The sequence below is a fragment of the Panthera onca genome, chromosome A2 (assembly GCF_046562875.1).
Source record: "Panthera onca isolate mPanOnc1 chromosome A2, mPanOnc1 haplotype 2, whole genome shotgun sequence".
Taxonomy (NCBI): Eukaryota; Metazoa; Chordata; class Mammalia; order Carnivora; family Felidae; genus Panthera; species Panthera onca.
This window is the reverse complement of record NC_138340.1, coordinates 3,129,675-3,195,862: the sequence shown is the minus strand read 5'-3', so window position 1 is coordinate 3,195,862 and position 66,188 is coordinate 3,129,675. Positions and strand designations below refer to the sequence as shown.

The following is a 66,188-nucleotide window of genomic DNA, read 5'->3' as shown; positions in this document are numbered from 1 at the left end:
CACTCCGTGACCCGCTCCTAGGGAGCAGAGCAAGACGGAATGATGGCCTGTCGCTCTGAGGGCGGCGCCTTTCCCGCTTTTCTGGATCCCTCGCTTTGGGGAGGGCGGTGCTGCGTGGTGCGGGTGCTCAGTGTCGGGGGGTGGGGGGGGGGGGGGGCTCGGGCAGTGCAGTGGAGGGACCCGCGTGGCAGAGACGGAGGCCCCTGCCAGCTGCCTGAGGGCGCCAGAATGGAAACAGCCCCTCTGGTGTCTCGGTCGAGCCTTCAGAAGATGTGGCTTGACCGCGACTTCATGAGAGACCCCGGGCCAGAGCCCCCCACCCCGGCTCAGCTCCCCGGGGCTCCTGACCCTCAGAGACTGTAGGATCACATATGTTTCTTAGGTAAAGTTGCAGTTTTGGGGCGACTCGCTAGGCTGTAACCCCCGGGGCCAGTGTGGGCGGACAAGGACGAACGCAACCACGCAGGCAGCTCCGGGCACACGCAGCCCCTGCAGAGCCCGCCTCCCCGCCCCCGCCACCCTGCTGAACCCGTCGCATCAGGTCCCCCGCGGCAGCTCAGAAACCTGGCAGAGGGGCGCAGGAATAGCCGGCATCATGTGGGTCGGGGACATCGGAAGGGGCACAGATGGTCTCTTTTTTCTGAGGAAGGCAACACAAGGCACAGGGAGGCCAAGTGCCTTGCCCAAGTCCACACAGCCAGCGAACATTCAAGAGAACGGTGCCTCCCACGCTTCTGGGCTCCACGGCCCGCGGTCATCGGAGTCTCCCGCGCTAACACGGCGCCTTGTGTTCTCCAGTCCGACCTCCTGCCTCCCTGTATCACTTTCTTCTGGCTGCATGACCATCTGCCACCAGCTCAGTGCCTTAAAACAGCACGAATCTCCCCGTCTGCCCGCTAGCGTGGGCCAGGAGGCCGGTGCCGCGCGGCACGGCTGGGTTCTCCGGCAGGGTTTCACCAGGCTGACGGCAAGGGCCAGTGGTCTCACCGGGGGCCCAGGCTGCTCTTCTGAGCTCGCTCAGGCCGCTGGCGGAATCGGTTCCTTGCGGCCGAGGGACTGAGGGCCCCGCTGTCTTGCTGGCTGTTAGACGGCGGGGCTGCTCCCAGCTCCTGGGGGCCGCCCACTGCTGCCTGCCAGGTGGCCCCCGCCCCGGGCTTGCTCCCACACGTGGCCCAAGTGCTCCGGACCCAGATCAGGGGGCTCGGGCGGCAGGGCAGGCCCTGGATGAGCTCTCTTCCCTGAGGGTGACTGGCAGCCAATCTAACAAGCGGATCCCAGGAGTCGGGTCCTGTACACGCAGCCCCGGGACCACGCAGGGTGCGCGAGCGGCAGGGAGGGGGTGGCGGGGGTGACCTGGAGGGCCGCGGCCCGGGGGCTCTACCTTCATGGGGTTGTTCAGCTCCTCGTCTTCCCGCTCCTTCTGCACCCGCTTCTCCTCCTCCTCCAGGAGCTTCTCCGCCTGGAAGTTCCGGGTGGCCCCGTGCTCCATGCTGTAGTCTGTGTTCTCTGGGTCTGTCTGTAAGGCGGGGGGAGTGTGTGTGGGGGGGGGAGGACAGACATCAGTCCTGTGTCCTTGGGCGTCAAGAGATCCTGGCAGCCCACAGCCCGGGACACCTTCTCTCATGCTTCACTCCTCCTCCCGCCTGTTCTTTTCTTTCCTTTTTTTAAAAAGTTTATTTACTTGTTGAGCTAGTTAGTTAGTTTATTTTGGGAGAGAGAGAGAATCCCAAGCAGGCTCCAGGCTCTGAGCTGTCAGCACAGAGACCGACGCGGGGTTTGAACTCACGCACCCTGAGATCATGACCTGAGCCCACGTCGGAGGCTTAACTGGCTGAGCCGCTCGGGCGCCCCTCCTTTTCTTAACACTCGGCTCGTTTGGTGCTTTCTAGAGCTCCTGTCCCCTTCGCCAAAACTGCCAAATTCTGTAGCCTGGACTTTCACACCTCTCTCTACCCGCCCTCTGCCCCCCTGCCGCCCTCCCCGCGATTGCAAATACGAGTCTCTGGGTCTTTGCGCGCATCCTGTCTTCCTGTCTGCTGTGTGCATGTGCGCGCACACGTATGCCTCTGCTGTGTGTGCGCGCGCCTTTCACAATTCTAAATCACATATCGCGTCCGTGCACAGCGTGCCCCTGTCTGCATTTATAAAACGGAGAGAGGGAGGAAATGTAAGCTGGGCTCCTGGACGAGACCCCCGCGCTGGAAAGGTGGCATTGGGGAAAACGCGGAAATCTACATGGCGTCTACGCAGCGCGAAACCAAAAAGGGCCGGGTAGAGGGTGATCGCTCCGCGCGTGCGCGCGCAGCGCTTCTCCTGGACGCCGTACAAGAAACCTCCGAGCGACCGTTTTCACGCACGGGGCCCGGCCGGGCAGAGGAGGGGGCCAGATCTGCGGGTGCGGGGCGTCTACCTCACACGGGGACGCGCCCGCCCTCCATGTCCCCCTCGCTACGTAATCGCCTGAAATTCTCCACCAGGAAGCCCGGTTTCGAACATTTTGCCACAGTGCCTCTGGTCTTTAAACAAACTCATACAGGGGCGCCTGGGTGGCTCGGCCAGGCGAGCGTCCGACTCTTGATGTCGGTGGGGGTCGTGATCTCACAGCGCGTGCGTGGGTGGGAGCCCCGCATCCGGCTCCGCGACGTCAGTGTGGTGGGGGGGGGGGGGTGCTGCTTGGGATTCCCTTTCTCTGCCCCTCCCCCACTAGCGCTGTCTCTCTCAAAGGCAAATAAAATAAACTTTAAAAATTTTTTAAAAAATTTAGGGGCGGCTGGATGTCCGACTTCGGCTCAGGTCGTGATCTCACCATTCGTGGGTTCGAGCCCGGCCTCGGGCTCTGTGCTGACAGCTCGGAGCCTGGAGCCTGCTTTGGATTCTGTGTCTCCCTCCCTGTCTGCCCCTCCCCTGCTCATATTCTGTCTCTCTCTCTCAAAAATAAAGGTTAAAAAAATATTTTTTAATACAAAGTAATCAAAATATGTAATTCTTTCAATGTCCTTTTTCTTCATTTTACCCAAATCTTGTTCATTAACCCAAAGGGAAGAACGTATGGGGAGAAGATAGTACGTAAGGACGTGAAGAGAGAGCGGGAGGCTCTCCTCGTCCTCTCCCCAAATCCTCGCACAGTCGTGAGGGTCACCGGCGGTACAGCTCCTCACCGCATGGTCACTAGCTCCCCGAGTCCCTCGTTACTGTACATGTGGGTTGCTTCTGCGTTTCTGCCCTTACAACTCCCCAAAATGCCTGTTTCCTGGGGATAAAGTGAAAGGGGGACTCCCTGCGGGGAGAGGGTCGCGGGGAGCCCCCGAGGGGCCAGGGCCAGCCCGGCTGGCGTCTACCTTGAAGGTGATCTCTGCCAGGCACCGCGTGCACTTGATGTAGAAGCGGAAGATGGGCAGGCCCAGGTAGGCCTCGTTCTGCACGGTCTCCTTGCGCGCGTTGAACTTCTTGCCCTTGTAGATGTATTCTCCGCACGTCTTACACCTGTGGGGCGGGACAGGGGGACTTGTGCCATCTCGGTACCCGGGTTCCTGCGGTCGGATGCTCGGGCATTCTGGCGGATGGCTGCTTGCATACCTCCAGGGACGGGGAGCTCCCTCCCTCCCACGGCAGCCTGCCTCAGATTCCCCCATCTTGCCCGTTCTTCCTCCTACCTGCCTGGGTCTTGGTCCCAGGGTCCCCTTCTGGGGAAGCACCCGGACGATCCAGACCCTCTGAGACTCGCCGGTCACACGCTCCCAGAAGCCTGGCTGGCGCTCATGGGGCATCCTAGCCTCCACAAGGTTCGGTGCCACCAGGAGGGAAGCCACAGGAGCCACACGGAAGCTCCCGCCAGCCTGCCCTCACTCAGGCCCCGTGCTCCCCAGGGGCAGCACCCCGGCCTCCTGACGGTTCCTACAAATCCCCCCAGCTCGGGCCGCCTCCGGGCCTCTGCCCTGCACTTCACAGAGCCCAGGACACCCTTCACCTTTCAGACCCCAGCCCTGCTGGCGTGTCTTCTGACGTGTCCCTGACCACATCAGCTAAGCAGCCTCCCTTCCTGCCACCTACTCAGTCACCCTCCCTCATGCCTGATTCACACGTCCCATGTACACCGGGCGTGAATGTGCCCGAACACTGGGTTATTATCTCCACCCCTTCTGACTGTGGGCTCCGCGGGCCAGGGGCTCTGCCGGTCTCCTTCCCCGCAGCATCCCTGGGGCCCAGCCTGGGCCCTGGCACACAGCAGGCACCCAGAGTGATTGCTGAATTAAAAACAAAACGAATGAACAAAGGAGAGCGAGAAACAGACTAACAACATATAAACGCTGAATTTCACTCAACCAGGGGTCTGTGACGGTCGGTATATCTAACTTCTACATGCGGAAATGTGAAAATCTGTAGGACTCAGCATTGGGGAGGCGGTCGCTGGGAAGCAGGGCAGAGGGCAAGATCTGGGGACTGCGAGGGAGAGGGGATCACGGAAGGGGTCAGATGGGGGGCAGGAGGGCCTCTCCGAGGAGGTGAGATTGTTTTTTTAAGATTTAATTAAAATAAGTAAATAATTAATTTTTTGAGAGAGGGAGGGCGTAAGTGAGCAAGGAGCAGAGAGAGAGAAAGAGAGAGAGAATCCCACGAGGAGCAGAGACAGAAAGAGAGAGACAGCGAGAAAGAGAGAGAGAGAGAAGCAGGGCTCACCCCAAGTGGGGTTCGAGCTCACCCGACACGGGGCGTGAAGTCACGAACCCTGAAATCATAACCTGAGCCGAAGTCAGATGTTTAACTGACTGAGCCACTCGTGTGCCTCAAAGGTTTCTTGTTTTTTTAATATTCATATTTTTAAGCTACTTATTATTTTTTTGTTATTCTCTACACCCAATGTGGGGCTCAAACTCACAACCCTGAGATCAACAGTCACATGCTCTACAGACTGAGCCAGCCACGCGTCCCTGAGGGGGTGAGATTTAAGCCAAGACCTGAAGCGTGAAGAAAGCACCAGCCACGTGAGAGAAGAAGGAAGAGGGTTCCAGGCAGAAGGAACCGCCCGTGCAAAGGTCCTGGGGTATGAAGGAGCGTGGCTGTTGTGAGGAGGTGAATTAGTACCCAGGGCCCCATCTCCGCTTAACACACTTAACTACCAATGATCAAGATCCGGGGGGGTTAATCCTGAACTGTGAGGAAGGTGACGGCTGGTCGAGTCATGTGCTCACTGGGATGTCACGTGGGGGGGCACATGAAGAGGCGCACGGGGGGGGGGGGGCACTCACCTCATGTTGAAGGGAGCCATCAACCTCACCACGTACTGCCGATCTTTGGGGAGCTTGAGCTTGGGGATCTTTGACGGGTCAAAGTCAGGCGGGTAGTATTTCTGTGGGAAGTGAAAGCAGCAGGGAGCTGTTTGAGCCACAGGGAAGGGCTCTGGGGACCGCCAGACCCATGTCCCCAGGACCGCCCTGGGGTTTGATGACTTCGTGTGACGGCTCCTAGGACTCTGCATACGCTCGTACTTATGGCAACCACTCAAAAGGACACAGAGAGAAATCAGCAAAGGAAACAGGGTGTGTGTGTGGGGGGGGGGGTCCGGGGAGACTAGACGCACTGTTCCAGGGTCTTCTCCCAACGGGCTCACACAGGACGTGCTTGATTACCCCAGTAATGAAATACGACAACACACGTGAGACGGTGTCTCCCACGGAGGCTCACGGGGACCCAGCGCCCAGGGTTTTCGCGGAGGGAAGTTCACGCAGGCCCCACGGCCTCGCAGGTTCTGACGTTCTAGACTCCAGGAGGAGGGCCCACGCGCAGCGTAGACCACGTTGTTCGTACGGAGTTTGAGCCCAGGGAACCATTCTCATCAGGGAACAGTGGGAACCAGCCTGAGATTCAAGTTCCCGGATGCCAGCCAAGGTCCACCCTCGCCAGCCTGCCTTTCTGACGACGGCAGCCTCAGTTCTGCTGTCTTAACTCCGGCACGGGAGGCTGAGGTGGGGCATACGGGGAAGGCAGTTTGGGGTTATAAAAACAACTTCAACGGACAATCAGAAAACACAGCAGCTTGTGTTTTGGGCACCTACTAGGCGCCAGATGCCACGTGGAGCACTTTACCTGCCATGTCCCACAGAATCCTTGCAAAGACTCTAGGAGACGGGGTGCGACGTCCCCATTTCACAGAGGAGGAAACTGAGTCCCTGCGGGGACGGGACTCTGGGGGAAACAGTGGTACAGTGGTGCATAGGTTATGGATCCAGGGATCTGGGTTGGACTCCTCCACCCCATGGCTATCACCCCTCTCTCTGGGCCTCATTCTCATCTGAATGGACATAACCCGTCCACCTCCTTGATGCGATGTGCGTGCCACTCGCGCAACGGCCGGCGCGTAGAACTATCCACCAGTAAATTAGAGAAACGGTTCCCAGTTGGATCCTCAGGATGGAAGGACTTTCAGGGACACGAAGTCCAGCACCTGAACTGGACTGCGAAGGGGCTGGGGGTGCATTCCTAACATGAATGTTTAAAAGATTAGAACGCTGAGCCGCAGGAAGGAGCATCAAACCGACCCTGCAGATCTGGGCTCTTGGCCTGACATCCTGGACTTACCCCCCCACCCCCCCGCCCCCAGGCTGGGGAGCTCACCCCCTGACATTTCTGAGGGGTGGGGGGTGGGGACAAGAACTGGAAATTCAAGAGCTCTCTTTTCCAGAAGCCGCATGCTGACTTCTGAGCCCCCCTCCACCTCACAAAAGTCCCCGTTTCACAATACAGGTAGGAGGCTCCCCCGCCAGCAGAACGCGAGGGCTGAGCAAAGCCAGACCCGTATGTGGGCGGGGCTTCCGGGAGCCACGGCCCTGGGGCGTGGCGTGGGGAAAACACCGATACTCTTCAAGGCGAACCCCCCCACCCAGGGGAAATGATTGGCTAATTCCCTTCGGAACATCCAATCAGAGGACGTGACCTGGTAAATAGCCTAAGCTCCGCCCCCAAACACCGCGAAGGCCCACCCCTCACGGAAGGTGATTGGGAGGTGTCTGAAAGCCACGCCCTGCGGAAGATCGTTGGAGAAAAGAAAAAGGTTCCAATAGGAAAGTACAGGAAGCCCACCTAGGCCGGAGCTCCGAGATGTCCCCTCTCGGGTAGAAAGCCCCAGTCACCAAATACTTACGTTTAAAACTTTTCGCTCCGACATCTTTGCCTCCTACTCCTCCCACAAGGGCCAGAGGACCGCTTAGGCTCGGGGTTCGCCGAACTTCCTTAACCGTCCCTCGTATTTCCGCTGACGTCACTTCCTTCATTCTATTATTGGTTGGAGCATACGCAGGTTCCCTTTTCATTGGCTCAGATCCCCGCCTGTCAAGACCCGACTCCGGCTCTCTCTTCTTCCGAGTTGCAACCTCGGTAGTTGGCAACAAAAGCTCCGGGAGCCGGCTGATTGGAAGTTCAAGGCAGGCGCTCCGCCCCCTAGAGGTGAGCAGGGGCTCCTAAGTATTCCGTCGTGACGCGCCGTGGCCGCTGCTCGCGACATTCCCTACTGTTTGCTCTTTCTTGGCGCGAATACCGAGGTCGGCGTTGAGCGCTTAGGCTGTGTGTTGGGCTGCGGGGACCCACACGTGTTCCCGTGCCGCTCACCTGGGGACTGGGGTCAGCGCCCCCGGGCTGCACGTGTCCGCAGAGGAGCACCCTGGACGCCACCCCGTCCAAGTTTACCTGGAGTCCCCGGCAGACACTCAGAGACCAGGCTCCACACCCTCCTCCCCTGCGCGCGCGCGCACACACACACACCAGCTCCCACACCCATCTCGCCTGCACGTGCACGCACACCAGCTCCAAAGCCACCTGCCCTGCACACACCAGAGACACAGACACACATGCACGCACACCAGCTCCCGTACACACATCCCCTGCACACACATACACCAGCTCCCACACCCAAACACCTGGTAAGGGATCTGGGGATAATGCAACAGGGCAGTGTTGGGACAGTGGAAAGAAGGGCTCCCTGAGATGGTGTATGAGCTTCCTGTCGCTGCTGCGAGGTTATTATCACAAGCTCCCTGTCCTAAAACCACACACGTTTACTAGCCTGCAGTTTGGAGGTCAGAAGTCTAAAGTGGATGGGAGGAGGGCTCCAGGGCAGAATGTGTTTCCTTGACTTTTCCAGTTTCCAGGGGCCACCCACATTCCCCAGCTCATGGCCTGGCATCACTCTGGCCTCTGCTTCTGTTGTCACATCACCTTTTCTCTCTCCCTCTGGCCCTTGTCATTATCCTGGGGCCCCCTGGATCATCCAGGGTAGCCCGCCTCGATGTTCATTAACTTAATAAAAGATCCTTAATCGTCAAATTAAGGATTCTCATGATTCTTAATCACACCTGCAAAATCCCTTTTGCCATGGTAGGTACTGTATTCACAGATTCTGGGCATTAGGAGTTGGGTATCTTGGGGGGGCCATGACTTTGCTGGCCATAGACGACGTGGTCAGGAAAGAATTCTCGGAGAAGGTGACCTCCGAGTGAAATTCACAAACAAGTCCGTGGATTTTCTCTGGTCTTCGGTCCGCAAGGCTTTGCCCCCTCCTAGAGAAACCTTCCCAGATTCATGTCATTTTTGTGTCCATCCACAATGAGGCTCACCCCCAGGCAGCTTTTCAGGAGGTAGGTGGTCTGAACGCCTGAACTGAACGGATTCCACCCTCTATCCCAGGCAGAACCCCTGCCCCCAGCCCCAGGACTCCGCCATCCCCAGGCTCTGCCTCCGTTCCAGCCCTGACCCCATTCATAGGAGCTGGGAGTCGCTGTGTGTGTGTCCCACTCCATTCTCTCCTCTCTGGGTCTCATCTGGGTCTACTGAAGGAAGGGAGGAGGAATCCTCATTCCAGCAACAACAGTCTTTTTCTAGTTAAACAATAAAAGACATCACACGTTCACAGTTCATAAAGCCCTGTACTGGGGTCTAAGAAAGAAGTACATCCCCATTTCACAGATTGACAAACTGAGGCTCAGGGGGGGCGCAAAGTGATTTGTCCACAGTGGCCCAGCAACTCAGCAGCAGCGAATCCAGGCCAGTTGGGTCCCATCCGCGGCAGTGGGGAAGGGGGAGGGTTGGACGTCAAGGACCCAACCCCTCCTCTGGGGGTCCTAGAAAGCCCTGCTACTTGTCCAAGATCATGGAGGCAGTGGCAGGGAGACTCCAATCACTCACTTCCCCATAGTCGGTGAGGTCCTGAGCGGCCACCTGGATGCAGTACTTGGCCTGGGGCCTCAAAGCCCTGAGGGTGAAGGATGTGGCTTCAATGGGCCCCACCTGAGAGCAGAAGAGAGGGCCAGGTCAGTGGGAAGGACAAGGCTGGGAGGGGCCGCTGTGCACAGAACTGCAAGACCCAGACCCTCCTCACCCAATCCAAAAAACACGTCCTCTGCGGCCCCCTCCACCGCGTTGGGCCTTCCCCATCCCTGGCCCCAGAGCTGCCCGGTTCAGGATTCCTTGGGGGACTGCACGGGCCCCCAGGCTGTCTCAGCAGCCAGACCCCAGCACCCCACTCCTCCTCCGGGCTCCCTCCTGGCCCCCTGGGTTAACCTTGTTTTTAAGTTTTCGGTATCTTCTGATTCGAGATCTTCAACGTCTTCCTGACCAGGGTCAGCCGAGTCTCAGAGTTCGCAAGCAGGCCAGGAGCCTGCCTCTCACGTACAAACCCACAAACCTGCCGATTGGACTCACACCCCTCTTCCTCTCTCTTTCAAGCCGGCACTCCCCCTGCCTCAAAGCCTCTGGGGCTGGTGCAGCCCAGAGCCCTTCAGACTCGCCAACCCCGAGCTGTCTACCTCGTCCTGCCTTGCCTTTCCGTGGAAATCCCAACAGAGGCACAGCCCGGCTCCCGTTTTGCCTCCTGACCGTCCTGATGTTGCCCCAGGGCCCCCCTCTGTCGGGAAATCTACTAAATCTTCTTGCCAAGGCACTGACCTCTCCACATCCTCACTTGGCCACCTCCGTAGACGACAACCCATGGGCACGAGGGAGGCACACACTCAGCAATTCTCTGGCCTGATATTCCCACCCTCCCTCCCAGAGCCGGCCCTTTCCTCCTGCCGGGTCCCCCCTCATCCTCAAGGACGACCCATCCCAGCCCCCAGAGGCAACCTCCTAGCCCCAGACCTGACTGGCTCCCTCTCGGCTCTGCCCTGACCTGTCCTGATGGTCGCAGGATGTGGTGATTGACATTTCGCATTTAGATTCAAGGTTGCGCAACTTTGCGAATACACTCAAAGCCACTGGCTTCGTATAGTGTTGTGCACTTTAAAACGGCGAGTTTTATGGCATGCAAATTCTGTCTCAGTTTTAAGGATTGCGAAAATATTTAAAATAAAATTAATGAACGCTAAATAAAACTTAAAAGCCACTTCCTTAGCTCAGTCTGGGTGGCTCAGTCGGTTAAGCATCTGACTCTGATTTCAGCTCAGGTCACGATCTCACCGGTTTGGGAGCTGGAGCCCCGTCCCCCCGTGGGGCTCCTGACTGACCGTGCAGAGCCTGCTTGGGATTCTCTCTCCTCTCTCTCTCTCTCTGCCCCTTCCCAACTCGCGCGTGCATAGCCTTCCTCTCCCTCTCAAAATAAATAAATAAACTTAAAAAAAAAAAAAAAGGCCAGATCCTTGGCTACCCACCCCCCCCTTGCAGACACGTGTGGTTCGCGGTACAATTGTGGGTGCAGACGGAGAACATTTCCATCTTCCCAGAAAGGCCTACGGGACAGGACTGAAGAAGCCCTGAGCTCCTGGTCCCCGCTTCCCAGGCTGTCTGGTACACAGCTGACCTTCTCAGTACCCTGCCCTTATTTGTTTTTTCACTTTGTAAGCATGCAAAACAACGGATTTGTTTTCAAGCAAGGTGAGAGTCACATGACATGAAATTCACCCATCCAAAGATACCATCCAGTGGCATTGAGTACCTTCCCACTGTTGTGCAACCGTCAACTCTCCTTCCAGAACATCCCATCGCCCCAAAAGGAAGCCACGGGCTCATCAGCAACCTCCCCCCCCCCCACCCCCCCCACCCCCGGCCCCGGGCAGGCACGAGCCCCCCTCCCGTCCGTGGATGAGCCTGTTCTGGACGTTTCACACACGTGGGCCCACACCACGTGGCCTCTCGTGTCTGGTTCCCTCCCTGCACTGCGGGGGGGGGGGGGGGGGGGGCGCCTCGCTCCTGCTCGCGACCCGGGGAGGTGCGCGTGCGCGGTGGACGCGTGCATCTCTGGGTGCGCGCGTGCGCGGTGGACGCCTGTGTGTTTCTGATTCATCCGTTGACGTTTGGGCAGTTTCCACGCTTCGGCTGCTGTGAACGGCGCTGCCGTGAACGTGTATGTGCGAAGATTTGTTCGCGTTCCCATCTGCCGCCCCTTTGGGTAGACAGCCAGGAGTCCAATCCCGGGGCTGCCCCCACGTGGCGCACTGGCTGCGTTTGAGGCCCCAGCGCCCGCCTGCTCCCGCGGTGCCCTCTACCCGGGGACCACCCTCCCCTCCTCCCCTCGTCCTCCTCACCTGGCGGAAGCGGGCAGATCTGTGATGCTTGTATCGGATCCAGTACTTGAGTGAGAAGGTCTCCGGGAAGGGCCAGGACCGGGGGGGTTCCCACTGCACCCACAGCCGCTGCCCAGGGATGGGGCTCAGGCGGACGCCTTCTGGAGGGTCCGGTTTGACTGATGGGCAAGCAGGATGCGGGGTCAGGAAGGGATGGGAGATTCCCTCCTTCACGCAACCAGATCCTTATCGACGGTCTACTGAGTGTCCATTGGTGGCCTGGGCACTGGGGACATAACACAAACCCAACCCCTGCCCTCTTGGAGCTCAGTCAATCCCCTGGAGCGAAAGACCAGGAACAAGAAGCAAATCCGTAGGTCGTGAAGGGTAAGGAAGAAAGATCGAGAGTGCCCACAGGAGGAGAATGGGTTGCAGTGCTTTTCTGAGCGTCATTCACACACCGCCAAGCTCACCTTCCTGAAGTGTCTCCAGTTCAGTGGTTTTTAGTACGTTCACAGACTTGTGCAACCATCACCACTTAACTGAGTGAGCCCCCCCCCCCCCCCCGGTGCCCCTAGACTTTCTTAATAACCACCAGCAACATATGAGGGTTTGCAATCCAACAATGTGCTCGGAGAGTTGGCGGGGGTGGGAGGAGCTCACTGAGGAGATGAGTAGAGGCCTGAAGGAGGTGAGGGAGTGAACTCCCCCAGAGAGATCTGGGGGAAGAGGATTCCCGGCAGAGGGCACAGACAGTGCAAAGGTCCTGGGGCAGGACCTGCCTGGTGTGTTGGAGGGACAGAGGAGGCGCGTGTGGCTGCAGTAGAAGGAGTGAGGAGGAGAGAGGGAGGAGGGCAGGGAGGGGATGGGGCAGGTGCGCAGGGCCTTGGGGATCCAGGGGAGGAGGACTTGGGAGTCCTGGAGGGCTGTGGGCAGAGGAGGGCTGGACCCGACTCGGAGGCTCGTGTGCACCCTCTGGTGGCCACTGTGGGGAGGACGGACTGTGGGGGTGAGGGCTGGAGTCTGGGACCCGGGTGCAGGGCCAGACAGGGGCTCAGGATGGGGAAAAGTGGGTCTCTTCTCGAAGAAATACAAAGGTGGGGCTGACGGGACCCAGGATGGGTGGCAGGAGGTGGGTGGTGAGAGGGGGGAGGGGCAGGAGCAAGCTGACGGCCTCCACACCCCCCATCGCTGCCCACACTCACTGATGTGTTCCGGAACAAAGGGCACGAAGCTGCTGCTGGTGCCCCGGGGCTGCACAGCCGTGACGTTGAGTATGTATGGCACCATGGAAAACATCTGGACGTCTGGGATGGTGCAGCTGGTGGCCTCTGGTGTCAGCTGGAGGCAGGGCCGGCTCTCCCCGTGGGCAGCCACGCCCAGCCTGGACACGCAGGGACAGTATGAGGGCCTCGGCCCTTCCTGCCGGCCCGCCTGTGCCCCGGACCCCGTGCGGACAGCACTCGAGGACCACGGGCTGGGATCCTGCTGTTGGCTGGGTGACCCTGAGGGAGCCGTTCGCCCCAACATCGCAGAGCCTGTGGTGACCCAGGGCCAGGGGTACCGCCCCACAGGGAGATGCTAGGGTTCGGATGCTACAGGCTTCTGGAATGTCAAAGTTCCAGCCTTAGAATTGCAACATCCCAAGGTCTATGGAATCACAGGTTTGGAAATAAGAAGATCCTGATTCTGCTGAGTTCTGAGGCCCTGAGACTTCAGACTCTAGAGACATTCCAGAACATTCCAGAGCCTTCCAGAATATTCCACAGGCTCCGACCACGCTGTTGGATGCAGCGGTCACCGGCCACGAGTGGCTCTCCACCATCTGAAAGATGGCTGGTGCAACCGAGGGTGTGTTTCTAATTTATTTCATCTACCCTCAACGTCAAGTTCCCAGTTGGGTGAATCGATTTTCCCAGCCACAAATTTTATAAAACATAACCAGAGACCGAGAATTTCCAGTGAATGTTTAGCACGTGAGTTGAAACGTGCTATAAGTGTAAAATGCATGTGGAATTTCAAAGAAGACTAAGCATAAAAAGGTTGTGAAATATCTCATTAATTTTGAAAATATTGACTACACGTTCAAATAATTATTCTTGAATCCTCTTAAGTAATATCAACTTCTATCATAAACGTAAATACACGGATCGTACATAAGCATGTTAAATTACATCCCATCGTATTAAACGAGAAGTCCTCGGGATGTTTAGACGTTACCGAAGTAAGATACCAAAGTCAACTTCACAATTTCCCTTTCCTTTTTAAACGTGGCTTCTCGAAGATTTTAAACAAGGCACGTGACTCACAATCTGTATTTTAGGAAGTGTATTTCCCCTAGCTGGTGCTGCTCCAGAGTCCCGAGGGTTTCAGGTCTCCCTAAGCCTCCAGCTGTCCTGGTCTCAGGGCCAGCAGGAACCCCCCCCCCCCCGGAGGCCCCCCTAGCACTCTGACCTGTACGTGGCAATGAAGGAAGTGGGCCTGGTGGGGAGCGGAGAGGCCGGCAGGGTCCAGATGCAGTCTACGGCGATTGGGTACCTAGAGGCCCGGCACCGCACCCTGGGCTGGGTGGGGGCTGCTGGGGCCCCGGAGGGAGAGGGAGCAGGGTGAGCTTTCAAAGTCACCCTGGGGATGGTCCGAGCCCTACTGTGTGCCTGGCGCCAGCCTCCCCGCCAGGCACACAGTAGGTGCCTAATAAAGGTTTGTGAAATGAATGAATGAGTGCGTGAGTGAAAGGCACCTGCCTCATCTCCCACCTTCTCTAGCACCTGGGAAGGAAGTATTAGCCCATTTTCCAGATGGGGAGACTGAGGTTTTTTTTTTTTTAATTTTTTAATGTTTTATTTATTTTTGAGAGACAGGGCGCAAGTGGGGGAGGGGCAGAGAGAAGGAGGGAGGCACAGAATCCCAAGCAGGCTCCGGGCTCCGAGCTGTCAGCACAGAGCCTGACGCGGGGCTCGAACCCACGAACCGTGAGATCATGACCTGAGCCGAAGTCGGACGCTCAACCGACTGAGCCGCCCAGGCGCCCCAGACTGAGGTTTAAGGAGCCTCAAAGGGGACCTGGGTGGCCCCTCTCGTAACAACTTTGTTTCGAAGCAAGTGAAATGGATGCTATAATTAAAACGTCTCTCGTTCCCTCCCTGCCTCCCTCCGTCTCTCTTCCTCCATCCAAGCTGTGGCTGCCGCTTCCTGGTGCCACTTTGCGGTGGGACTCATCCTGTGTCTCAGTTTCCCCATCTGTGCAATGGGATGGTAACGGCCTCCCCCCCTGCACCGGGTATCCAGTAGGTGTGTGAGCTCCCACCCCAGCTCAGAATGTTCCATGGCAGGCAACCTCCAGGCCCCAGGGAACGTCCCTCTGCCCTGGCCTCCCAGGCCCCCGGGGGTCCCACATACCTTCTCTCCCGATGCAGGGTGAGCAGCCCACACAGAGGGCGAGCACCAGAAGGAGTCTTGAGGCCATGACTCCGCGGGCTCTGCTGTCATGAGCTGGGGCAGGAGCACCTTGGGGAGGCAGGGGACTGGAGTCCCACCCGAGGGGGGAAGCACAGCCCCCGGGTCAAAGCCCCAGCTTCTCCTTCCCCAGATATGACTCCCCCACCCAGTTGGCGGGGCCAGTGGAGAGCTGAGCAGGGGCTGGGGCGGCGGTGGTGGCGGAGGAGGTCCCTTCACTATCGCGGCCACCAGCGGGGCTCTGGAGGCCCCGAGGGTGCGGGCAGGAGAGGAGGCCACGAAAGAGAGAAGTGGAGACCCCGTGGCCTTTCCCACAACAGCCCGGCTGCCAGTCCTTCCTTCCGCCTGCAGCGAGGACGGGGACGGGGAAACCCCCGGAGGGGGACAATGTCATGGAGAAGGATGAGAAAGGAACACTGTGGGGAGGGACACAGGGACACACACAGAGAGGAGAGAGCAAGACACAGAGATGGGAGACCGTGAGACAGGGGTGGAAACAGAGGAGACACAGAGACAGAGACAGACAGAGACCTAGGGAAGGAGACAGGGTGAAGAGAGGCCCGGCCGCAGTGGTGGGGACCCACCCTGGCCAGGGCTCCACACGCCAGGCCACAGAGAGACAGAAACGCAGGCCCTGGGGACGGAGCCCCACCTGCGGACCTTATCAGAGCCACAGGGATCCCAAGGGACAGGCTGAGCCCCTACAGACATGGTGCCTTCCCTGGACACCCAAGGAAACCCCCGGGACAAGCCACACTCCTGCCTCCCCTGCCTTAGCTAGAAAGATCCAAGAAACCCCAGGGGATTTCTGGGGACTTGCCAGGGGCAGGGAGGCTGGGGGTGGGATGCCCCCAGCAAGGCAAGATTCAGGGTGAGGAAAGTGACACAGGCCGGGCAGACGCGGATCCTGTCTTCACTTGACATCTGGGTGGTTTGTTCCTCATGAGCTTCGACACCACGAACACAGCATTCCTTCCGGGGACCATGTGGTTGGCGCGGGGGGGGGGGGGGTGAGCACCTCACCTCCTCATCCCTGCTCATGGCCACCCTCCCCTCCCTGAGGGGGGCAGCGATCAGGCCACACACTTTCATCCTTGGCTCCAAGAGCTTTTATTTCTGGGGTCCGGGGTGCTGCCTGGCTACGGGACAGACAGGACAGACAGGACGCGGGAGAGGGGACCACAGATTCTCCGGTGGGGGCGGGGGACGGTCAGGGCCGGCCTTGACACTGGCCAGTGTGTGCAGGGGGGGCCAGTGGGGCAGTGGACACAGCCAGGGGCGGTCGGGAAGGCCCAGGCTGGTCTGCGAGTTTGGGAGGCCAGCGCGGGAGCCCGGACACCCCTGCGCGGGGCCTGGCGGGCGGAAGGCCAGTGTTCTGATGCTCAGCGGCCCTGAGCCTGAAGCCTCTGCATCTGTAGGATCTGGCTCAGAATCTGCTGCACATCTTCGTCCATCTGACCCTGGGGGTGGGGGGCGGGGTGGGGAGGGGGCGGAGAGAGAGCCTGGGCACTCCCCGTCTTCCCATTCCCTCCCTCCCCACCCCTGGAGGCCCGGAAGCTCTCCCCCCACCAGCCTCCCCCTGGAGGCGGGACTCACCTGAATGGCATACAGGAGGTGGCTCCTATACAAGGCCACCACTGCGCTGTGGTCCCTGGCAGCCTGCTGTGGGTATGGGGGAGGGGGGCTCAGAAAGCGGGACCCACCCTCCCCAAGAACACGCCCCACCGCGCCCTGGAGACCCAGAGCCCCCGCACCAGGGTGACAGCTGCTAAAATGCTGAATAATTTTCCTCCCATGGCCGCCGGCCCGTCCCTCTCCGGGGATCCCTGCCCTGTGCCCTCACCTCCAGCTGCTCCTGCAGAGCCTTAACCTGGCCACGGAGGGCCTCCACCTCCGAGAGGCCTGGGGCGGCCAGCTGGTCCTTCAGTGCCTCCTTGAGACTGAAGACTTCCTTGGACAGCTCTGTAATCTGGGGGGGGGGGGGGGGGGGCGGGGCATGAGGGGGCATCAAGGCACCCTGAGCCTGGGCGGGCGTAGGGGGTGGGGGCTTTGGACCTCTCCAGGGCGGCCAAAAGCAGCCCGGCCCTGGGTGGGGGGGGGGGGGGGGGGGGGCGGGCGCTGGGCCAGGCAGCCCTGGGTTTGGGTCCCCTCCCTATCCCCTTCTTGCAGGAGATCTCGGGAAGATGACTCAACCCCTCCGAGCCTCAGTTTCCTGCTCTGAAAAGTAAGGGGAAACACAATTCTCACCTTGGAGGGTCACTGTGATTCTGAACAGAGGTTAAGTCTAAACTCTGCCTGGCAGACAACAGGTGCTCAATAAATGCAGAGCTGTACTATTCTACTGTGGATCAGAGGTTCTCTCAACCAGGGGGCCATTCTGCCCCCAGGGGACTCCAGGAGATGTCTGGGGACATCTGTGGTTGTCACACCAGGGGTGCTTCTGGCATGGAGGGGGTGGAAGCCAGGGATGCTGCTCAGCCCCCACGGCACCCAGGACGGCCCCCCGGTGACCCGTCCCGAGTGTCACCAGTGCGGAGAGGGACAGACCCTGCAACAAATCCACCATAATCTCTACCACAATTTTATTTTCATTTTGCAAGAGGCGGTATTGGGCTCAGAGAGGTCGACTGACTTGTTCAAGGTCACACAGTGAGCTAGGGCTGGGTGACCCGGTGCCAATGCACCTGGGGCTCTGGGAGTCACATCCGCTGTCCAGTGACACGATGTGAGACTTTGAGCCGCTCACTTTGCCTCTCAGACCTTCGGCCTGCTCATCTAGAAAACAGGAATAAGGATGCCTTCTGGCTTTCGGGATTAGAAGGGAAGGAAAAGCGATAGGGTGTGAAAACCGCTCCACCCAATAGCCACAGGCTGCTGTTAGCCATCACTGTTCTGGTCCCGGGACCAGAACATCTGGTCCCAAGACCAGAACTTGGGAACCTGGGTTCAAACGCTGCCTGAACCACTGCATGGCTGTGTGACCTCGGGCAAGTGGCATCACCTCTCTGTGCCTCATTTCCGCAAATGGGGACAATAAAAGCACCAATCTTATGGGAAGCTGATATGAGGATTAAATGCGTAGTCCATGTCAAAGGCATGGCAGGGGGCCCAGCATGCAGTAAGTGCTCAATAAACGTTACTGTAGTTATAATTCATAGTTACAACAGTAGCCCGTGTGTCTGAGTTGTGCCCTCCCTTCTCTGTGCCTCCGTCTCCCATCTGGAAAATGGGATGACCTCCCAAGACTCTTTCATCTGGGACATTCTTGGATTTCCCCCAACCTCTGTTGAGTGGGAACCCCTCAAGTGAGCACAGGAGAAGGGGACGCACCTTCTTGTCCTTTTCCTTGGCCATATCCAGGGCCTCCTGGGCACGGCTCTGGGCCTGGCGTGCCCGCTCGGCCTCGGTGCGGAGCCCCCGCAGCTGCTGCTCTGCCGTGGCCAGCTGGGCCTCGGCCGCGTGACGTTCACTCTTCATGAATAACGCCTCCCTCTGGACCTGCAGCCCAAGCCCATGTGTGACCGCAAGGACATGTGGATCCCAGATGCCTGGAACCCAGAGCCTTCTGATGCTTCTATTCTGGCCTGAGGACAGTCAAGCCCGTTGTGACCTTGAGGACTTTGACTCAGGGGAGTTTGGGGTTCTTCCTGGGCACCATGAACTTTCTGACTCTGCCAGAGACTTCTGACCTGCTAGCTGTGTGGCCTTAGACAACTGACTTAACTTCTTTGTGTCTCAGTTTCCTCATATGTAAAATACGGGTAATAACAGCCCCCACTTCACAGAGTGATAACGGGGATAAAATGAACAAATACAGGAGATCTGCTTAGAATAGCACCTGGCACACAGAAAGTGCTATATTTGAGTCGTTGTGCTGTCGTCATTACTGATGCTCCTTTCTCGTTCCGTGTCGTGAAGGTTTATAGATTTCTTACAACAGGAAAGAAAACCAGAAGGCTTTGGACGAAAAGCAAACCAACATCCAAACGATGACTGCATTTTCACAAAAATACCAAGATCAGAGCAATGTCAGCTTCACAAAAATTGGTCGTGGGCTGGAGGCTGGGAGAACTTTGGCCTTTATAGAAATATTGGCTCCAGGGGAACAAGGATAATAGGTAGAGGTTCTACTCAGTACAGACTGGCTACACTTTAACAATTAAGAGAGAAAAATCAGAGGTGTCTGGGTGGCTCAGTCGGTTAAGTGACCGACTTCGGCTCAGGTCATGATCCCACAGTTTGTGAGTTCGAGCCCCGCGTTGGGTTCTGTGCTGACAGCTCAGGGCCTGGGACCTGCTTCAGATTCTGTGTCTCCCTCTCTCTCTGTCCCTCCCCTCCTCACATTCTCTCTCTCTCTCTCTCTCTCTCTCTCAAAAATAAACATTAAAAAATTTTTTAAATCTTTTTCTTGGAAAAATAATACTTATGGCTGCCACTATCGATCTCTTATACCATCATATATAGATTAAACTATTCAGTTTTCACGTGAGGACTCAAAAATATTATGATCTCTGTTGTAGGGATAAGTGAGCAGAAGCATGGAGAGGAAAATGCTTTCCTGATGACAACCAGCAAATGTGGGCTTCTTATTCACATGTATTGTTATAACACCTACCAGTTTTTTGTTTTTGCTTTTTTAAAAGAAGAGATGGAATCAAATGTCCACCATCAGGGACAAAAAATATTCCCTGGCCTTAAGAAAAGCAACAATATGGGGCGCCTGGGTGGCTCAGTCGGTTAAGCATCCGACTTCGGCTCAGGTCACGATCTCACAGTCCGTGAGTTCGAGCCCCGCGTCAGGCTGTGGGCTGATGGCTCGGAGCCTGGAGCCTGCTTCTGATTCTGTGTCTCCCTCTCTCTCTGCCCCTCCCCCGTTCATGCTCTGTCTCTCTCTGTCCCAAAAATAAATCTAAAAAAAAAAATTAAAAAAAAAAAAAGCAACAATAACTCAGCACCAAAATCTACTGGGCTCAAAATATTAGATGAAAAAAATCTTTGGGCAGGGGTGCCTGGGTGGCTCAATCAGTTAAGCTTCTGATTCTTGATCTTGGCTCGTCATGATCTCGTGGTTTGTGAGTTTGAACCCCACCTTGGGCTTTGTGCTGACAGCTTGGGATTCCTGCTTTCCCTTTCTCTGCCCCTCTCCCAGTCACTCTCTCTTTGCCTCTCGCAAAATAAATAAATTAAGTGAAAAAAAGCCTCTGGGTGTAACATCCTCCTACTTTCGGGCTTAAGCATTGAAAATGATCATAAAACGACAAGCTCTAAACAGCCCGCCAGGAACCACAGGATGTTTTGAACCAGCGGGGAAAATAGATGTCAGGTAAAACCGTCAGTGGTTACAAAACAACGAGTGGGCCCCAATCCCTGCCTCACACCATACACACCGTTCAAAGATGAAGGGTAAATGTGACTGGAATTAAAGCAACAACGTTTCTGAGAGACACTGTGACCTTGGGTGCACGGAGGTTTCATACACAAACCACAGAGAGCCCTAACCTTTCGAAAAATGATGGGGCTGGCGGCTCAGCCGGTTAAGCGCCCGACTTTGGCTCAGGTCATGATCTCCTAGTTTGTGGGACCGAGTCCTGCACTGAGCTGTTTGCTGTCGGCACAGAGCCTGCTTCAGATCCTCTGTCCCCCTCTCTCTCTGCCCCTCCCCTGCTTGCACTCTGTCTCTCTCTCAAACGTAAGTAAACATTTTTTTTTTTTTTTAATTTTAAAAAGAAAAGGAAATCAAAAAAAGAAAAGAAAAATGATGGGGTCAAAATGGCCCAAAGGTTTTTAAAAAGACACACAAACGGAACCACCCAAGAGATCCGAACGGCTGCAGGGTCGGCCATCCACCTGGAAACGCCGCCGAGGGTCAAGGGTCTATAGGATCGAAAGCAATGGGGTGGCCACGCCCCGCGGCCGCAGGTCAGACTGCCAAGGCCAGGGGGGTGGGGGTGCGGCGGCCGCGCTCACCTGGAACACCTCAGCGCTGGTTTTCTCGTGCCGTCGCGCCAGCTCCTCCAGCTGCCCCTCCAGCCGGGCCACGTCGGCCTGCAAGGCGCCCACCACGCGCTCGTGCTCCAGGCGGGCCACGCTCCCCGCGCGCTCCCGCTCCAGCTCGGCGCGCAGCCGGGCGGCCTCCTTGCCCGTGGCCACCACCTCCTGCTCCAGGCCGGCCGCCCGGCCCCGCAGCTCCAGGGCCTCCTCCTGCAGCCGGTGGTGCTCGGAGGCCGGCACGGCCGACTGACGCAGGGCCTCGGAGGCCTCCCGCAGCTCCGCCAGGCCCCGCCGGGCCTCCTCGCAGGCCGCCGCCAGCTCGGCCGCCCGGGCCTCGGCCGCATCCCGCGCGCGGCCCAGCTCGGCGGCCACCGCCCGCTGCTGTTCCCCAGCGGCCACGGCGGTGGCCAGCTGCTCGCGGAGCACCTGCAGCTCCCGGCTCTGCTCCAGCCGCACCTCCTCCCGCCGGGCCAGCTCTGCCCGCAGGCCCCGGGCCTCCTCCTCGGCCAGCAGGCGGCCAGCGCGGGCCTCGTCCAGCCGGGCCGAGGTCGCCTCCAGCTCCCGGAGCCGAGAGTCCCGGACTCGGAGGTCCTCGCGGGCCTGCTCCAGGGCGGCTCGCAGCTGCACCGCGTCGCCGCCGCCGCCGCCGCCGCCGCCGCCACCGCCCCCCGAGGCTCCGCCACCCTCAGCCTCGCGCATCCGCTCCCGGAGCCGTCCAGCCTCGGCCTCCGCCGCCTGGCGCTTGCCGTGGGCCGCTTCCAGCTCGGCGGCCGCCTCCCGCTCCCGTTGCCGGAGGGCCTCCTCCAAGCCACGGATCCTGGTCTCCAGCTCCGCTTGCAGCTGTTCTGAGGCCTCCGCAGCACCAGGGTGCAGGACGGCGCCCAGGGGGCCCCTCGGGGCTGTGGCCTCCACGGGGGTGGTCTCTGTGCCCGGAAGCTCCGCCTCCACCTCATCCACTCCGTCGGCCTTCATCTCTGCTTCCTCGGCTTTTGGCTTTGTGGCCTCGGCTTCTGGGTTTCCTCCCTCTTCTGGAGCCTCTGTTTCTGCAGCCTCGCCCCCCGTGGGTTTTGTTTCCGTGGCCTCGGTGTCTGTGGGTTTTGTCTCCGTGGCCTCGGCGTCTGTGGGTTTTGTTTCCGTGGCCTCGGCGTCTGTGGGTTTTGTTTCCGTGGCCTCGGCCCCCGTGGATGCCGCTTCCACGGTTTCATCTCCTGCAGCCCTGTCGTCTGTGGCCTCAGCTCCGTTAACTTTGGTTCCCGGAGCCGTGGTGCCATTAAGCTCCATTCCCATTGGCCCGTCGTCCCTGGTGGTCTTGACTCCCGTGCCCTTGCCCTCCCCAGGGGCCGCCTCCTCTTCTCCAGGGCCGGGCTGTGCTTCCTGTCGCTCCAGTGCCCGCAGGGCGTCGGCGTGCCGCCGGCGGAGCTGGTCAAACTCAGCCCGGAGAGAGTCATAGAGGGCCAGGGGGATGACCTCGGCTGACCCGTTTACTTCCATCTCATCCTTCTCAAAGCTCTCCAGGATCTGGGAGGTGGTAGCAGGGAGCCGGTGGGAGCTTGGGGCCACGGGGGCACAAGCGGCCTTGCCGCCACCTTCCCTGCCCTCAGACTCACCACGTGCCCACGCTGACCCCCGCCTCCCCCCGGGGACGATCCCTGGGGTCCTCAGATCTGTCCCCACCCCACCCTCCGGTGCCGCAGTTTCCCCACCTGGACCTTCTCCATCAGCTCCTGGTTTTCTCTGGTGAGTGCGGCCACTTGCTCCCGCAGCGAGGCCAAGAGCTCCTGGGCCGAGGGGCTTAGCCGTTTGGAGAGCAGAGCCTCGGCCCCTGGTGGGCGCACAGAGTCAGCCCCAAGGGTCCTGGGCCACGGGGACGGGAGCTGGGGGTCTGGAGCAGTGGAGGAGGGCCGACCTCCCTCCCAGCTTCACACTCTCTCCGTGCCTGTGGGTCAAGGCCCCGTTTCCCGGGGACCCCAGGGACAAGGTGGGCAGGGAGGGAGGACGGGGTGGGGCTCACCTGGAAAGTCAGACAGTTCACCCTCCTCATCCTGCAGGGTGGCCACGTCATAGCTCGTGTTCTCCCGCTCATTCTGGGGGGAGGGACGGGGTCCAGCTCGGGTCCTGTCCCCCTCCCCTCCCCAAATTCAGAGTGGACAGGGGTGTGCACATCTCCCACACTCCCCCGGGGCATCAGACGGGATCTGTTTGGCCCACGGAGTTTACTCAGTGCCTACTGTGTGCCGTGGGGCTACGCTGGGCCCCCGGGGAGGAGCGGCGATCAGCCCCGCCGCTGCCCAAACACGCGACCACAGCCCACTGACTGGAGTCATATGTGCGGCCTGGGTGTGTGGGCTGTGTCCTCACAGGGTCTGCGAGTCTACGCTGGGGTCACGTGTCTGCGCGAGTCCCGGATCAGGTGGCTCAGGGTTTGTGGGTTTGTGGTGAGCACGTGCGTGTGGCGTGGCCCCCCCCCCCCCCCCCCGCTTCTCCCGTGTGAGCTCCTGGGATACGTGTGATTTTGTGCTTGTGTTTTAGTCTGGCGTGTCTGTGAGTGTTTCAACGTGTGTGTGTCCGTGTGCGCGGGCATGCTTGTGTATGTACCTATGTTTGCGAACGGACGTATTTTGGAGAATACACGTGCATGTACACGGATCTGTGGCCCTGTCGTCCGCGTGTGATTGGATGAGAAGCGTCTGTTGGGCACACGTTGAGTGTATCCAGGGTGCGTGTGTGATCATGCATTCACAGACTTTTGCTGTGGTTGCCAGCTTTACGGGCAGGGCCACGCGCGGATGACCGTGGTCATTCATCTCTGTGCGTACAGACTACGCGTTTTGAGACGTGTCCGTTTTGTGTCCGGACCGTGTGTCTGTGGGCGTGTTGCCTGTGATGGCACGTTTGCGCCGCGTTTGATTGTTGGGAGTGTGGCTGTGCGCGTGAGAGACCGTGTATGTATTGGTGTGGTTGTCCTGTAGCCGCAGCAGGAGAGGCCCCGCCCACCTCCAGCAGGGACAGCCTGCTCTGCAAACTCTCGACCTCGCGTCCCAGGCTCTCCTTCTCTTCCTGCTTCTCGGCCAGCAGCTGCTGCAGCTCTTGTACCTGGAAGGAGGGCAGTGGGGGGCTCGGCCAGCCTCCAGGAGGAGACGCTGGGGGGCGGCTGGCGGGGCTGGCTCTCCCCATGGCTCCCACCTACCTGTCTCTCCAGGCTGTGTAGGGAGCTGGCCTCTGTCTCTGGCAGCTGACGGGAAGAAGAGGGGACGGGGCTTGAATCCGGGTAGAAGGACCTCTCCTCCCCGCCTCTGCTTAGTAGCCCTCCATCCCGACCGACCACAGACGTCCGTTGTGTCACCTCCTGCGCACCCGGCACTGCTCTGCCCCCTGACTCATCACGAAGTATTTATTCAGTGTCAGACCCTGTTTGGGGCCGCCCATTCATTCACTGCCTCACTCAAATATTCGCTCATCCAATAAATATTCATCAAGCATCTTCTGTGAGCCCATCCCGGTCAACCATGGCTCTGCTCACAGGCTTATAGTCAAATGGGTGACCATGAATAAAATGTACGTCATGTCCAATAGCAGTAAGCACTTTGAATAGAAATAAAGGAAACTCAGGGCGCCTGGGGGGGCTCAGTCACTTGAGCGTCCGACTCTTGGTTTCGGCTCAGGTCATGATCTCGTGGTTTGTGGGATCGAGCCCCACATCGGGCTCTGTACTGACAGTGAGGAGCCTGCTTGGGATTCTCTCTCCCTCTCTCTCTCTCTCCCTTCCTCCCTCACTCACACATGCCCGCTCTCACTCTCTTTTTCAAAATAAATAAATAAACATTTAAAAAAAGAAAGAAAGAAAGAAAAAATGAAGGGAACTGGGAAGTAAATCCGGGGTGTCACAGTTTTATATAAGGTGGACAGGGAAGGCGTCTTTGGCAAGTGGTTTCTGAGCAAAGACCCAAAGGAAAAGAGGAAGGAAGGCACAGGAACATCTGGAGGAAGTGTGTTCCAAGCAGAGGGCTCAGCACGTGCAAAGGTCCTGGGGCAAGACCAGGCCTGGCAGAGGAGCCACAAGGAGGCCCGTGTGGCTGGAGCAGAGTGAGTGAGGGGGGGAGGGAGGGAGGAGGGAGCTAGGAGAGAGAGGGGGAGTCTTCCCCACAAAACTGCACTCCACCCCAGGCTGAGCCCCAGGCCTGTGTCTCTGGGGCCCCTCACCTCCTGTTTCCTCCGTTCCTGGTGCTGTTCCAGGCCCCGAATCTTCTGCAGCAGGCGGCCCCTCTCCTGGCGCAGCCGCACGATCTCCTCGTAGGCATCGCGATCATCCTGTTGCCCCCAACCCGAAGACCCGCCATCTTCACATGAGGCCCAAGGGCTGTCCCCTCCCATATCTGAGCCAGACCTTGTCCCCCCCGCCCCCCGCCCGCCCCTGTTCCGCCCCCACAGCCGGGACACCTCTCACCGGCATGGGGATGCTGGCAGGGGGCTGAGGCGCTTTCCGCTTCTTGGGGGCCCCTCGCTTTTCGTGGCTGCACACAGAGTTCTGGGGGAAGGGGTGGAGGAAGCCCGTGGGGAACCTGCCAGCCTCTCACCCAAAGACACCGGGCCAGCAGGGCCCCGCTATCCGCCATCAACCTCAGCCCTTGCCCTCACTTCCCGTGTGAGCCCGAGCAAGACCCTGCCTCTCCCCGGTCCTCACTTATCCCAGCATAAAAGGGGCCACATGTCCGGAACGTTCCAGATCTTATGCTTTACTCCCAGCGTCTCGTTGTGCCTCGGTACTTGGTACCAGACCAAATTGTCTACGAGTTCCCTTTCCCCGTGGAGCTGAGATGATACACGGCTGGGAGAGAGAAAGAGGCCGGACTTGCCTCCTTCCCTGACTTCACCAAACTCGGTTCCCTCTACCACGCCGCCCCAGCCCCATGATTTGGCCCCGTCCCCCCCCCCCCCCAGTGTTCTCACCCACTTCTGAGAGTTATGCTGTAGATGCTGCTATCACTTGGTAACAGCATACCCTGAAGGAAGCATTCATCCCAAACAGATCTTCCTAGGTCACAACCCTGGGACAGAAGTCCACCTCTTCTCTCCCCATAAAGCTTGGGACCAGGGGGAAGGTAGCGTGTGCACGGGGACGACTCATTCACTGCTTAGGGATCCATACCTGAGACGATGCCTCGCCTGAGTCATCCTCTAGGAGGGCAGGGAAGAGAGGGAAGCAGGGTCAGGCACTCCGTTTTAGGGACTCTCTTCCCAGCCCTAGGAAGGGCACTAGTGAGCCCAAGGGACTTATGGCAGGGGTGGGCTCCCAATTCCCCAAGAGTCAGGACTTTTAAAGTAGGACTCGACTACGTTTGCAGCTGCTGATAGGAGGGACCTTGAAACTCTCAAAAGGGGAGGACAGGGGCACCTCCAGGATGGGGCAGGCACGGGGTGCCAATTCTTAGGAAAGGCAAATATCCGAGCATAAGGATGACCCAGGAAAGCAGAGTGGACCCCCCAGATTATTCTAAAAGCTCCGGGGACCCTCGAAACTGTTCTGAGCAGCATCGGCGGAGGCATGCTTCTACGATGCAGTAAAGAGGGATACCTTGAAACTGTCTCCAGCGGAGAAAGGGAAGGAGATTCGCTTTGGCCAGTGCCTGGGGGGGGGGGGGGGGGAGGGGGGCAGGCGTGCATACCACTGGGTGGTGAGGGGCGCTGAGCTGCCTCCTGCAGGAGGTGCAGGATGAGTTTGTCTCCCGCCAGGGCGCCGTAGTGGGCAGCATCCTGGCCCAGGGCGTCGGTGATGCCCGGCTGGGCCCCGCCCTGAAGCAGCACCTCCACTGTTTCGGGGCTGGCCCCCTCACAGGCCAGCATCAGGGCTGTCCTGCCAGGAGAGGGGGCTGCTGAGGAAGCGAGGGCATTCTCAAACCCCCAGGCCCTCCTCCATACCCAGGCTGCGTGGGGGAGGGGAAGAGGCAACTAGATCCCCCACCCACAGAGGCTAAGAGACTTGCCCAAGGTCACACGGCATACAAGGGACCAACTGGGATGGGAGATACTCACCTGCCCTGCAGATCCTGGTCATTTGCGGCAGCCCCCTGCTGCAGGAGGAGGCGGCACAGATCTGTGTGACACATCTGAGCGGCTATGATAAGGGGCGTTGTACCTGACTGGTGGGAATCAGGGGAAGGACGAGACAAAATGTGAGAGGCCGACCTTGGGAGGTAGGGAAGCCCATACGACTGCCCCTGAACTTCACTCCAGACCCTTTTGACGCTTTTTAACGGGCGCCTGGGATGCCGCCACTTGGTGACAGCGTACCTCAAGTACAGTTCCCAAAAAGTTCCCGGAGGCTCACCCGATCTCGGGGACTCAGATGTGCCTTGAAAGAGCAAAGGATTTCTGAGCAGGAAATGCAACCGCCAGCCGCTGGAAAAAGAGGGAGGGTAGGTAAGGCAAGGTTTAGACATTTTTTGGTGGGGGGGGGCGGGCCTTCCGCCTGGTGTGATTCTTATCCCTTATTTTGTGACAGAAGTTCCTACCTTCCCTGGGAGGGCAATAGCAAAGGTACGCCTCCCTATTTTACAGATGAGGAAACTGAGGCCCACCCAGGTGCACGGTCAGCCAGTAGGGTAAGAGACAGAGCTAGGATCAGGTCTGCTAATTCCCTGCCCCAAGTTCCTGCCACATCCCATCATGGCTCTCTTTTAAGGTGGAAGTTTGGGCTAATTTTTATGCATTTCCTCTCTTCGCTTTAGCCTGCAGTACGTGCCTACCATGGGCCAAGCCTCATACAGAGACTGGTAATGTTCACTGGAGGGATCAGACGTCAGCTGAGCCTGGGCAGGCTTCATGGGGTTTGACCTGAGTTCTGAGTCTCGAAGGTGAAAAGGAAGAGGGTAGAGGTTTCTTAGGAGCCGTGAAGCGAGAAACAGCCTTGTAAGGTCAAGGAAGGGGGGGACTGTGGGTCCAGAGCCGCAAAGGAGGAAGGGTTTCATGCCATCACTAGAAATGTCAACAAGAGGGGCGCCTGGGGGGGCTCAGTCGGTCAAGGCTCGGGTCATGATCTCACAGTTCGTGAGTTCGAGCCCCGCGTGGGGCTCTGTGCTGACAGCTGAGAGCCTGCTTGGGATTCCCTCTCTCCCTCTCTCTCTCTCTCAAAAAGAAAGAAAGAAAGAAAGAAAGAAAGAAAGAAAGAAAGAAAGAAACTAAGAAAGAAAGAAATGTCAAGAAGGCCTATCTGATTATCTGCTGTGTGCTCGAGGGGGGACGGCATTTGGTTTTCTGCTGCAATCCCAGTGCTTAGAACAGAGCCTGACACATCGCAGGAACTTAAATATTTATTGAATGAAATAACCGGCTGAGCTTCCACAGTGTGACCACTAGGTGGCAGCACACGCCAACTGCCCGGAAGTTTCGACCCACGATTAAAACCCCCAAAGCAAATCCCAGTTTATTCTGTGTTTCCAAAAGGTCAGGCATTTCTTGAGTCATGAGCGAAAGTCATTCCTTGATCTCATGGGCATGGTGGACAGATGCCGGGTCGGGTTCTGGTTCAAGCGGGCGGGTCCCTTGGCCTCCCTCAGGAAGGAGTTTGGATTCAAGGACTATGAAGGATGCTTGGATCTTTGCCCTTCCTGAGACTCCCTAGGAAAGTACATTCTGGTCACTGTCCTTACCACCACCATCGTTCTCGCCCAGGCCTGGTGCTTGGGGGTCAGACGGCCTGAGTCTTCCCCGTTTTCTCGTGGCTGAGCCTCCCCCGCTTTCTCGTGGCTGAGCCTCAACCACCTTGCCTGTCCGATGGGGTGACTGGGGCTCAAAGTGTTCCTGAGGATTAATGCTGAGCCCGGGGACTCGCGCACAGCAGGGACTCGGTGAGGAAAAAGGAGGAAGGAGGCAGAACGCTCACGGCCAGTCCCCCAGGACCCGGAGTAGAATCATCCCCAGCCCAGCACCCTCTGGGTCATGGTGGGCAGGGCGGAGCTGGGCTGCACCCACCTGCATGATGGAGGGCCGTCCATCCACTGCTGTCCACGATATCCACCATGCAGGACGCCTGGGGAGGGAGGGGTGTGGGTCGTTGGAGGCTCTCCAGGAACTGGGACCTGCCCCTTCTTGGGCTCTGCTGTATTTCAGGCTCCCAACCTATCTCTTCCCTCCCCCGTGCCCGCTCTGCGGAGCCCACCTCCTCATAGACTCCCAAGTGACTCTCTTCGCTTTTTCATGCAAATTGGTGACAGAGGGACTCTTTGGGAGTTCAGGAGCAGCTGGGGGCTTGGGGGCTTGACGAGAGCTCCGAGAGTGGCTGTAGCCACCACCTAGGGTTTGAGGAGTAGCTGGGGCTCAGGAGCAAAGGAGGCTAAGACACACCCAGGATTCAGGGAGCAGCTGGTGGGGGGGGGGGGCGCAGTTCAGGGAACTGCTAGAAGTCAGGGGTAGCCAGGGGAAGGGAGTATCTCCGTTAGGGGAGTATCTGACACGAGGGGGTAAATGACCTGTAACAGCTGCTCCAAGCACTGTGGGTGCCCATACTTGGCCGCCAGGTGGAGGGCATTGTAACCTGAAAGGCAGGGAGGGTTCGCCAGGGTTCCACATACTCAAGGAGCTTCTGGCTGCTCCCTAAATCTGTGTCAACTATCTGCGAGGACTTTCTGTGTCCCGTGGACGCCCCAAACCCCAGGTACTTCTCCAAACCGTGCTACTCCCCGCAGCTGGACACTCTCCAGGCGCCAGCTAGTCTGTGTCCCAGACATTCCCATCTCGACTATACTCCACAGCCCCCCGCTTCTCAGGCCCTATTGCCCCAGCCACGGTCCACGTCCCCAGCCACCCTCCGTGCCGGACAACATGCAGCTCCAGCCCTGTCCCTCGGAATCCCGCTGTTGCGTATGCTCCCGCTAATCCACAAACCCTTGCTATCCCACGGGCGGCCTGTGCCTCCTACGATGTCCCGAAGTTTCAGCCAGGGCTATGCTCCCCCCCTAGTTACTTCCAGAGCCCCAGCCACTCCCTTTGGCCACGCCTTCTGTATCAGACACTCCTTCAGAGCCCTCGCTAAGTCATACACCCAGACTCTCCTTTGGTTCCAGCTCCTCCCAGCTACCCCTAAACCCCAGCTACTCCCCATACGTCAGATACTACCTCCCCCTTCCCCCCAAATTCTACTTGTTATTCGCCCGTCCCCAGGTACTTCGCAAGCTCAGGGAATCCTCTGTTCCAGCTAATTCCTCTGCCTTAACCACTATCTGGGTCCTGGCCACTTCCCGCCCACGGGCTGTCGACTCACCTTGATTGGTGCCAGCTACATACAGTCTTTTTTCTTGTTCACTGCAGCCTGACAAGTCCCTGTGCCTCCCGGGGTGGGGGGCACTGAACGGAACCCCCGCTTTTTCAGCAGGTCGCTGAAGCCAGGGAGCGGGACCTGAGTGGACCTGCGGGCTGAGCCCCTGGTCTGAGCTCCTCATCCCTCCCCCGGGGCCCAGCAGGCAGTACCTGCCCCATCGGTGCTCATGACGTTGGAGCCCTGTGCCAGCATCACCTCTAGGCAGCTGGCTGCTCCCCGCATGGCAGCCAGGTGGAATCTGGAGGTCGGAGGCCAGGGGTCAGCTGCAGGATGGCCGCCCCGCATCCCTCCACCCCCAGGGTGCGGGCACTCACGCGGACTTGCCCTCGGGGTCCAGCTTCGTGGGCACCAGCCCCTTGCGGGTGATGAGGGCGGCCACCCGTGCAGCATCGTCGTTCTCCACTGCCTGCAGCAGTCGCTCGTCGCTTTTGCCCCACTCCTGGCTCTACAGGGCACACCCAGAGGAGAGTGGGGCCGGGCGATCGTGGCCCCCTCCCTGCTCCCCCCTGGCCGGGGCTCCAGGCTTCACTGCCTGCCCTTGGGCACTTGCCTGGCGCCTGCCTCTGGCGGCCGGCTTCGGGATGGGGCAGGGGCCACAGGGCGGGCAGGAGCCAAGGTCAGCGGGGCTGAGCCGCAGCTGCAGGGGGAGGTAGTCCTGGGCGGGGGTCTGAGACAGTGTCCCCCAAGCCTACATCCCCCAGCGTCCGCTCCCAGGTCCACACAACAGCCACTACCATCAATGTCCCATTAAATACCCCCCCCCCCGGCATCTTTCCAGAAATTGTCCCCAGCCAGCCCTTTAGTGAAAGCCACCTTTCCAAACATCACCCCACCTCCAAAATCTTCCCATGGGAACCCCTAAAAGGGTCCCTTTAAATGTCTTCCAGAACCATCTGTCATCTATCCTTCTTAAACTGTCCCTAAAATGCCACAATTGTCCCCTAAATGTCCCAAGATCCGTGCTCTAAACAACCGTAGCGTGAAATACATTCCAAAACGTCTTCCCCAAATTTCCGAAGTTTCTCCAAAATCATCCCCCCAAATGACCCCAACATCTGGCCTAAAAATGTCCTTCCAAAAATATCCCTTGAATGTTCTCTGAAATTATACTCCAAATGTCACTATATTTTCCCGAAAATGGTTCCTTAAAACATAGTCCAAATTATCCCCTCAAATGAACTCACCCAAAACGGGTCCCCGAAACTGTCCCTCCAAATGCCCTCTACATTTTCCAGTGTCCCCTTCTGTTCTCAAAGCTGCCTCGCCAAACATCCCCATGTCTCCCCAAATATCCATCCCTCGACCTCTGCCCCCCTCCTCCCGCACCCCCCTCACTGCCGGTCCTTCCCGGGTCTGGGGGCGGGGGTCCGGTCCTGGCCCAGCCAGGGGCGGGGAGGGGCGGGCAGGGAGGGGAGAGTTAGGGCCCGAGCCCCGCCCGCTCCCGCGCCCCCTCCCCTGGCCCTACCGCGCAGGAGGCGGCGGCGCACACGCACAGCTGCTTCATGGCGGCCAGGGCGCCAGGTGCCCGGCTCGGTGCTCAGGGAGGCCACCGGGCCGGAGCGGGGGGGTTGGGAGGGGGGCCCGGAGGGAGGGGCAGGAACGCCCGCGGGAGGGGCTGGAGGGGGCCGGAGAGAGGGACAGGGGGTCGGAGGGAAGGGCTGGAGGGGGCCGGGGCGGGGCAGGGGGCGTCGTGGGGGTCGGGCGGAGGGAGGGGCCAGAGGTGACTGGGGGGGGGGGAGGGGCTGGAGGGGGTCGGAGGGGAGGGGCCGGAGGGGGTCTGGGCGGGGCTTGGAGGGGTGAGGGTCCGGAGTGCCCGCGCGCCCCGCCCCCTCCCGGAGACCCCCGCCCCCAACGGTAGGGATCGTGCTGGGGAGAGGCTGGAGGAACCGGGAGGGAAGGGCTGGAAGGACCCGGAGGGAGGGGTAGAGGCCTCCGGAGGGAGGGGCTGAAGGGGCCCGGGGGTGGGGCTGGAAGGACCCGGAGGGCGGGGCTGGAGGGGGTCTGGGGGCGGGGCTGGAAGGACCCGGAGGGAGGGGCTGAAGGGGCCCGAGGGTGGGGCTGGAAGGGCACAGAGGGCGGGGCTGAAGGGGCCCGGGGGTGGGGCTGGAAGGACCCGGAGGGCGGGGCTGGAGGGGGCTCGGGGTGGGGCTGGAAGGACCCGAGGGGAGGGGCTCAAGGGGCCCGGGGGTGGGGCTGGAAGGTCACGGAGGGCGGGGCTGGAGGGGGTCTGGGGGCGGGGCTGGAGGGGTGAGGGTCCGGAGTGCCCGAGCTCCACCGCCCTGCCCGTGCGCCCCGCCCTCTCCCGGAGACCCCGCCTCCACGGTAGGGGTCGTGCCGGGGCAGGGCTGGAGGAACCGGGAGGGAGGGGCTGGAGGAGGCCGGGGGCGGGGCAGGAAGGACCCGGAGGGAGGGGCTGGAGGGGGCCTGGAGGAGTCAGGGTCCGGGGTGCCCGCGCGCCCCGCCCCCTCCCGGAGGCCGCGCCCCCACGGTAGGGGTCGTGCTGGGGGGGGGGGGGGGGGCTAGGCTCTGGGGGCGCAGTGCCGCCCGGGCACTACCTGACTTTCCTGCCGCGAGGGGGATGCGGCGAACGAGGCCCGCCTCCCTCGCCCCCGCGGGCTCCCACTGGATCTCCAGGGATCCGCCTGCGTCGTCTCCGCCTCGTCTGAGCTGGCTGCGGGTCGCAGGTTGACTCCGGCCTGAGCCCTCTCGGCGGCGGACGCAGCTTCCCACTGCTGCCTTGCCATCATTCATTCACTCTTGCACCCGTGGGACCCAGCAGTCTGACGAACTTGAATTTGAAACCAGGGCCCTGCACCCAGGCCCCTCACATTTAACGCCTGTGCGACCCAGTCAAGGTACTTACCTGCCTTGGACATCGCCTTCCTCATCTGGAAAATGGGGTTCAAAACAAACAGTAGCTACTGCACGCGGTGTTAGCGAGAGGACTAATGAGGTACTCTGTGCAAAGCCCTCACTGGTGCCCGGTACGCGCGATAAACACGGATTCGTTCGTCAAAGGTGCGCTTGCGCCCAAGTGCATGTCTAATGCTGAATCCTGGGACACAGGCCATAGTAGGTGGTCAGTTAAATCACTGGAAAGCAGAGTGGACACAGCTCCTCCCAAGGGGCTGGTAGGGTCTGTGTTCGTTGGTTGTTTTCTCAGACTGGGAGCCCCCTGACCGCAGGGCCAGGCTGAGGACTCCCTGGCACCCCAGGGTGGGGTGGGACAGTTGATAAACGTTTGCTGAGCGAATGAATGACTCACAAGGCCCTCTGGGCCATGTGAATTTCATTTACTGACTCTGCTTGTCCTACCGGGATGCCTGGTGCTGCACTGGGCCTGGCGCCCAGTGGTGACAAGACAGATGCCGCTGTTATCACTGGGGTCCCTGGGGAGACAGGTACACCCGTGGATTGATGAACCAGGGTGATTGGGGCTGCAATGGGGGCAGTCCAGGCCGGCTGGGAGCTCAGAGAGGACTCCTGACCCTGGGGAGTCCGGGAGGGCTTCCTAGAAGAGAGGGCATCTGAGCTGAAACTTAGAGGACGGCCAGGATCCCCCCCAAGTTAGGGGGTGGCAAGGACAAGATCACGTTCAGGAGGAATCGTGAAGTTATCGCTCGCCTCAACCAGCCCGGTTACCTGTGCCCTGATCCAGGACCAGCTGGATGAGGGTCATAACTGAAGGGTAGGGCAGAGGAAGAGGGGTGTCCCTGGGAGGAGGGGGAAACCAGGAATGTGGGACATCAGGGGAGCCACTAAAGGTTGCCAAATGGCCCACCCTGTTGATGTGGCTGCAAATTCACAAAGGCGCCAGCAGAGGTGGGGAGGGGGGAGGACACAGGGATGAGAGGGGAGAGTAGGGGTGAGTATAGCGATGGCCTTCTGGGACCTGAGTTTCGCAGCAGTGACTGCAGACAGGAGGAGGGGGCTTGAGTCCAGCTTCGTCATGTTCTGCACACTGTGACTTTGGCCTAGGCACGCTCCTCCTCTGGGTCTCAATTCCCCAACCGCTAGATGGGACGGTTAATGCAACAGACAGCGTAAAGCCGGGTTCCTCCACTCAGGCACCGCGGACGTTTCAGGGCCAGATCGTTCTCTGCTGGGGCGCTGGCATGGGTGCCGTGGGGGCTGAGCAGCAGCCCCGGCCCCCACCCACTTGAAGCCAGGAGCACCCCCCAATGTGACCACCACAGATGTCCCCAGACATGGCTCGGGAGGCAAGATCTGTCTGGCACTCTTCTTAGACACCTTTGCGCAGGAGGAAGGAGAGGTGGGGCAGGAAGATGGAGGGTTTGGTAATAAGCAGTTGGGGAGGGGTGGGTGTTGAGGGCTCCTGTCTCTCGCACCCAACCCACCAGCCAACCCTGCAAACTCGATCAACGTACCCAGTCTTGCCTGCCCTGTCACTGGAGGCTCCATCTGGGGATACCTCCTCCCTGGTCTCCTAGCCCCTGCCCTTCTCCCCCAGCTTCCTAAAGCCCCAGTCAGCTCCCATCTTCCTCCTGCTCAAAAGCCTCCACAACCTCACTCGGCATAAAATCCAGACTGCTCTCAGGGCCCAAGAGGTTCTACAGAAACTGGTCCCCGGACCAAATCCCAGCCCCCCTCCCCCAGTTTCCTGTGGCCCAAGAGCTAAGAATAGTTCTTACACTTCTAAGTGGCTGGGGGGGAAAAAAAGATCAAAAGGAAAGTAATATCTCCTGATGTGATATGTGACAATGACATGAAATTCACATTGCGCATCCATAAATAAAAGTTTTCTTGGGGCGGAGCCAGGCCCATCCATTCAGAGCAGCCAATGGCTGCTCTCAAGCTGCATTGGCAGAATTGAGGTCTGAGGGCCCTTGAAGACAAAAATATCACGGCCTGGCCCTTCACAGGGAGAATCTGCCCACCCCTGCTCTACACAGTACCCCCTGGCAACTTCCTGGGCCCATCTCCCCTCCATTTCCTCTGGTCAGACCCATCACAGTGGCCTCCTTTCTGGTTCTGGCCTCGGCGCTCTCAGTGCCTTCTGCCTGGAGCACCTTCCCTCCCCCACGGTCTACAAGGCCTGTTCCTCTCCTACCGTCTGCACTGGACAGCGCCCGAAGAGGGTTTATTAGCCGGTTTTTTCTTTTCCTCCCTGTTCTTACTAGCTGATGCCACACTGGTACCTTCCGAATACATTGTTTCCCTTTGGTCTAACCCCGCCACCTAGGATGTCAGTTCCGCACCGGCAGGGATCTTTGTCCACCTCAGTCACTACTGTATCCGCAGCTGATAGATACCAGGTACAGATTTTGCAAGGCCTGGTGCAAGATGAAAATGCGGGGGCCTCCTGTTCAAAAATTATTGAGAGTTTCATGATGGCGAGAAGAGAGCAGTAAACCAAACTGGGGCCCTACTGAGTGAAGGTCCTGTGAAGCTGGCCCTCATCTCCAGTGACTACAACAGGGCCTGGCGCATAGTAGGTGCCCCATCAATGTCTGTTGAAGGAATTAAAGAAATAGTGACTCTGGGGAACGAACACGCGAGACAGACTTTCCAGGAAGCCTTGAGGAACTGGGAATCTATGGGTTTCTAAAAACTCCGATCTTCTTGCTTGTGGGATTTTTCTAAAACTTGAAATAAGGGAGAGGCAGGGGGGGGGGAAGCCCAGGACTAGGCTCACGGCTCCCAGTTAAATCCCATCTTACAGATAGAAAAACTGAGGCCCGGAAGGGTTCCAAGAAGGCTCAGAGCGGGTATCAGGATGTGTTGGGGCCTTGGAGAAAAGGCTGGTATTAAAGAAGCAGAAAGGGTGGGGGGGCGCCTGGGTGGCTCAGTGGATTGGCCGTCCAACTTCAGCTCAGGTCAGGATCTCACAGTCTGTGAGTTCGAGCCCCACGTGGGGCTCTGTGCTGACAGCTCGGAGCCCGGAGCCTGCTTCGGATTCTGTGTCTCCCTCTCTCTCTGCCCCTCCCCTGCTCATGCCCTGTCTCATTCTGTCTCAAAAATAAATAAAAACATTTAAAAAAATAATAAAGAAGCAGAAGGGGTGGGGTGCTTGGGTGGCTCAGTCAGTCGAGCATCCGACTTTCACTCAGGTGATGATCTCACGGTTCGGTTCCTGAGTTCGGGCCCTGCATCAGGCTCTCTGCTGTCCCAGGCACAGCCCGCTTGGGATCCTCTGTCCCCCTCTCTCCCTGCCCCTCCTCCGCTCACGCTCTCTCTCAAAAATAGGCATTAAAAAAAAAAAAAGCAGCAGCAGCAGCAGAAAGGAGTGGGGAAGGACTGAGCAAGAGGGTGATGGCTGGACCGTGTCCTGAGAATTGGGAATGAAAAGCCCCGAGAGACAAGGGGGGTGGGGTGGGGAGGGGAGGGGGTGTCTGTGCGTCTGCAGTCACGAAGTCACGGGTGTTTGCTTTCTTCCCTCAGGGGAGCGGGCAGAACAAAAGCTGAACTTGACTCCAGCTGTCTGCCCAGAAACTGGAGCCTCCGGTGGAGGGAGGGACAGCGAGATGCCCGGTGGGGGGGATGGAGCACAAGCTTCTCCCCCTTCCGCCCCCACACACCCGGTCTGAGGTTTCTAACACCTGTCTGCCCTCCACCACTCACCCCCATACCTGTGTGAGACCCCTAACACACCCACTTCCCAAATTAGGAGTCTGGGTTTGCTTTTTGTCTTTTTGTTTTAAACTGCACAAAGTTTTTGAAGGGTTTGATTTTGATATAATTTGCCTTTCGAAATTAAACGATTATACGCTTTGGTTTACCACCGGCTACAACATCTCAGGAGTTCTTGGGGGGTAAGTGTGAACAGTCCAACTTAGGAACTGATTCCAAACAGGATGAAGAACTTTAGGATCCTTCCACAATGAACCAGGCTGACTCCGGGCCACATTTGATAGGGGCTAATGAGCCATTTATTCCTGTCTCTGTGTCTCTGTCTCTGTGTCTCCCTCTCTCTCTGCCCCTCCCCTGCTCGCGCTCTGTCCTTCTCTCTCTCAAAGATAAATAAACGTTAAAAAAAAAAAAAAAAGATGAATAAAACCCAAGCTAGGTGAAATAAATAAAAACAAATTCACTGACGTTACATTTGAACTTTTAAAAATTAAATTCAAATAAATGAAAGGAAAAGCGACGTTAAGCTTAATAACTAACAAATAAATAACGTCAGTTGGGAAAACTGAGGGGGCCACAGGGGACTGGTGACAGGCCCGCAGTCACCCAGCTAGTCAAGCAGAGCCAGCTGACCTGGGTCTCTGTCCTGTGACTGGGAGAGGCGAGTTAACCTCTCCAGACTTTGGTTTCTTCCTGTGGCGAGCGTGAGGTCACGCGTGACCAAGGCCAGGCACAAAAGGGTGTTCTAACCCTAGATTCTCTCAGTCTGTGCCCTGGACTTGGGGGGAGGGTGTCAGGGAGGAGTGAGTACGACTGAAGACAGAGCATCTCTCCTGGGGAGTTCACAGTCCAAGGAATGGCTGCATGGGGAGCCAGCTCCGGCCCACCTCAGGGCCTTTGCACTGCCTGCTTCCTCTGCCTGGGATGCAATTCTTGGAATATGCACATGCAATTCCCTCCCTCTTTCCCTTCTAATCTTTGCTCGATTATCAGCTCCTTGCTGAGGCCTTTCTTGACAACTTGCTTTCAAACTGCAGCCATCTCCCCTGCCCTAGATGCTCCAGTCCCCTTTCCTTTTCTTGGTCTCTGTGGCAACAAACATGCCTTTTCAGCTGTTTATCCTGTTTAGTACCCATCACCCCCCACTCAGCTGTCCGCTCCACCAGGGGCAGGGATTTCCTCAACGCCCACCACAGTGCCTCCTGCAAGCATTTGCTGAACGAACCCCTCAAAAGCAAGAGATGGGGGTCCCCCAGGAAAGTGAGTCCTCAGAAAAGCAAGCGGTCACTGGAGCTTGGGAGAATGGAGATTCTTTGGGACAAAGAAGAGTGTTACTGAAGCCAAACAGGGTGGGGGCCGTGGAGGGTCGGACAGGCAGCGATGCAGGAGAGGGCTTCCTGGTGGAGGGAACAGGAGGGGCTGGAAACTGAACAGGAAGTAGTGGGGACATGAGGACAGCAGGGGGCAGTAGACAGGAAAGGGAGGAGAGGGGACAGAAGCCAAAGGGGGGGGATTTGAACCTGTGGGTGGTGAGGAACCACAGGAGGGTCCGAACAGGGAGGGGGGTGGCCTGGTCCCTACTGAAGCCGCCAAAAGGATGCGATGAGGGGCAGAGGACAATGCTCCAAAGGCCCAGGGGCTCCTCGGCCAGGCCCCGGGGCACAGGGGCCTGAAGATGGGGGGCACCGAGCATCTCAGCGGCCTCAGACTCACCTCTGTCTTCTTAAATCGTGCCCGCAGGGTCTTCATGGCCAGCGTCTGGCGTTTCTTCTCAGCCCAGGCCACCTGGGAAAGCACCAGAGTGGGGTGGGAATGAGGGACCCCGTGAGCAGGAGGGCCACCTGCCTCCCCCTTCTCAGAAGGACAGCTTCCTCTTCCCTGGGCCATCTCAGACCCTAGAGCAGGACAGGGACACAGGACGCCCCATCCCGACTGCTGTGTGTCCTCTGGCAGGTCTCTTGTCCCCTCTGAGTTTCACTTTCCTCACCCTTAAAAAGACGGACACAATCCCCTCTTGACCAACTCGTGGTCAGTTTTCAGTGGCGTCCTTAGCATATAGTAGGTGTGCAGGAAACGCACCTGCTGAAGCAGCTCAAGCCTTTTCCGGTCTCCAAGCTCTCATCTGCGTGGTTATTCCTGCACGGGGTGCCCGTTTTTCTCCATTGTCTCTGGTAAGCTCCTATTCACCCTTCACAGCCCATTTCCAAAATCCCGTGTTCTGATGAGCTTTGCCTGTCGTCCACAGGCTGAACTCTAACTCCCCCAACTGGGTTCCCCTACCCCTAGTTGGGTCCCTTCCTGTGCCCCAGCCCTGGCTTCGTAGGCTGGAAGTGGTCTGGGCTGGTACCGTCTTCCTGAACAATGAGGGGCCCCTGGGGGCCAGGCCCAGAGCTGAGGCCTCTTAGCACAAAGGCTTGTTTGGGATTCCTTCCTCTTTTGAGTGGGATTTCTTTTTTTAAGTTTATTTATTTCGAAAGAGAGAGGGAGGGAGAGAGAGAATCCCAGGCAGGTGCCGCGCGGCCAGCGTGCAGCCCGACGCGGGGCTTGATCCCGTGTACTGCGGGGTCGTGACCTGAGCCAAAGTCACGCGTCGTCGGAGGCTTAACCAACCGAACCACCCAGCCGCCCCGAGTGGGATTTTTATGAAGGCATGTCCCACACCCGTCCATCCTGCCTGTGAATTCTCGAAGCCCTCCTCCCATCTGTCTACTCACCCATCCATCCACCCCCGCCCCCCGCATTCATCCATCCACTTTTCCACCTACCCACCCTATTATCTGCTGCCCACCCATTCATTCCCCCACCCCTCCACCAATCACCCTACCCACACTGTACTCACCCCACCCTTTCTCTTCTGCCTCTGTCTCAATCAAACCTAGAGCAGGAGGTAATAAGATAGCCAAGGGGAGTCCACAGGTTGCCAGGGCAGGAGGGAAGCCAGGGGCTTGGGGGACGAGAGTGGCTTTCTGGAAGAGGGGATGATATATAAAGCAGGACCTAGTGGCCAGGCAGGAGGCTGAGCAGGGCGGCAGCCGTTAAAAGAAGGTAAGTGCCCTAGACAGTGCAAAGGCTGGGAAGTGGGAAGTGGGTGTGTGTGTGTATGTGTGTGTGTGTCTGTCTGTCAGGGTGTCTGGGTAGCTCAGCAGCACAGCTAGGACATACACACACACCTCTCCTTTCTCCCACACACCAGGGCTCCAAGGCAAGAGGCTGAGGCCCTAAGGCGGGGGTCTCCATCCCAAGCTTCCCTCACTTCCTCCTCTCCTACCTCCTGCAACGCCAGGGACTCCAGCACCCGGCCTCCGCGCCCACGGCGGGCTCCAGTTACCTGCTCCCAGCCGGGCCACCAGTCACACCGGCAGCTCCAAGCGCTCAGCTCTGACACCCGATCGGCTCTGAGGGCAGCCGCCCCAGGGGGCCGGGGGTGAACAGAGGGAGGAGACGAGCCGGCTGCGGGGCTGCCTGCTGGCCGACGAGCTCAGGCGGGAAGACACCTACTGTTCTCTCACCACCCTCCACCTCTCCTCCTAGCCTTTGTCCTCGTTGTGTCTTCGCCAGCAGCGCCCTGTCTGCGCCCCATGTCACTCCCAACCGGCTCACTCGCCCCATCTCATTTCTGCTCGCTCCTACTCACTCTCTGGATCTTTGCTGCAACACCGCCTCCTCCAGGAAGCCTTCCCGGAGGCACCCAGGCTGAGCTCCCTTATATGGCTCGGGGCCCTCATGGCACCTTAATCGGTCTAAGTCACCACTGCCCGGTCACTTGTGTCCATCTTCGCCGCAAGGTGCCGCCTTTGTTCCCCGGTGTTTCCCGGGCACTCAGTAGGTGCTCAACACGTGTTTCTTAAATGCATCCTCAAGGCCACCAGCCCCAATGGCCTTGAGCAGTTTCTCTAGCGGTGCACCAGTCAGGCTGGGTGGAGACTGTCACCCACCTGGATAACGTTCGGGTAATTCAGGGCGGCGTCCAAGACCCTCCCACATCCCCCCCCCCCCCCCAGGGTATTCGTGACTTTGTAAACTTCTGAAATGTGCAGCAGACAGAGCCTAGACTAGAAGCACGAGCTCCCTGTCGTCCCGAGAGGCGTGGGGACCTCAATGTACTCATTTGCAAAAAGAAGAAAGGGGAGCACCGGCCGCTTGTGCCCCTCACTTTAGAGGTGACTGCAGAACTCTCACGTGGACGGCTGGCCCCGTTTCCCGCTACCTAAGGAAGCGGGCTCCTCTCTGCCAGCAGTTGAGATGGCGCCTGCGGCGTCAACGCGAGGCGCATGCGCCTTGGAGGGAGCGGCTGGCCGCGCAGGGCGGAACGCGGCTCCTCCTTCCTCCCCGCCCTGCCCCGTTTCCGGCGGAAGCGGCCTCAACAAGAGAAACTTTATTGTTCCCGTTGGGGCGGCGAGGATGTCGGTGAATTACGCGGCGGGACTGTCGCCGTACGCGGACAAGGGCAAGTGTGGCCTCCCCGAGGTGAGCGCGGCCCGGCGGCCCGAAGGCCGCCCCCAGCGCCACGGGCTGGGCGGGGCCGGGCAGGAGCGGGGCATTGTGGGAATCTCGGGAGGCACTGAGGCTAGACAATGGGAGGGACTTCCCAGTGGGGAGGGGGCGGGAAGTGACGCCCCCTGCTCTCCCGGGGGCTGGAACAGCCCCCCACCCCCAGCCCCGGGTCGGCCCGGCGGGATAGAGGGAGGGGCCCGCGTCGGTGGAAAGTCCTGAAGTTCTCTGATGGGGGAAGCCAGGGACGGAGTTGCCGGCGGAAGGCACCGCAGGGGCGAAGGCGAGGAGATGGAAATAAACACGCTTGGGGACCAAACTAGGCCACAGAGGTTTCCAGAGCCAGGGCCGGAGGGGCCTCCCGTGCCGGGCTGGGGAGCTGACACTTTATCCTGGGGGTGGTGGACAAGGGTTCTAGGCGGGATGATCGTAGGTACGTGTCAGAAAAGACCCCCTCGCCCACTGCAGGACTTGGGGCGAGTCCTTCCCTCTGGGTCCCCTCTCCCCTTCTGGAAGCTGGTGGGGGGGGGGGGGGAAGATTGCCCCCATCCCCCAAAGGCTGGTCTGTGAGGTATTTAATAGCCCTCAGAATCCCCCCGGAAGTCCCTCTCCTCTTCCTGCCAGTCTATTAGCTGGATTCCACAAACATTTATGGGGCGCCTACTGTGCACCGGGCACTTCCTAGGCCCTGGGGCCCCAGTAGGGACCGAGACACACAAAAACTCATTCTAGAGGGGAGACAGACAAAGGGCAAGTCAGTGCAAGAAGTCAGATGATAGCAAGTTTCAGGGAGACCCGTAAGGCTGGGAGTCGCGAGGAGAGCCGGGGCTGCGTTGAAACCAGGGCCCAGGAGGCACCACTCAGATGACTTCTGTTTTTTCCTTTTTTTTTATTGTGGCGAAACACACAACGTGAGAGGTACCATCTTCCCATTTTTTAAGTACACAGCGCAGTGGTACTGGATACGTTCACGCTGTTGTGCAGCCACCCCCACCCTCCATCTCCAGAACTTTCCATCTCCCAAAACTGAGACTCTGTCCCCGTGAAGCACGGACTCCCCGCCCCCTGCCCCACCCCTGGCTCCCACCATCTGCTCTCTGTCTCTGTGGACGGGACTCCTCTAGGGACCCCCTGTGCGTGGGGTCGCGCAGCGTCCTTCTGTGTCTGGCTTCTGTCACTGTGCACGGTGTCCTCCAGATCCATGCACGTGGCGACAGGTGTCAGGAGGTCCTTCCTTTTGGAGGCTGGATCATATTCCAGTGTGTGGATGGACCGCACTGTGTTTATCCTTCATCCGTCGGTGGACACTGGGGTTGATTCCATGTTGTCGCGGTTGTAAATGATGCTGCCATGAACGTGGGTGTGCAAGTGACAGGACTTCTCAGCCAAGACCTAAAGGGGATGAGGGAAGAGCCATGTGGGAGAATTCCAGGCAGAGGGCACAGCCTGTGCAAAGGTCCTGAGGCAGCACCAGGCCTGGCATGTTGGGAGGAAAAGTGAGGAGGCCCCGAGTGGCTGCAGCAGAGAGGGGGAGGAGTTGGGCAGGTCGTGTAAGGCCTCAGGCCACCGGGAGGACTTAGGTTTCTACCCTGAGGGATGCAGGAGCCTTGGAGGCCTGTGGGCAGAGGAGGGACATGAAAACAAGCAACCTTTTCCAATCACTTCTCCGCCCTGGGCAAGGCAGGGGCATCCCCGTCTGTGGCTAGCCGCCTTGCCACAATGGGACATGTTTGACCCCTCCCTTCTGCTCTGTCCCCGGACAGATCTTCGACCCCCCGGAGGAGTTGGAGCGGAAGGTGCGGGAGCTGGCGCAGCTGGTCTGGCAGTCCTCCAATGTGGTGTTCCACACGGGGGCCGGCATCAGCACCGCCTCGGGCATCCCCGACTTCAGGTCTGTGGGCACGGAGGGGAGGTTGAGGCCGCACCTGCTGCCATCCCCCCCTGGGGGATGTCGGGCCGGGAAAGACCCTGCCCTTACAGATGTGTCCCTTTAAGTGGCGCCACATTCCACTCACACCCCATTGGCCAGAATGTGGTCACCTGACCCCACCTAGCTGCAAGGGATCCTGGGGAATGTAGTCTTTTGCCTGGGCTCGCTGGACCTGCCAGCCTATTGGGATCCTCTTACCTTAGAAGATGGGAGGATTGGTATTAGGGGTAATCAGCTCCTAATGCAAATATCTTTCTCTCTTTTCTCTCTTTTTCTGTCTCCCTGATCCCCGAACTCTCCGTGTCTCTCCCCGCCTGCCACCTTCAGGGGCCCCCACGGCGTCTGGACGATGGAGGAGCGGGGCCTGGCCCCCAAATTCGACACCACCTTCGAGAGCGCGCGGCCCACGAAGACCCACATGGCACTCGTGCAGCTGGAGCGCGTGGGCCTCCTGTGCTTCCTGGTCAGCCAGAACGTGGACGGGCTGCACGTGCGCTCCGGCTTCCCCAGGTGACGCCCGGGTCCGGCCCCGCGCCCTCCGGGCCTCGGTTTCCTCGTCTGTAAAAGGGGGGGTTTTGATGGGCCGATGCAGGGGGGCAGCCGGGAGCAGCGCTGGGCACTGGGTGGGAGCCCAGAAACCAGAGCTGTCCTGTGTCATCAGAGCTGCCCGGGCACAGATCGAGAATTGGGGTGCCCTTTCCCGGTCCCGGGGGGGTGATTCCAGCCCTGACCACTCGGGGCGTCCGGCGGCCCGGACGATGGCCCAGGCTGCCCTCAGGTCCTCAGCTGCCAGCCCCACAGCCTGGCCACGGGCCGCTATGACATCCCCCTCGGGGCGAGGCCGGGGGAAATTGGGCGTGGGGAGGAGGGTGCTGAGAATTTAGAATGTTCGTAGTTGGGTTTTCATATCCCTCGTTACTGCCTCCATAGTGAACGTGAACCCTAGTAGGACAAAGGACTGACTTTTTTTTAGGTGTTTTTTTTTTTTTTAAGTGTATTCATTTATGTTGAGAGAGAGTGAGTGAGTGGGGGAGGGGAAGAGAGCGAGGAGGAGAGAGAGAATCCCAAACAGGCTCCACACTCAGTGCGGAGCCCGGCGAGGGGCTCGAACTCACAAACCGTGAGATCACGACCTGAGCTGAAATCAAGTCAGACGCTTAATTGACTGAGCCACCCAGGAGCCCTCTCCCCCGCCCCCCCCCCCGCCCCCAAAGATAAAATTTCTCTGGAAGTCTGGCAGTTCTCACAACCTAGAGATGTTGCCACGTTTGGGGACTTCACCCTTTCGACATGTAAGTACCTCAGGAACTAACTAAGCCTCCAGCCCCCTCTGGCTCAGGGTTACCGTCGGGCTCCGGTCTGGGCCGGAACCACTGGCGTCTTATCCTTCGGGTCAGGCCGATTTACTAGGCACGTGGCTACAGGCCTGCCCCTCGGGACCTGTGTAGACATTTCTAGAAACAGAAGCAAACGTTTTCTCACTGTGTAGTGAGTACGTTCATCGGCACGGGAGGATAGGGCTTTTACGGGCATGTGGGGAAAGCCGGCGACGTCTGTGTCCCCAAACAGCCGGACAGCGCGGTGGGGTGGGGGCGCGTCGGAAGATCGGGAGTGGGGCACAGCCACCCGCTGGCACGCTCCTTCCCGGAGGCGGAGGGCAGCGCCTTGGGGGGGGCCGGCGGGAGTCCACCTGGGGACCGCAGTGCCTCTGACCTCCTGCACCGTGGATTGCACACCCGCGTGTGCCCAGCCATCCCTGGCACGCACCGCCCACGCCTTCACTGCGTCACCGGTGTGTGTGTGTGTGTGTGTGTGTGTGTGTGTGTGTGTGTGTGTTGGAGGAGGAAGCACTAATCCCCCAGCACCCGCTGTGTGCGGACAGGAGCAAAATGGGTCACAGCCAACAACTGTTTTACCCAGCGTCCACCGTGTGCCACATGCTGTTCCAGACATAGGACACAGAGTGCACAGGACAGACAGAAGCTCTACCCTCCCGGGAATCACGTAGGAGGGAGGAAGCAGGCAGAAGACGAGACAAACCAGCCAAGTAAATTCTGTGTCAGGCGGTGATCCTTGCTGTGGACCCAAAGGGGAAAGTTGGGCGGGAGTTGAAGCCTCTACCAGTTAGGTCAGGGAGGCTGTGACATTTGAGAGGTGACAGAGGGAGCCAGGGGACGAGCCTTCCAGGTGTGATCATTGTTCTTCCAAATAACCCAGAAGCTGGACACTGTGGTCCCATTTCACAGATGGGGACTGAGGCCCAGAGAGGCTAAGCGACCTGCCCAAGGTCACACAGCTGGGAAGCCAAGGGAACCAGGAGTTGACCCCACATTCCTCTCCTCAGGCTTCTGATTTGCAAACTGGGGATTAAAATTCCTGTCCTGCAGCCCCCGGTAACACTTGGTGGTTCCAACACAATTGTGGATGGCTTTTGTGAAGGGAATGGTCTGCCCATGTGCAGAGGTAGGGTCAGCCATGAGGGCCAGCAGTCCCTCCGGCTCAGAGAGGTTGGGCCATCTGTAAGGCTGTGGATGGTGGGGTCAGCAGCAGTCCAGAGGCACTGGAAGGAGGGAATCTGCTGATCCTAAGGTTGAAGCTTAGGGAAGGCTTCCTGGAGGAGGAGGGCTCAGTGCTCTGCCCGAAGCCTCAGGAACCAGAATCCCACGCCGTGGCCAAGTGGCTCTCTCCTTCCGTAGGGACAAGCTGGCGGAGCTTCACGGGAACATGTTCGTGGAGGAATGCGCCAAGTGTAAGACGTGAGTGCCACCGGAGGGCGGGGGCGGGGCAGGGGGGCGAGGCGTGGACAGCCCGGGCCGCTTACTGCTTCGCTTCCCATCACAAGGAAGGGCCTTGTGAGTCGCTTCAGACGTTGCCAGGGACCCAAGGAGGGGCAGGGCTGGGGCCTGAGCCTCCAGCCCGTGAGGCTGGGGGCACGAGTTCCTCCCGGAGAGGGACGTTCGTCCCCTGCACCCGGAACAGACAGCCAGAGTCTGAAAGGCATAAAACAGAAATCTGTCGGCTCCCAGCCTGATAATTTTTTTTTTAATGTTTTGTTTTTGAGAGAGAGAGAGTGCGAGCAAGGGAGGGGCAGAGAGAGAGGGAGACACAGAATCCGAAGCAGGCTCCATCCAGGCTCCGAGCTGTCAGCACAGAGCCTGACACGGGGCTCGAACCCACGAACCATGAGATCGTGACCTGAGCCGATCTCTGGTGCTCAACCGACTGAGCCACCCAGGTGCCCCACAGCTCCCAGCCTGGAAGCAAGAAGTCCAGAAGGGAGGCTGTGGGGGAGGCTCCTTCCTGCCTCCTCGTGTTTTCTGGATGTTTCTCACGGTCCTTGGCTAACCACCCGCCTTCCCCTGTTGTCACGTGGCCTCCTCGCTGTGTGTCTGGGTCTGTCACAGGGGCATCAGTCCTGTTAGATTGAGACCACTCTACCCCAGTGTGGCCTCGTCTTGACTCTATATCTGCAATGATCCTGTTTCCAAATAAGGCTACACTCTAAAGTATTGGGGGGTCAGGACTCCCAACAGATCTTTTTGGAGGGACACAATTCTACCCATACCAGAGTGTGACAGAGGTTACCGTTTTGCCACACTTTGTTGGTACTTGCTGTGCTGTTGAGGGGTAAGTGGCAGACCGCCTCGCCCACGACCCCAGAAGCCTCGAGACCCTACCTCCCTCCCAGGAGCTGCGCTCTCCCGTTGGCACGGCCGCAGCGAGCTGTAAAGGAGGTCAGGGTAGTGTGATCACTCAGGGCCTGGCCCGTGTTCCCAGTGGCTTCTGGTTTTTTTGTTTCCTCGTCCGGGATCCCGCCCAGGGTCACGCTTTGCATGTCGTCATCACATCTCTTCAGGCTCCTCTGTCTGGAATGCTCCCTGCCCCTTCTGCTTCCACGCTGTTGGCTTTGGGGTGCGGCCCAGCCAGCTGTTTTATGGAAGGCCCCCGTCCCCTGCTCTGGGTTTGTGGGATGTCTTCTCGCGCTTAGAGTCTGCCGTGCGGCCCCCCCCCCATCCCCCTGGGACAACAGCTCCCCCCAAAAGAATAAGAGACACGCCAGTGGGACCCCTGAGCGGGTGCCCCGGGAGCAGGTGGTGGGCTGACCCAACCCCTGCGGGTCCCCCTTCCTCCCCCGACACAGGCAGTATGTCCGGGACACCGTCGTGGGCAGTATGGGCCTCAAGGCCACGGGCCGGCTCTGCACCGTGGCCAAGGCCAGGGGGCTGCGTGCTTGCAGGTAAGTGACCCTTTGCTGCGCCCGGGCTCCAGGGGAGGGTGCGCGTCTCCATCTGACCCCCCTCCCCCCCCCCCCTTCAGGGGTGAGCTGAAGGACACCATCCTGGACTGGGAAGACGCCCTTCCTGACCGGGACCTCACCCTCGCCGACGAGGCCAGCAGGTCTGACCCCACGCGAGCCCAGACCACGAGGTTCCAGCACGGGAGGGAGCCATCAGGAAAGGCTTCCCCGAAAGGGGTGGCCGCACCCTCACTGGGCCTCGCTGGCCCCATTGGTGACAGAGCCTTCTCACACCCTGTACGCCAGTCTCCTGCGGCGGGCAGGGAAACAGGCTTCAGCAAGCGGATGCCTCTGGCCCATGAGTCCCAAGCATCGGAGGTCACGCCCGCATCGGCAGCCCTGCTTCTGGCCGGGTGGGGAGGCTGCTCCGGGCGGACGGGAAGCTGGCACAGGTTGTGGGCGCCCTTGAGAGCAGAGAAGGGTGTGGAGCGAGCTGCCCAGGCTGGTCTGGGCGTGTTCCGGAGCACCAGGCGGCTGGTGGAGCACTGGGGCTCGAGCCAGGAGGGGCTGGCGGCCTCTCGCACCTTGTGGGGCAGGAGTAGGGCTGCCGAGACCTTTGTGGGGGGGGGGGGGGTGGAGGGGCTCAGTCTCACCCTTCTTGTCCCAGGAACGCAGACCTGTCCATCACCCTGGGCACCTCCCTGCAAATCCGGCCCAGCGGGAACCTCCCACTCGCCACCAAGCGCCGAGGAGGTCGACTGGTCATTGTCAACCTTCAGCCCACCAAGCACGTATGTGCTGAGCCCACCCTGACGTACCCCCTGCTCCAGCCTCCTCCCGTCCAGACCCCTGCCTAAGCCTGGCCTGTCTTTGCACCCTGCCCCCCCCCCCCACCCCCGCAGGACCGCCACGCCGACCTGCGTATCCATGGCTATGTGGATGAGGTCATGACCAGGCTCATGGAGCACCTGGGCCTGGAGATCCCCGCCTGGGACGGCCCTCGAGTGCTGGAGAGGGCGCTGCCCCCCCTGCCTCGCCCGCCTGCCCCCAAGCTGGAGCCCAAGGAGGAGGCCCCCACCCAGCTCAATGGCCCAGCACCCGCCAGCCCCAAGCCGGAGCCCTCCGCCGAGCCCTGTACCCAGCACAACGGCTCTGGGCCTACCAGCCCCAAGAGGGAGCCGCTGGACAGTCCTGCACCCCACAGGCCCCCCAAGAGGGTGAAGGCCGAAGCGGTTCCCAGCTGACCAGGGGGCCCGGGGAGGGTGGGGCTTTTTGTAGAGACCATGGAGTCATCTTTTCTTACTGTTCTCACTTTGTTACTTGTACCCGCCCTTGCGGGTGGGGGGCAACCTCAGGGTGCTGAGAGCTGGGCTCCAGGCCCCAGGGCAGGCCCACCCCCCACTGCCTGTCTCTTTATCTTGAGGGGCCTGTGGTGTGGGCCTGGGGAGGAGCATTTTCACCCTGGACGCTGACCTTGGAGCTGACCCCAGGCACCTGCTCCTCCCTGTGCCCCAGCCTCTGACTCAGGATGCTCTGGGGAGGTGTGGCCAGGCCCTCCCTAGTTCCCAGCCTAAGCAAGAGTTAACTCCCTCTGCCCCGGGGCCCTCACACTCCCCATCCCCTGCCTCCCCCAAATGGCCTTCATGATCCCTCCGGGAAGGTAAGGGGGGGCAGAGCCACCTTTTTGGAGCCAGACTTCTTGGGGGCACAGACAATAGAGGCTTGCACTGCCTTTGGGGCTAGAGGGAGAAAGAGGCGTGTCCACCTGGTTCCTCCAGACTTCCAGAAAAGTCTTCGATGCAATAAAAGCAGAAATTCTTGCATCTGAGTCTGTGTTTAACATCCACGACTTTGTGCCGGGTCCTAGTCCCGGGGAGAGCGGGGCAGGGGGTGCAGAATGCACGGTCCCCTTGCCCCCTGTGGAGTCTGCCTGGGCCTCCCTGCAATCCAGGCCTGGGGGGGCCGTGGAGGAGGAGGGCAATACCGCAGCGGGAGCTCCTGGCGCCCTCTGTGATTATATACTCCTGTGCGTGGTTTCTGGATATTTTCCCCCCACTGCTAGGCTGTGAGCCCCTTGATGAGAGCTGCCAGTGGCCTTGGGCCTCGTTCCCAGCCCGCCCCCCACCTCCCTGCACCTGCGCAAAGCGGGTGGGGCGGGGCGCATTAGGAGAGTGCGGGCACAGCCGGGTTCCGGTGAGATCCCTTCACTTCCGATGCCTCGGTCTCCTCGTCCGTAGAACGAGCGAGGACGGCAGCGCGGCCCCCCTCCCAGGAAGGCAGCTACCCTAGATCGTCCGAGGACGGGACGAAGGGCCTCCTGAGGCCCCCAGAGACCTCGGGTTCCAGGCGCGCCGCGCTCACCGCTCGAGGCCGCTCTCCAAGGTGCTGAAGACACTCCCGGCGCCTGGCGGGCAGCCTTTCCAACGGGGGGGGGGGGGGGGGGCGCACCCCACTCCCCCTTCCGAGGCTGGCCCAGATGCTCCTTCCAAGAGCCGAGGAGCCCTAGACAACGCTTTGTGCCAACGTGTTCTGTCAAAATACTTTATTAAGGATCACTGCAATCTTAGAAAAGAGGCGCGGCTGTGGGCTGCGGTTCTGGGGCCAGGGTCCCCGCAGACTCAGCCAAGCGTGCAGGGGACAGGAAGGAGTCCCGGGGCAGGGGAGCTGTCGAGGCGTGGTGTGTGCGTGTGTCTGTCTGAGTCTGTGGATCACTCTGTATGTGCCCGTTCCTTTCTTTGCCTGGGTGTGTATTTCTCGGGCTTCGTGGCCCTGCGCCTGTCCTGTGTCTGAGCGTGTCCGGTGTGTGCCTGGGTCCGCGGGCGTGTGGCTGTGACTTTGTGCCATCTCCATCGTGGCACTTCCGCCAGGGTCTCACCTCTCACCCCCATGCCCGTTGCTGTCCACAGAAGGGCCCCTAAGCAGAGAGGCCCGGGGGCACGTCCGGACGGTGCTCACAGCTCCTCCCCTGCTGCCTCCAGTCCCCCGCGCCCAGGGCTGAGCGCTGGCTCAGGGGCAGTCCAGTCCAGCAGGGTGGCCCGGTTCAGCTTCTCCGTCGAGTTGTCTGCGATCAGGGTCGAGTTGTCCAACACCTCCGTCAAGTTGTCCAGAGCCGACCTGCCCTGAGCTTCCCAGTCTGCCCTGGGGCTGCCTGGAGACCCTTCCTGGGACGCGCCAGCTTTGGGCCGTGGTCCTGGGACCTCGGAGCCTGGTGTGGCGTCGGGGGCCACACGGGACGCAGCGTCGTTGTGCAAAGTTCTGGAGAAAACTGAGCAAGGGTTGGGAGGGTCACGAGGGACGGGCTTGGGGACTGGAGTCCCTCCGTTCTCTGACCCCAGTCTCAGGGAGTAGCAGCAAGGAGCCCCCCTCCCCCTGCCAAGCCCCAGAGGCCCAGTGCAGGGGCTTAGGGAACCAAGGAGATTGTGTCCATGGTGCAGCCCAGAGGGGTTTTGAGGGCACAGCTTCCCCGGCCCACCTACCTCGAACGGGCGCGTAGTCTCCGGCGCTCTCGGCCTTGCTGGCGACGAAAGGGCTAATGGAGGGCAGGACGATGAGGGCAAAGGAGAGCAGCAGGACCTGGCGGAGACGGGGGAGGTCACCCCATCCCTCCCCCACCCCGTGAGCAGAGACACCGAGGCCCAGAAGACACCGGGGGCTCACACTGCGCTCATCTCGCCACCCAGACCCCTTTGCCAAGCCCGAGGACGCCCGTCATCCTGGGGACCGGGACTTACCGCTATGCAGGTGCCTGTCTGGGCCGACTTGCTGGTGGACTGGACCACAATGGCCTGGAGCTTCTTCAGCTGCTCCAAGAGGGACCTGGGCAGGAACGGGCAGGCCTTGGCTGAGCCCCCCGGGGCCGTGATCTGGCCCCCATCCGTTTCCGGGGTCCCCCCAGCCCGGCTGACGTCTGAATCCCATCCATCCCTCATGGCCCCGCTGGTCTTTAAAGTCCCAGACTCTCCCTCGTCGCTTCAACAAATCTCCCTGAACATCCCACCCACTTGAACCCACCGACTTCTCTGCCACCCCACCCCCGTGACCCGGGCTGCCATTATCTCTCACCAAAATGCCAACCCCAGCCTCTACTCTGGACCCCCAAGGCCTCTCTTGCTCCCCTAGGGTTCACGCTCCAAGCAGCAGCCAGAGGGCACTTTTCAGACGTGAGCAGGCTTCTCTCGACCCTGCCAGGGCTCCCACGCCCCTGGGGTCAAAGCCCAAGTCTTCCTCGTGGCCCCCAAAGCCCCCCGCATGACCTGCCCCACTCCCTACCTGCCCTCTCCTCCTCCTCCTTCTCCCTCCCCCTCGCTTACTCTGCTCCAGCCACACGGGCCTCCTGGCTGTAACTCCAACGCGTCAGACCCAATTCTGCCCCAGGACCTTTGCACAGGCTCGTTCCCTCTGCACCAAGGACATTAGTCCCCCAGATCTTTTTGTAGCTGGTTCTTTCTCATCCATCAGGTCTCATCTCAAAAGCTATCACATCCGACCTCCCTGCCCAGAGTAGCGCCACCCCCCCCCCCCCCACTCGCTCTCCGGGCCCTTAACCTTGCTTCACTCTTCTCCTCAGTGGCTATCGCTATGTGAATTATCTTTTACGTATTGCCCTTTGCCTTGAGTCCGTCTCCCACCAGACCATGAGTTCTTTAAGTAGGGAGGCTGTCTGTGTCGTGCTGTGGTTCCAGTGCCCAGAACTATGCCTGGCACAGACGAGATGCTAAACAAACGTCGAATAGACGGCCGCGCCGTGCTTCCGGCCTCTGGCCGTCCGTCTGCCGTTCCCTCCACCGCAGACGCCTTTCCCCAACTCCAAGTGCCCTCCTCCGTGCAGCCCACACCCTTGCTAGGTGGAGCCCCTACCCCCTGCTCTGCTTTGCCATCGCAGAGGCTGTCCCCCACGTTGTCCCCCCTCCTGCAAGGGACTCTGGGGGCCGGCGCCCCTGTCCTCTCCCATAGCTGGACCGAGACTCACAGGTTCTGCTTCTCCAGATGCAAGACCTTCCTCTGAAGCTCCTGGTTCTGGGCGGTACAGGCTGACATCCTGCAGGGACAATGCCACAGTGACCTCCAGAACCCGTGCGTCACCAACTAGCTCGGCTGACATCTCCCTGGGGGGGTCCCATTTTACAGGCAGGGGACCCAAGGCCAGAGAGGGGAAGGCACTCATCCAAAGCCACCCAGCAAGTCTGTGGACAGGGCCCAGATCTGAACCCAGGTCTGCCTGGCTCCCAGGCCCCACGTCTGCACTGATGTGGGGGCATCGCTCCGGTCTGTGCCCCGAGGACGGGCCGTGGAATGCCAAACTCGGGCAGCGATGCTTCCAGAAGACTGAGTGGGAGGGTGATGGGGAGTCCACGGGGAACCAGGTTACAGTCCTCACCCTCCCTTGTGACCTCAAGCCGCTCTGCTCTCTGACCTCAGTCCCCTCACCTGTAAAAAGGGGCTACGATTACCTAGTTCACAGGGCACTTGGGAGAACAACACGAGATAAAGCTGATCAGGGGCTTCGCAGATTGCATCTGAGGACTAAGACAGTGGTGACCGAGTCCATCCGGGGGTTCCCAGATCCAGGCTGGGGGACCCACCTTTCCCACCTGTATCCATCTGTGGGCGTGGTCTGGCCCCAGACCACCCAGATGTGGGATTGAAATACTCAAATCCCCATATGACGATATGTCCCAGGCAAGAGAGTACACCCCCCCCCCCCACCACGGAAAGGCCCTCCTTCTGGATGACTCACGGGATAAAAATAAGAATCCAGGACATAAATTAGAGAAGATTCAAGGGCCAGATGGTAATGCCAGTTGTGTAAATCACGATTCGAGAGGTGCAGCTAACACAGTGCGGAGAGGGACAGACCTTCGCCAACCTCCACACAGCTCAACAAGCTGGACGCACACGTGTTGAAAGTTCGCAAGAGAGCAACATAGCAACCTCCCCCCTCCAAAATCAAACATCAAGGTGGGGGGGGGGGCATACCAAATCTAAGAGCAGAAGTGGAAGAATACAAAAGCACAGGTGGGTAGGAGGTAAAAGCCAGAAAGCCACGCTTTGAAAAGAATAATTCAATAAATAAGTCTCTGGCAAGATTAATCAAGAAGGCAGGGGCGCCTGGGTGGCTCCGTCGGTTGAGCGTCCCCCTTCGGCTCAGGTCAAGATCTCACGGTTTGTGGGTTCGAGCCCCGGGGCGTCGGGCTCTGTGCGGACAGCTCGGAGCCTGGAGCCTGCTTCGGATTCTGGGTCTCCCTGTGTCCCCCTGTCCCTCCCCTGCCGACAGCACAGAGCCTAGCAAACTAAAACGAGAGAACTGGGAACCATTGGATGTCGACGCGTTTGCAGTGAGCAGCTTCCCGGACAAGTACGGCATCCCAAAACTGACATGGGAAGAAAGAGAAGACCCAGGTAGACCTGGAACCTTCCGTCAGGCCACTCCCGGCTTAGAGAGTGGGTTTGCTCGCGCGTTTTGCTTCTGTTAAAGAAGGCAAAGGAGCCCGTCCCCTTACAAGAGTTAAGAGAGCGGCAGTTGGTGAGAGTGGGGTGCGCGGGGTTTCGGAGGCAGATGTTCTGCCGAGAACGATCTCTCCTCTGTCCTTGCCACACACAACACGCACCATCAGGGAAACGACGGCAGCTCTGAGGACCCGTGGGGCTCACGCAGGGGGGGTGTGCACCCCAGCTCCAGGCAGAGCCCCAGGGCAAGATGGGTAATACATCCTCCTTTCTTGGTGCCTCACGTTCCAGGGGATAAAGGGACCCTGAGATAAAGGGACCCTGAGCCTGACCTCTGCCATCTCCGGGCATCTTCCCACGCTTGTAATTCACATGATAAATGACCTCTCCCCGAGAGAGAAAGAAACCTCTCATTTTCTCAGCCCCCCCCCCCCACACACTGTGACCTTAGCCCCATTGCACGGCTCTCCCTGGGTCTCGGTCCCCTTCCCGCACCCCAGAAGGGCACCCCGGGGGCCCCAGCCTTACCGAGTTTCCAGGCCGTCAATATATTCCTTCTTCTTTTTCCGGCTCTCTTGGGCCGACTGCTTGTTCCGGATTTTCCGGCGGATTTTTTTCAGCGCTCGCTCTTCATACTGCACAGTGACACGGTAGGGTGGGGGGAGGGTCCACCCTGTTGTCTGGCCCCCATGACCTCACCCCTGCTCCTCCGGGGGGAACCCTCCCAGACCCAGGGAGCTGGGGGCAGGCTCCCCATGACTCGAAGACCGCTTTCGTCCCCCTGAACTCGTGCAAAGTCTCCGGGGTGGGCGGGGGTGGGGGGTGGGGGGTCCCGGGTCCTGAGGATTTTCCCAGATCCCAGTCCCAGGTGGGAACCGGCGGCCACACTCTGAGCGCTGGTGCGAGTGCGCCACCTTCTGGCCATGTCTGGGCACAGCGCCTTTCTGGGGCCCCGCGGACGTTCCGGTGGCGATGGCGAACCCAGGTCTTGACCTTGAGCGAGAAAAGGCTGGGCGGGGGCTGCGGGCGGAAGTGTGGGCGTAGGGGGGGCCACGGCCATGGAAATCGTGTGTGAACACTCCTGGCCAGAGACATTTTGGCGACCGATTCAAGCCTTGACAAAAACGCAGCGCGGCCCAGTCGAAGTCCGTGTGCGGGTCGAGGCTTGGGGGAGGGGGCACAGGTCACCCCTTTTGGGAGCTGTGGCCTGCCAGGGGCTACGAGGCAGCGCGAAAGGCACAAGGGAGGCCTCCCGGGGCCCAAACCGCTGCTGCCGGAAAGGCCACCCTTGGCCCCCCGGGTGTGGGGCTCTGCCCGCTGAGCTGGGCTCAAGGACGAATTTCGGGGCTCCAGGGACGGACGCGTCCTAACACTCGAGGGCGGGTGGCCGCAGAAAAGGGGGCGAGGCCCGGGGCCAGGGCTCACCTTGGTGAGGGGCAGCTGGGTGGGCAGGGTGAGGCCTTCTTTGGCCAGAAGCTTCTTCTCGTCCTCTGTCAGCACCAGCTCCTGGCAGTGCTGGGTCACAGGCCGGGGCAGGTGAGGGGCCCCCGGGTGATGCTGCTGCTGTGGGGGAGGGGGGGGAGGGGGACATGGCTGGGGGGGCGGGGAAACAGCCTCCCGGGGGCGAAAGAGACACCGGACCTGGGACACTGTGGGCGCGTCTGCTGTGGGGCCCCCGCTGGCCCTGGGGCCGCAGAGAGCGAGCACCAGCCCCCAGAGCCGGCACTTCCGCATCCGGGAACCCCAGTGGGCGAAACAGCGCCCCGCCGCGGCGCAGGTCACGATCTCGCGGTTCGCGGGTTCGAGCCCCGCGTCGGGGCTCCAGGCTGGCAGCTCAGAGCCCGCTTGCGATTCTCTCTCTCCCTCTGCCCCTCTCCCCTGCCCCCCCGCTCTCTGATAATAATAATAATAACAACGGGAAAAGATGACGCATTTAAGGCATTTAAAAGAGTGGCCCGTGGTAGGTACTTGGTAAGTTTCAGCTGTTTTAAAAAACGTTGTTACGACGACCCACCCCGTGTGTGACTCAGTCTTCCCGTCTCCGAAATGGGAGGCATCGGGGCCCTACGAACCCCGGCAGCCCCGCAAGGGCTGAAGTTCCGGGGCGTGGGGTCCGGGCTGCTCACCAGGTCGCCGCCGCCGCCGCCCGAGAGGAGGAGGTCTTTCACTGTGAGGCTGCAGCTCGAAGGCAGGTCGGCCAACTCGGCCCGCTCCTCACGACGGAGGCCCTGGCTCCACATTTCTGAGCAGGGCAGATGGAGAGACAAAGACGCGGAGGGGTGACGCGCGGGCCCCTGAGCTCCCCGCTTCTACCTGCCTCCTCCAGCAAGGCCGCCAGGATTGACCGCAACGCGCTAGGGCCCCAAGGCCCCGGGTTGAGGGGAGCATCCCCGAGCGGTGCCTCGGTCTTCCCTCCGATGGAAAACGGGAAGCCGATTCATCAGGACCCACTGATGGGTCCTGGCAGTTGAGGGACCCCTTGGCAGTTGAGGGACCCACTGCCAAGCCAGGAGGGACCGGCTGTTATTGGCCAGGGTTACAGGCTAGGTCTCCAGCCGGCTTGGCCTTATCTCCCCCTGGTCCTCGCCCAGGTCTGATTCACCTGCGGCTCCCTTCCCCCTGGCACCCGGCAGCCTGGAGGCAAGGTGCTCCCCAGAGCACAGACTCCGGGGGGGTGCTCAGCTCTCGGTTCTTATCCCGACTGTGCAGAGCTGTGTGGCCTTGGTGAAGCGACCAAACCTCTCTGAGCTTCCGTTTTGTTAACTCTCCAGCGAGTCTAGTAAGAGCTGAAGGGACAGAGGACGGCCCTGCCGGCGGGGAGGGGTGTCGTCCGCATCGGGCCAGTTTTCCCCAGATCCAGGAGGGGAGCGTCTGAGGCCTGGGGTCCCCGGACCTCACGCCCTGTCACTGAACGTCTACTATGGTCCCGGCATCGAGGTACAGAGATGTGGTTGGAAGCCCAGCTCAGCAGCTGTGACTCACGGCCTCGCCTCACGGGGACTCCATTTCACCGTCCGGGAAATGGGCCCATGACAGCATCTGTGTGTGAGTGTGGGCGCCCAGCGCCTGGCACGGGCAAGGGCAGTGAACAAAGAAGGAGGACCCACCCAAGTCTATGGCCACAGACGCGTCCAGCACTTGGGCCACTGGTCCGGGGGGCCCGGCGAGGCAGGGGGCTCCCGGGTGGTAGGAGGGGCAGCCCGCGGGGGTGGTGGCTGCCCCACCGCGTGGAGGGGTGTCCTGGGAGTCGGAGGGCAGGTCTTCAGAGATGCCACTGTCACTGGCTGCGGGAGACCAGATCGGGGAGCTGGGCACCGAGTCTCCAGAAGCCAGGATGGAGTTGAGGAAATCATCTGAGTCTGGGCCTGGCAGGACCTGCCGGGGCAGAGAGAGAAGGGTGGGCATTAAAACCTCTATGCTGGGGGCGCCCGGGGGGCCCAGTCGGTTGAGCGTCCGACTTCGGCTCAGGTCACGATCTCGCGGTCTGTGAGTTCGAGCCCCGCGTCGGGCTCTGTGCTGATGGCTCAGATTCTGTGTCTCCCTCTCTCTCTGCTCCTCCCCTCGTAGCACTCTGTCTCTCTCTCTCTCAAAAATAAACAAACATTTAAAAAAAAATTTTTTTTAAACCCTCTATGCTTTGTTCCTGATTGCTGTGTGACTGAGCAAGCCACTGATCCTCTCTGGGCCGCACTTACCCCTTCTGCCAGACAGACGAGCTAACGCTCCTTCCTCTGGGGTTGTTGGAGCCTCAACACAATCTCGTAGCACGGGTACCACCCGAGGCCCAAGCCCCGGGCTGGAGTTCAAACCCACCCCCAAACTGCTGTGTGACCCTGGACGAGTTACCGCCCCTCTCTGGGCCTTGGCTTCTCCACCTGTAAGAAGCTAATGTCAGCCACCCCTTAGGGTGGCTGAGAGGCTCAGCACAAGGATGTGCTTTGCTAAGAGCGGGCGCCGTGAGCCCTAAGCGCCGCACGGAGCTGAGCGAGGCCCCGGTCTGAGGCCTGGCGCGCCCTCACCTGGTCCTCGAGGTGGCCCCAGTCCTCGCCCAGCTCTACGTGTCTCAGGATGCCGTCCTGATGGTCAAACAGCAGGTCCAGAAGCTCCAGGCTGCCAATGGGGCCCATGGGACCGGTGGAGGAAGCCATCTGCGGCACGGAGGGGACAGGCGTGAGGGTCACGCAGCCCCCTCTCCTCCCACCTCCCACCTGCACACCACCCCGAGGGCCGTGGGCCTCAAGTCCCCGCCCCCCACCCCCCCTGGGCCCCCAGGCCGGCCCACCGCTGTCCCTGCAGTTTCCTTCTCCAGAAGGGCCAGGAGCTGACACGGGCTTCCTCAAGGGAGCTGATTTCTTTAAAAGTGCCAGAAGGTGCGGGCACGGGGGCAGGGGGGAGGGGAGCAGCCTGGTGGACCCCCGGGGGGGGCCGATGAAACTAGCTCCCTCTCCCCCCTGCCCATCCCTACTCTCCCCTCCCGGAGGAAAGGCAAGGGCAGCCCCAGGATGGAGGCAGGACTTCCCCGTGGCACGCTCGCCCCGAGCCCCGGTCTTCCCATCCGTGCAATGGGGGCGCGAGGCTCCTTCCACCTCTGGGAGTCTGGGGACGGTTTCCTGGCTGAGACCTCCCTCTCCCGTGGCCCTCCCCCCCCGGGCACGGCTCACCTTTCCAGCTGCTAAATCCCCATTCATGAGGCCGGCCAGCTCTGCCCCCAGCCGCCTCCTGAGTCTGCCCAGATCCGGAGCTCACCCCGCAACCGGGCTCCCAGGCTCCCCGCGCTCCTCTCTGCGGCTCTGTAACCGCCCCCAAAAGATGCTGAAATAGCGTGGGGAGGTCCCGGCCCATCCCCGGGTGCCGATTGGGGGACCGGCACGACGGACAGGGTTCAGGGCCAGTGGCACCAGGGCAGGCTGGGGGAAGGGAGGGAAGACCGTTATCTCGATGTTTTGTGCTTTCCTGGCCTGCAGTGGGCAAAGGCCAAAGTCTGGGGTGCCTCAGCTTTGCCACGACCTCTCCCCTACTTCCAGGGACTGTTTCTCCTCTGAGTCCCGGGACGTTGGGCTCCAGGAGAGCCCAGGGCCCCTCACTGGGTCCGGTCCACCCTCGGGACAGGACAAAGCCAAGAGGCACGGCCCAGGCCTTTGCTGAAGTCGCCCCCTCCTGCCAGAAGCTGCCTTCCCCCGGGGGCTGGCAACCTCCTACCCACCCTCCAAGCCCTCCACAGACAAACTTGAGCAGCGCCCCCCACCCCCCTTCCTGCTAGAATCTTCTATGGGTCATTTACTCACTGAATGTGGATTGAGCCAAACTGGTTCCCACCCCAGGGCCTTTACACTGACTGTTCCCGCCGCCCAGGACTAACTCCCCTCCCCTCCCCCTCTGACTCTGGACGGTCTTCACAGGTTCATAAGTGTTCGATTATTTGTGAACCAGCCCAGATGGCTGAGAGGCGGTGGGTGACCCCTGCCCCCAACAGAGGAGCCGTGCCCCATGGCTCTTGGTGACATCACGGTTGTCACGGAACCCCTCACCGTTGGAAATTTTCTCGTTTGTTTCCCTGGTTTTTTGTCTTCCCTCATTTCTCCCCTCCCCACCCCCCCCCCCAGGGCCTTGTGGGCTAGAATGGAGTTTCTTTTGTTCTCTGCTGGGCCCCCAGCATCTAGGAAAGTGCCCGGTACAGTGGTGCTCAATCAGCTCTCGCTCACGGAGCGCCTCCTGCGTGCCCACCACTTTTAAAAGTGAGCTCTGAACCCAGAGTGGGGGCTTTTGCACTCAGGACCCCAAGATCAGGAGCTACGTGCTCTACCGACGGAGCCAGCCAGGCAACCCCTTAAGATGGTGACATTTAAGTACAACCCTGAAGGACGAGAAGGAGCCAGCCATGGGAAGATCTGGGGGAAAGGTGTTTCGGGCTGAAGAAACAGCACATGCAAAGGTCCTGGGGTAGTACCCGGGCTGGCCTGTTGGGGGGAACGGGGAGGAAGCCCATGTGACTGGAGCAGGGGGAGAGAGGGAGGAGGGGAGGGCAGGGAGGGGAGGCAGGGATCAGGGAGCCTTGGGGGGTGGCTGCGGTGAAGGGTTTTGTTTATACTCAATACAGCAGGAAGGTGTTGGGAGCTCAGTGAATGGAAGACTAAAGTGAGCCTCTGTATGTCAGGCGCGACGTTAGGCACTAGGGTCACAGGGGTAACTGAAACACCCTCCTTGCTTCCAAGAAATTCCCCTCCCAGTGTGTTTTTTTCTCAACGGACCAATCATCATTTATTCACGGAACAAACATTTAATGAGGGCCTACTATGTGCCATGCCTCATGTGGTACAGCAGCTGTTCCCCCGGGGCACAGGGGACCACGTCTGGGGATGCCTGTGGCTGGAAGGACAGGGGAGCTCCCCGCACGGAGGGGGTGGGGCCGGGGAAGCTGTTCAGTCCTTCCCCCTGCCCCAGGCAGTGATCCAGCCCCCACGCCGGTGGGGGGTGTCTCTGAATCACCGTCCCCTCTGGACGCTGGTGCCATTATCTCCCTAAGCCCCCCAATCTGTGTCACTTTCTCTCTGCCTCTGTAACCACCGTGTTGGCTTTTTTAAGGGCCGTGTTTGGCTTCGCTTGGCTTGAGTGATCCCCAGTCATAATATTTATTCGGCCTCTGCTGTATACGGCGCTTTGCCTACACAGCAGGTGCATGAAGCAGGTGAGGTTCGACTAGAAGCTTCTCCTGCCTCCGCCTCCCTCTCGGTGCGGCCCTCAGGACCTCAGTGTCCTGGAGACAGAGCTCTCCCACCTCCTCCTCGTACCCAAACCCGCCTGAGGGAGGGGTCTGGCAGCAGTCACTCCCCCCTCCCTGTAGATTTAGACCCCATAGGGCCCCTCCCCAGGATGTTTGTATTTAAAAAAAAAATTTTTGTTTTTATAATTATGGACTTTAGAAGGCGTTTATATGCCCCAATGAAGAGCTATCTGAACAAGTAAGATAAGGCTGGGCCGGACTCTGACGTGACCTTCCCACAGTGGAGTCCGCATGGCTGATGGGGGTCATATCTACCCGGTTTGGGAAATTGGGTGGTTGGACGCGCCTGTCCCTGATGACTCAGCAATTTCGCTCCTGGGGGTTTGTCTAAGAGCGACGCAAACCTGTGCTCGCGGCAAGAAAGGGACGTTCCCGCCAAGCCTTGAACGTGACCGTGTGAATGTCCGCAGCAACTTGACGCAGAGTTGTCCTGAGCGGGGGGCACGTCAAATGCCCAGCGGGAGGGGAATAAGCAAACCGGCCGAGCCAAGCGACACACTCAGCCATGAGAGGGGACACGGCGCGAATACGCGCACCAGGGGTGAATCTCGGGGACGTCGTGTCGAGAGACACCGGTCACCAAAGAACGCACGCTGCGCGATGCTACCCATACGACATCCAGAACGGAGGCCAAAGCGTCACCGGGAACAGAAAGCAGTTGCTGGGGTGTAGCGGGGACCGCGGCGCGAAGGGACTCTTTGGGGTGCTGAAAGTCCCCCCCACCTTGTTTTTGTTCTCTTTACTTTTAAATGTTTACTTATTGGGGCGCCTGGGGGGCTCGGTCGGTGAAGCGTCCGACTTCGGCTCAGGTCACGACCTCGCGCTCCGTGGGTTCAAGCCCCGCGTCGGGCTCTGTGCTGACCGCTCAGAGCCTGGAGCCTGTTTCAGATTCTGTGTCTCCCTCTCTGTCTGTCTCCCTCTCTGTCTCCCTTTCTCTCTGACCCTCCCCTGTTCATGCTCTGTCTCTCTCTGTCTCAAAAATAAATAAACGTTAAAAAAAAAAAATGTAAAAAAAAATTTTTTTAATTTTTTAAATTTTTTAAATTTTTTAATTATTTTATTTATTTTTATTTTTTTAAATTTATTATTATTATTATTATTATTATTATTTTTATTTTTTATTTTAAAAAAATAAAAGTAAACATTCGTGCTCGCCTCGTGTACTAAAATCGGAACGATACAGAGAAGATTATTAGCATGGCCCCTGAGCAAGGATATAACACAACCGGTTTTCAGCCCCCCGTGAAGACAATACCCTCCCCATCGAAAATGCACCAGGTTAGTGAACAAGGACGGTGCGGGACACAGGAGGCCCTGCGTGAGTGAAAAAAGGAGACGTGAATACAGACGCCCCTTTGCGGGACGGTTACAGACCACCCCCGGAGGAGGTGGGACTTGGGACAGCTTTCAGGGCTGGGCGCGCTCCCAGAGGAGAAGGGCTTTCCAGGCCTCATCACTAACGCTCTCCGAATCCGAACCCACGTACCTGTGGCACAGCTTCCGAGGAAATACAATTTCAATTTTTTTTGTGTTTAAGGAAAAAAACCATCACGAACCGAGGATCACGCCTTCTCCCCAGCGTTTTCAAGTTTTCGAATGCAAAGGCAGCAGGTATTCGAGTTAGCATTTAACAGCTGCTTTTCCCACCGCCACCGTGAATCGCTTCACCTGTGTCCCCAAAGCCCAGCGTTCCCCCGGGGGCTCGAAGCGGCCCTTGTAACGTTCTGCAAAGAAGGAAATGCCTCTCTTTCACCACGATTGCTTTCTCCTGGTGTGAACGCTAAAGGGTCAATGATTGCCGGCCGAGCCCCGCCAGGACGTAGTTCCCCCAGATCCGTGTCTTTCTCAGGGATCCCTCTGCCTTTCCATCCCTGAGGTTTCCTCGGGTGGTTTCCACCGGCGCAGAGGGAAAATGCGCGCGAAGCTCTTTGTGCTAATTCTAACTAAAGTGTGAATGACTGACACCCAGTCCACGCATTCCTTTTTCTTGGGAACAGATACATTTTCTAGTGGGGTTTGGAGGAATTGGAGCTCAAGTCCGGATTAGCTCTTAGGTTCTTGCCCCGGGCAGAATTCATCCCGCCCCCCCCCCACCCCCGTGTTTGTTAGGTATAAATAGTTCTAGTAAAAGGTGAATAACTGATATCGAGCTCATATGTCCCTTTTCGTGGGAGCATTTACGTTTTCTCATGGAACTTGAAGGCAATGGAACTCCAAGATTAGCTCTTAGCTTTCCTCCCAGGGCAAAAGTCACCCCTCTCAGGTGTTACTTAGGTATAACTAGATCCAGTTCAAATATGATGACAGATGTTGGGTGGGTACATTGTTTCTCCTGGGAACATTTACATTCTCCATCTCAGCTCAGATCTATATCAGCCCTTAACGTTTTGCCCAAGGCAAATCCTTCCTTCTGTGTGTTTCTTTCTTTCTTTTTCCTTTTTCTTTTCTTTTTTTTAGAGAGAGAGAATGTGAGTGGGGGAGAGGAGCAGAGGGAGACAGAGAGAGAGAGAGAGAGAGAGAGAGAGAGAATCTCAAGCCAACTCCACACTCGGTGCAGAGCTGGCTGCGGGGCTCGATCCCACGACCCTGGGACCATGACCTGAGCCGAAATCAAGAGTCAGGACACCCAACCAACTGAGCCACCCAGGCGCCCCAGGGAACTCTTTTTTTTTTTTTAATTTTTTTTTAACGTTTATTTATTTTTGAGACAGAGAGAGACAGAGCATGAACGGGGGAGGGGCAGAGAGAGAGGGAGACACAGAATCCGAAACGGGCTCCAGGCTCCGAGCTGTCAGCACAGAGCCCGACGCGGGGCTCGAACTCACGGACTGTGAGATCACGACCTGAGCCGAAGTCGGATGCTTAACCGACCGAGCCACCCAGGCGCCCCCCCAGGGAACTCTTGAAGTTGAGAAAATGTTACCCATTTCGTCCGCAGCCTGAGGACAGGTCCGTAAGAGGAAGTACGATTCAGCGGGGAAGAACCCAGGGTTTGGAATCAGATGGGCCAGCGAGTGTGTGAACTCTACCTTCCCTCCTCACAAGGGTTGTCACTTCACTCTGAACCTCCTCTTTCCACATCTGTAGAATGGGTACGCCGGGCACGCCGGGGATGCCAAACTGTAAGGAATGCAGGTTTGGGGCTGCTGGCCGTCGTTACCCCCACGCTGGGAGGCTGGGAGAACGAGGCCCGCCCAGAACACAGCAGAGCAGCTAGAGGGTAATCGAGCCCGGACAACACGGTCCGATGTCCTGGATCCAGCCATACCTGAAATCCCATCCTGGGCTCCAGACGCAGGGCAGCCATGTGAGCCAGTGGATTCTCTTTTGGCTTAAAATTTCGAGTTGATTTTCAGACCCTTGCACGGCAGGGAGGGGAGTATGACAGGACGCTATTCACTTTCACCACTTAATTCTGCCCACAGAGCTCTCCCCGACTCGAACCGCACGCTGGAGTGTGGATCACGGCGACCCGCGTTAGCACCCTCTCCTTAGGTGTTTGCTCCCTGCTCTCACCCGTCTGCCTCGTCCTTTCCCAACTAGACCGAGCCCCCTGAAGGCGGTCTTCTCATCTCCCCTGACACTACTCAGGGCATGATGGGTACCCAAGAAGCTCTGGCAAGTTCTGAATCTGCCACAAAAGGTTCTTTCCTACTCACCCACCTTTGGGTTATTTTTCCTCCCTGTTTCTTGACCGTCAAGGTCCCATAACTGAATTACTGCCAGTCTAATCTCATGGCGTGAGATTAACGTTAGTTTGTAGCCGAGCCTGTGCAATTGTTTAAAATCATATAAAATAAAATAAAATAAAATAAAATAAAATAAAATAAAATAAATGAAAATAAAATAAAATAAAATAAGATAAAACAAAACATAACATAACATAACATAACATAACGTAACATAACATAACATAACATAAGTTTAGACATTTCCCGAATGTCGGCCCCTTACGCCCTTCCGTTAACATCCCACTCGCCTGTACGTATTTTTATCTCTGTGGGCTTTGCTCATGTTCATTAAAATCCACCCGTGAGCCTTGGCAGCTTTGCCTTCAAAACACATTCATTCCTTGCCTGCTGCGTTCCTGGGTCCTCGTCCTATGACGCGGCGACAGTCCTTACACAGGCCTCACACTGACGCGGCCTCGTCCTGCCTCAGGGCCTTTGCACTTGCTGTCCTCGCTTCCTGGAATTCCTTTTCCCAGATCTCCCTGTGGCTGGCTCTTTTCACCTTCGGATTTCTGCTCAAATTCACCTCCTCCGTGAAGCCCCCTTGACCACCTTCCTTAAAATTGCAATTCCCCTCCCCCTCAGTCTCCACCCCCCCATCCTGCTTTATGTTTCTTCGCAGCCATTTACGATCATCCGACACACCACAGATTTTATTTATTTATCAGGGCACGCACTCATTCAACAACCGTTTATCGAGTATCTGTGCCAGGCACAGAGACACCTCCTGGGGGATACAAATATTCATTGTTTGGGGCGCTTGGGTGGATCTGTCGGTTAGGCATCCAACTTCGGCTCAGGGCATGATCTCACAGCTTGTGGGTTCGAGCCCCGTGTCAGGCTCTGTGCTGACAGCTGGGACCCTGGAGCCTGCTTCGGATTCTGTGTCTCCTTGCCTCTCTGCCCCTCCCCTGCTTGTGCTCTGTCTCTCTCTCTCTCTCTCTCAAAAATAAACATTAAAACATTAAAAAATATATATTCACTGTTTTAGTAACAAAAAATGTCATTTAAAAAACACCTTTTTTTTTTTTTTTTTAGTTTATTTATTTTTGAGAGAGAGAGAGAGAGAGAGAGAGAGAGTCGAAGCAGGGGAGGGGCAGACCGAGTATCCCAAACAGGCTCTGTGCTGTTGCTGTGGACCCCGATGCAGGGCTCGATGTGGGGCTCGATCTCACAACCGTGAGATCATGACCTGAGCCGAAATCAAGAGTCAGACGTTGAACCGACCGAGCCCCCTTCCCCCCAGGTGTCCCAACAAAAATGCCTTTGGATCCTCTTCTGCATCAACCTCGGTCCAGGTCCTTAAGAAAGAGGAGTGAAGAGCTAGAAAGTCTCCAGCTAGGACTGTCTGCTAAACTGTGACGAGACCTGTGTCCGCATGCAGTGTCCCCAGCGCCTGGCACACAGGAGCCACCTAATCGGTGCTCGCAGAAGAAATAACCAAAGATGTATGAACAGAATCACAGAGCTTAGTGCCCGGTTGACAGACTAGAGCCCGTGGGCCCGTTCCGGCCCTCGTGTGTTTTTTGTAAATAAAGCTTTATTGGCACATAGCCATGCCCTTTGGTTTGCTTGTTGTTTATGGCGGCTTTCATGCTACAATGTCAGAGTTGAGTCATTGCAGCAGAAAATATTTGCTATCTGGCCCTTTAGAGAACAAGTGCTCTGTAATTCACAGGTTTCGTGGATGAGACCGGCGTGGCCCCACACGCGGGGATCACGTCACACGGTCATCGG

The 66,188-nt window shown here is 59.0% G+C and overlaps 5 protein-coding genes, 1 long non-coding RNA gene and 1 pseudogene across 25 annotated transcripts in view; 3 read left to right on the top strand and 4 right to left on the bottom strand.

Moving 5' to 3' along the window:
* The window catches only part of LOC132678026 (uncharacterized), a 5,222-nt gene extending 2,119 nt beyond the window's left edge, over positions 1-3,103 (top strand). The window contains exon 3 of the long non-coding RNA XR_009609458.3: positions 2,765-3,103. This is a non-coding gene — a long non-coding RNA (uncharacterized LOC132678026). The remainder of the gene's footprint in view (positions 1-2,764) is intronic.
* Positions 1-7,269, bottom strand: part of YJU2 (YJU2 splicing factor homolog) — a 12,629-nt gene extending 5,360 nt beyond the window's left edge. The window contains exons 1-4 of the mRNA XM_060629888.3: positions 7,139-7,269; positions 5,247-5,347; positions 3,339-3,483; positions 1,382-1,516 (exon numbers count right to left, since the gene is read on the bottom strand). Coding sequence (XP_060485871.1) covers positions 1,382-1,516; positions 3,339-3,483; positions 5,247-5,347; positions 7,139-7,162 — 405 coding nt within the window. The 5' untranslated portion in view covers positions 7,163-7,269. The remainder of the gene's footprint in view (positions 1-1,381; positions 1,517-3,338; positions 3,484-5,246; positions 5,348-7,138) is intronic.
* Positions 7,270-8,891: 1,622 nt separating this feature from the next.
* EBI3 (Epstein-Barr virus induced 3) lies at positions 8,892-15,748 on the bottom strand. Of its 2 annotated transcripts, none has more exons than XM_078443608.2 (5): positions 14,886-15,748; positions 13,941-14,064; positions 12,692-12,870; positions 11,508-11,665; positions 8,892-9,276 (listed from the first exon to the last, which is right to left on the bottom strand). In XM_078443608.2, the coding sequence occupies exons 1-5, from the start codon at positions 14,950-14,952 to the stop codon at positions 9,124-9,126; spliced, it is 681 nt and encodes a 226-aa protein (XP_078299734.1). In that variant the 5' UTR covers positions 14,953-15,748; the 3' UTR covers positions 8,892-9,123. The 2 variants fall into 2 exon arrangements, with proteins under 2 accessions (XP_078299734.1, XP_078299735.1); XM_078443609.2 differs by having other exon boundaries at positions 13,941-14,061; positions 14,886-15,747.
* A 244-nt stretch (positions 15,749-15,992) lies between these two features.
* On the bottom strand, positions 15,993-40,797 carry ANKRD24 (ankyrin repeat domain 24). Of its 16 annotated transcripts, none has more exons than XM_081791267.1 (22): positions 39,674-40,797; positions 38,548-38,619; positions 30,797-30,883; positions 30,561-30,691; positions 30,396-30,484; positions 29,399-29,463; positions 28,902-28,959; positions 27,259-27,329; positions 26,964-27,070; positions 26,597-26,784; positions 26,080-26,108; positions 25,378-25,458; positions 25,134-25,241; positions 24,121-24,165; positions 23,928-24,026; positions 22,945-23,017; positions 22,637-22,755; positions 20,910-22,451; positions 18,273-18,440; positions 16,786-16,911; positions 16,539-16,604; positions 15,994-16,402 (listed from the first exon to the last, which is right to left on the bottom strand). In XM_081791267.1, exons 2-22 carry the CDS (start codon positions 38,581-38,583, stop codon positions 16,325-16,327), a joined length of 3,366 nt encoding a protein of 1,121 aa, XP_081647393.1. In that variant the 5' UTR covers positions 38,584-38,619; positions 39,674-40,797; the 3' UTR covers positions 15,994-16,324. The 16 variants fall into 16 exon arrangements, with proteins under 16 accessions (XP_081647397.1, XP_081647402.1, XP_081647393.1 ...); XM_081791269.1 differs by having other exon boundaries at positions 40,469-40,797; XM_081791270.1 differs by lacking the exon at positions 39,674-40,797 and adding an exon at positions 38,914-39,560.
* A 370-nt stretch (positions 40,798-41,167) lies between these two features.
* On the top strand, positions 41,168-49,315 carry SIRT6 (sirtuin 6). The gene is made up of 8 exons (XM_060629883.3): positions 41,168-41,301; positions 43,089-43,216; positions 43,583-43,765; positions 45,952-46,011; positions 47,397-47,492; positions 47,573-47,653; positions 48,160-48,283; positions 48,395-49,315. Exons 1-8 carry the CDS (start codon positions 41,236-41,238, stop codon positions 48,734-48,736), a joined length of 1,080 nt encoding a protein of 359 aa, XP_060485866.2. The 5' UTR covers positions 41,168-41,235; the 3' UTR covers positions 48,737-49,315.
* Positions 49,316-50,009: 694 nt separating this feature from the next.
* On the bottom strand, positions 50,010-58,746 carry CREB3L3 (cAMP responsive element binding protein 3 like 3). Of its 4 annotated transcripts, none has more exons than XM_081791288.1 (10): positions 58,601-58,746; positions 57,960-58,087; positions 57,047-57,318; positions 56,066-56,181; positions 55,365-55,502; positions 54,468-54,574; positions 52,462-52,530; positions 51,224-51,308; positions 50,969-51,065; positions 50,010-50,757 (listed from the first exon to the last, which is right to left on the bottom strand). In XM_081791288.1, the coding sequence occupies exons 1-10, from the start codon at positions 58,625-58,627 to the stop codon at positions 50,444-50,446; spliced, it is 1,353 nt and encodes a 450-aa protein (XP_081647414.1). In that variant the 5' UTR covers positions 58,628-58,746; the 3' UTR covers positions 50,010-50,443. The 4 variants fall into 4 exon arrangements, with proteins under 4 accessions (XP_081647414.1, XP_081647426.1, XP_081647417.1 ...); XM_081791300.1 differs by having other exon boundaries at positions 50,969-51,021; XM_081791291.1 differs by having other exon boundaries at positions 55,365-55,499.
* A 3,121-nt stretch (positions 58,747-61,867) lies between these two features.
* LOC132679966 (U6 spliceosomal RNA) lies at positions 61,868-61,954 on the top strand (annotated as a pseudogene).
* Positions 61,955-66,188: the final 4,234 nt, after the last annotated feature.

Coding starts and splice junctions, on each gene's coding strand:
- EBI3 (XM_078443608.2), bottom strand. CDS start 14,952: ATGGCCTCAAGACTCCTTCTGGTGCTCGCCCTCTGTGTGGGCTGCTCA. Junction 14,065..14,885: donor ACCCTGCATCGGGAGAGAAG/GTATGTGGGACC, acceptor CCGGGGCCCCAG/CAGCCCCCACCCAGCCCAGG. Junction 9,277..11,507: donor GATCTGCCCGCTTCCGCCAG/GTGAGGAGGACG, acceptor TTCTGCTCTCAG/GTGGGGCCCATTGAAGCCAC.
- SIRT6 (XM_060629883.3), top strand. CDS start 41,236: ATGTCGGTGAATTACGCGGCGGGACTGTCGCCGTACGCGGACAAGGGC. Junction 43,217..43,582: donor TCGGGCATCCCCGACTTCAG/GTCTGTGGGCAC, acceptor TGCCACCTTCAG/GGGCCCCCACGGCGTCTGGA. Junction 47,493..47,572: donor AGGGGGCTGCGTGCTTGCAG/GTAAGTGACCCT, acceptor CCCCCCCTTCAG/GGGTGAGCTGAAGGACACCA.
- CREB3L3 (XM_081791288.1), bottom strand. CDS start 58,627: ATGAATGGGGATTTAGCAGCTGGAAAG. Junction 57,319..57,959: donor TGGGGCCACCTCGAGGACCA/GGTGAGGGCGCG, acceptor CTCTCTGCCCCG/GCAGGTCCTGCCAGGCCCAG. Junction 56,182..57,046: donor GTCTGTGGCCATAGACTTGG/GTGGGTCCTCCT, acceptor TGCCCTGCTCAG/AAATGTGGAGCCAGGGCCTC.
- ANKRD24 (XM_081791265.1), bottom strand. CDS start 31,750: ATGAAGCAGCTGTGCGTGTGCGCCGCCGCCTCCTGCGCG. Junction 30,692..30,796: donor CCGCCAGAGGCAGGCGCCAG/GCAAGTGCCCAA, acceptor TGTGCCCTGTAG/AGCCAGGAGTGGGGCAAAAG. Junction 28,960..29,398: donor GCTTGGAGCAGCTGTTACAG/GTCATTTACCCC, acceptor CTCCCTCCCCAG/GCGTCCTGCATGGTGGATAT.